Here is a 70,357-nt window from a genome sequence, read left to right on the forward strand (position 1 = left end):
AATTTTAATTTCTCAAGTTTGGTTACTTTTATATACGTTATAATATACAAAAATAAAATAAATAAACAATTATCTTTTTATGATACATTTTGATGAAAAAAAAATTTAGTTTATTGTAAGATTTAGAAATTAAAGAGAAAAAGAGAGAGCGCGATAATTTATTAATTAAAAATTAATGCAAAGAAAATAAAATATGTTATATCATTATTGAGATTTCCCAGATAGTCAAGCGTGATGTAGCATATTGTGCAAATAAATGCATTGTATGTGTTGTTATATATTTGCTGTACGTTTGCTGACATTACTGACATCAAAATAAAATATGTTATTACGAATGCAGCTACATGTCTGCGTATACATGCAATTAGTTGACGGAATTTCAAGAGCGAACAGTTCGCAATACTGATATGTTACGTTGTCTACAACAGGATAGCAACATGACAGCAACAAATAAGCGAGTAGCAAATTGTTGCTGACACGTTGCAATCAATTTGCTGATATTAATTATATATAATTGGAATTTCATGTGAGTTCAATCTAAGAGACACTATGCTGTCTCGCCTTGTCTCTAGTTTGTCAAAATTAGTTGCTAATAGTTGTCAGCAACATGACAGCAAATTCACTGCATTTGGCTATCTGCGATACTATTGTTATAGTTAAAAAAACAGAAAATGTTGTAGAAGCAAAAACGTAATATATTGCTATTATAATTTTAAAAATGTACAATTTTAATAAACATTGCATCGAAGAAGATTTTGAAAGGAATGGATGGAAAATTATAATTTTTTTTTAAATATCTAAACTTTTTGGAGTTTTCTGAAGTTCAAGTTTAACAATTTCCTTGAAGCTAAAACTTCGTAATCCAATTTAAAGTTTTAAAGTCTGCAAATTTAAGTTAATTTGTTTGAGATATCGAACTCGTGAAAACTTTTTCAAGATCAAATATCATTGGCTCAATCTGAATTGTAATATACAAATTGTCATAATTTAATTATTTTAATTTTTATATTTTAATATTTCTTTATTTCTTTATTACTCCATAATTTTTAATTCAAAGACTGTCCTCTCTCATATATATCCTTCTTTATAGATTAAGCCAAAAATTAAATATATAATAATAAAGATAAAATGGTAGAGTTAAAAACTCGCAACATCACGCTTCTCGTCGTCCGCATCAGCAGCATCCGGATCTCTCGTCCTCGAGTCTGGCATCTCCCTCCCCTTCTACCTTTCCCTCCTTCCTGTTCCCGCTGCGGTTCCCCGGATGATCTGATTGTTTCCCGTGAGATTTATTCGCGAGGCGGAGGCGGATTCTGGACGCCGGGACCAATCGGGCGACAGGTGGGGATCGATGTAATTAGAGGAGCCAACCCTGGCTCGAGGGGTGAGCGCGAAGGACGCATGCGTGGAAAACGCAAGCGCGCGCGCGCGCGCGTGTATATGAGTGTCTAATTCCCTTTGTGCGCCGCCTATTGTCGGCATTTACGATTATTACGCTCACGCTGATTTCCGCGCGCGCCCGTCATCGTCGCGCCGCCGTCGTCGCGACAAACAATACAATTATCGTTATCCCCTGCGGTCAATACGCGCGAGGAGGATGCGGCATCGGGGACAACGCGGGGGTGCGCTTATATCGACGCGCTTCTCCGGAAAACGAATTTAGTATTATTATCGTTATTATTATTTTGTTTCTTCTTTTTTTTTTCAAACGAGGCAGTAAACTAGCAAAACTCTCTGCTGCTACCCGTTTCGAAATGGCTCTAGATGATTTTTAATGGCAAAAATGTATATTTTGTAAATATAAGAATAGGTATTATGATGCGTTGATTTGTTCCTTTATTTTTTACTTTCAAATAGCGGTTTACGTAGAATACAAGAGAGAGTTATTCAATTATTATTATATCCAGATATATTAAGACTTTATTTGGACATGCTTAATTACCCTAATAGCACAAACATATCTGAAAGATATTCAGAGGATATTCGAACATCCTTAGGATGTTAGGATAAACGTCTTCGGGATATGTATGTTGTTAGGGTAGCGAAGATTTTAAGGATATCTTTTCGAGCTGTTTTTGGATATTAAACCATCAAGTTATGATAAAGAGAGTTTTTAATCTTGTATATTAAACTATCAACTTCTGGAAGGATCCCCATAGCAAAAAACCAGTGATATCACAGTGATATCACAGTGATATGCTCTGGATGTCATAGCGATGTGCGAATATCCGCTTTGTCACAATGTAACGTCACAATGATATCATTGTGACATCACACTTTGTGACAAACAAGTGTATAATGTCACAATGATATCATTGTGACGTTACATTGTGACAAGCGGATATTCGCACATCTCTATGACATCCAGAGCATATCACTGTGATATCACTGGTTTTTTGCTATGGGAGTTCACAATTATTTGTTTTATCGATTAATTATTATTTTCGTACTTCCTAGTCTTTTGTCGCATTAATTTGACAGATGAATTAAAATTTCTCTACGATTGCAATACATACATCATTGATTATATACATACATCATGACGTTCGATTGTACATGAAAAACGAGAAATAATTATGAAATTACAGTTTTCCTTATCTACTTTTGTCTCTATATGACGTCTCGAATGACAGATGAACTGTCAACTCATCATATATGTATATTATGTGCTTTATATAAAAAATATACATTTTGTATGAATATAGACACAAGATTCTTGGGATTAAAATATAAGAAAGAAAGCACTATTATCCTCTAAATCTAGATTAAAAGTCTAATATAAAAGTATATATAGGGCGATATTTATGTCTGTTCTTATATTTAAAGCTAAGTCTACATTAATTGTAGAATCGTAGATCGTAGAAAATGATTGATCCAATCACAGTTGAATGTGAGGAGAATAATCGACTATCATTGGATCAATTTTCTATACGATCTACGATTCTACGACCAATGTAGACTTAGCTTAAAATCGTCTTAAGACCTCGTTCAATCAATCAAATGGCCGCATAGCATCTCTTGATTGGTTAAACGAGATCTTAAGACAATTTTTTATTCTTTGGAAATCAATTGGTAATTACCGCGATATTTTTAATTCCAAAATGAGGGCGTTACTATATTTTATTGGTCTAATTGGAATTGTGTTGATTAAGCAAAATATAGAAGAAAGTATGCTAAATCAAACCGTTAATTAAATCGTACTTTTGTGCTACGTCCACGTCGTTGATCCTGGGCAATGCCGAGAGCAGGAACACACACACGCACGAACAAAAATAAGCTTCGTACATGCCATGCAGCCTAGTATTCCTAGTACAACTCCCAGAGTAGGTTTGGAGCCAGAATACCGCGCAATTGACGATTCGTGAGCATTATTTCGAAGTGTTATATCTTGGGATGTTCTCAACTTAGCAAGATTGATGACCAGTGTTTCGAAAACCTGATCTCAGCTAGAAGAATATGTGATAAAAAACAGTAATTTCTATTATAAAAATTCTTGGTGACATTCCTGTGATCTTCAAATGACCTTGGATACAAAATCTGGTATAGCCATCTTATTTTCCCCTCTGAGCCATACAACTTTTGTCTGAAACGTTTTTCAATCCCACGTGTCTTTCTCCACTTATTTCAATGCGTCAATTAAAATGAAACATCCTGTATACTTACAAAATTTGAAAATTTTATTAAAAATTATGAAAATTGTAATGACTTTTGTTACTTTTCAAAATTGGTAATAAATAATATAATGAGTTATTTTTACAAAATAAAACTTTTTCAATCTCTTCTGGAGAAATTCAGCACTATTGTAAATCTGTGCAAATCTGCATGTATGATATAAATCCTTCCAATTTCGGTCACGCAAAAAAATTCTTTTTTTTCGACAACAAAAATAAATCTAAGTGAACCACCATATATATTCAGAAAAAGAAATCTTTCAAACGTGATGGCACAGTAGTGACAATTTTTTTATATTAGTAAAGGATAAAATCCGTTTATTGCGTTCCCTGAGGGTTTACAATAAGGCGCTTTTTCCTGATAGAAGCGTTCCCGAATCTTAAACATCATTTTGCTTTTTGACATTAATATGATAACCTTCACGATATACAGACATGACGCGGCTGCATCAATGTCGCAGTTCATCTAGCAAACTCTTGAGAAACAGCAAAAGGACATCCAAAAGCAGGATATATCCTCGAAGACTTACACGGAGCACGGGAAGTTTGGAGCTATGTCGAAATTATATTGCTCGTCGTAAATATATATGTCGTTATGGGAGCTGAATTTATTTTGCTGGATATTTAATACGTGAATATGTGTATGTACAGGAAGCCAAAGCGTGACCTCGGCTTTGACGGAGTCGCGTCTCGGAATCGGGTCCCGGAAAGAGGGCCGGTTGGCCCTAAGCCTGTTTTGCACTCTATCGTGCTCGCAGTGCTGCGTGTGGAACACTTGGGGCCCGATAGCGGGTTTTGCTTTGCGGGCTTTCCCGACCTGGAACGAGTCTCTGGTGGCCCTGCTGTCCAATTGGGGATGTATCAGTTACCTTACCTGCTGCATACCCTGCTGTTGGTTCCTTTATAAAAAAGGTGATTTTGTAATCTATACTGCATTATATTAAAATAATTAAATTATCTTACTTGCTGCATACCTTGCTGTTGGTTCCTCTACAAAAAAGGTGATCTTGTAATTTGTAATGTATTATATTAAAATAATTAAATTAAATTGAAATTAACACAAGGCCTGGCACTGTCCCTGCAAATGGCGGCGATTCTTTCAACTCTGGCGACCTTCATTCGTTGCATATCCTGTAGGGAGAACGTCTTCACGATGTACGTTTAATTTCGTGTGGCTGATTGCTGATCGGGATTAAAGAGGATGTTCTTTTGTCACTCAGAATGGTGCACACCGCGGCCATCCTGAATGGATTATCGGGAGTAATCCTTGGTCCTGCCACGGCATTGGTCTCCGCGGTTTGGTTCCCTCCTGGGAAACGCACCACCGCTACTGGTATGTATCTCTATAATTTATTTTGTATAATTATAATTATTAATATGATATTTAAAACCACTTTTTCTTTCTCTTTAAAGTGCGATAATATATTTCTTAAAGATTTTTTTTCGTGCTGAATCGCGGTGCCGTTGTCAGAATTTACTTGGCATGTCAGGATTTAGAGTAAATTGTGCTATAACGAGCCAAAAATGACCATTTTTAATATATTTTTGCGGCAAAAAGAAAACTGGTTTCTAAATAAACTTAATGATTTGAAATAAACTTAAATAACTAAATAACCAATAATAAGAATATTAGATCGGCTCTTTAATATAAAACACGATATACACCTCCTTCTTCTCGGCCACAGAGTCAAACGCGATGTTATTGCGAAAATTAAGGAAACTGAGAATTTGTATCCTATGGTTGGTATCTCAAGTATTCTCCTTGTTCCTCTTTTAACTTCCCCTGTAAAGAAATAGGCGAGAAAAATACTGGTCCGAAAGTTGGCTAAATCGGGAATCGAACCCGAGACCTTCCGCTTGCCGGGCGAATGCTCTTCTTGCTTAATTTTCGCAATAATATCGCGTTTGGCTCTGTGACCGAGAAGAAGGAAGTGTATATCGTAACTAAATAACTTCTAAATAAACTTAATGACATTTGAAATAATTCAAAGAGCTTTTAAACGAATTTTGGTTCATGGATCTCTTATTTTTATAACTTCAAAATTGTGATTGAATTTTTGAAGCTAAAGTTACATATTTAAGTTTTACGAAATTATTATTCTTTTTCTTGGATATTAGTTTGTTATGTATTATTATATACTGCATTAATTTGAACAAGTCAATCAATATTGTAGGCATATCTTCTGCCTGCAATCAATTGGGAATAGCCATTTCTTATTTAATCGGACCGGTTGTGATAGAGAACACAATCGCATACAATGCAACTTTCTTGATAAATGATACAAATTCCAATGGAAGTGTCGTTTTTGATAAAATGTACACCATGGCACTGCGAGCGCAAATTTTGTCTCTCATGAAGATAGGTAAATAATTTTTTTATTTATAAGTAGAACGTGTAGCTAAAAATAGAGCTAAAGGATTCCAGTAAGCAAAATATTAGACTTGAAATAAAATAGTTGAAATATATAGATTGTCAATTTAAGCAATAAGCGGTATTTAGTAATATAAGAAATAGTAGCGTAAGATAAGTAGGATAAGAAATAGTATAAGAAAGGTAGGATAATGATGGTATAAGAAATAGTGTAAAGTAGATAAGTAGGCGATGTGTGTGTGTGCGGCGTAGGGTTAATTTTAAGGAAATTTTGTATGGAAAATTGTAACCCAAATTGGGAACAATAAAGAAATATCTATCTATCTATCTATCTATAGATTGTCAATTTTTTTCTCACGGTATTATACATTATTTCAGAATTTGTTGGCCAATTGCTGATCCTGATAGGCGTTTTTTGCTTCTTCCCGGAAGAAGAATTCTGCCAATCTGTTGTTCTTTCTGAAATTTCCGAGCGTCTTAGTCTCGCGGAATCCATCCTTCGTCTTCTAAAGTAATTTTTTATTATTTCTTCGAGATTCCAAACATAAAATTTTGTAAAAATTTGTTATAATTTATTCCTTTTTTTATGATAAATTTTGTGATGCTACATTACTTTTCATTTCACGAGAGAGTACCAAGTCCCTTTGGCGCAGAGGATAGCGCGTTGGACTTCTAATCCAAAGGTCGTGGGTTCGATCCCCACAAGGGATGTTGATCCTTTTTATTTTTTATCGGATTTCTTTTGTTTTTCTTTGAATATTGATTTGTGTATATTAAATTTTTCGATCTACAAATAATTAAATATCGATTAAATAATGAGAAAATACACACATATGCAAACTTTTCCTTCTTGTTTGTTTATTTATACATACATATATATATACACACATACACATATATGTATATATATATTATGTATATTTATATTCATAATTAATTTATTATAAAACTCTCCATTGATACTAAAACTCCCATAATTATGGGTATTTTTCTTTATAGGAACAAAAATATGTGGCGTCTCTGCTTGGCTGCTGCGCTTAGCCAAGGTGTTACTGGACCTTGGCTTGCGATGATGACAATAACTTTCAGTGCCAGCATTACGCAAGTAAGAGAGTACAGTTGCACAGTTTAAATATTTAAAAACTTCGAAAGTAAATTTTTTATTCAAAAAGTTCACAAATAAACAATTTATATTTGATAATTTTTTTTATAAATAAAGTTAAAAACAAAAACGAAAAATATCGAATTATTAATAGTTTATATTTAAAAAGATTTTATTGATTTCTGCATTTTTGGCGCATATTACTATTATTATATATATATATATATATATAATACGTTATTTCAATACACTTGAAAATGACCAAAATTATGGTCAAAACGTCGTGAGACTTATTAAACAAAGAATTGCCAGTATTGGTCGAGAAATATTTATTCCTTAACTTAATTTATATTAGTTAAAATTGATGAATTATATTAATCAAAATTTTTATAGGAAGAAGTGGACAAATTAGCTTTCTGGACCATCATCGTTAGTAGCGCTTTGAGCTTGATAGCATCGCGATTGGCAGACGCATTTCAAGGTCATCTGAAGGTCACCCTTTACACGCTGCTGACGATATCGTCGGCGATGTTTCTATGGATACTCCTGCTGGACGATCGTATGTTAGCCTTCCACAAGGGTGAGCTGTACACCGCGGTAGTCCTGGGAATATCCGCCAGCTGGTCCACCCCCGCTCTTTTTCTTGAACTCGCCTCCGAGATTGCGTTTCCGGTTTCCGAAGCCATCGCTGGAGGTTATATGATTTTCCTGTCGAATCTCGTTGGCGCGCTCTTCTACTTCTCGTACTTCCTTCCATGGATGAGTAAGGACCCATGCAGGTAGCAAACTGATGTCATTAAACGTCAATATGACGTCATTTTAACGTTTAATGACATCAGTTTGCTATTTGGGGACGGTTATAACATTTCAACACTTTATTTAATGTTGTGTTATAATATATATATTATTTATATATCATATGATATCACTCTTTATTTTGCATTCATATTACATGTATTAACAAATAATGTTGATAATTAAAAAGTATCAAAGCATAGAGAAAAAATTATTACAATACAAAAAATAGACACTAATATTAAATTATCGATTTAAAAATATTATCTTTTTTCTCTTTTTTCTTCTCACATTTTAAATTTCTTCTTTTTTTATATTTTTTAAATTACATTTTTGAATTAGCTTCAAGCTTAAACTATTTCCAGAATTTTTTCTTTTATATCTCTTTTATTATACTATCGATCTGTAATTTTTATTTTTGAAAAGTTTTTAATTTTATTTTTCAGCAGTTCTAATTTGTGATTTCTGATCTCTTTATATTTTATCTTTAAGATATAATTACTTTATTTTTTATTACTTTTACTTCTTAGATAAACATTTGTCGACGTATTGGACGTTTGCAAACATTTCGATGGCAACCATACTCGTGATATACGTCAAGGAAGATTATAATCGTACAAAGATGATGAAGTAAACGAATTTATTTAACACATCTTGTCTCTACGCGATCAGAATTGTTTAATTTGTAACATCACACAAAGCAAATAAATAGCATGCAATCGAGTAAAAAATAGAAAGAAGAAAAAAAGAAATGAACAAAATGTATACAAAATTAAACACTGGCTTGAAATAGTCAGTTATTATCAAACGTTGGTTCTGTTAACATGTGAATCTTGAATAATCAGAGAACTTCGCAGTTCTCTGAGTGGAAATATTAATAACTCTTTTATTTAATTGCTTTGATCTAGTGATGGTGAGATTACATAATTTTAAAAAAAATTTTAATGATTGAGTTGACTTATAATTAATTTAGGGTCTTTATTTTATAGATCATGAAGTATAGTGTTACGAATTGGTGTATTGATGTAAAATTTAAATATATAATGGCTGAAGAAGCACAAGTATGTGCAGAAACGTACCACATAATTTCTAATCAAGAATTTTTATTTATTTGGTTTCCATCCACACATCGTAGCTCGTATTAGCCTTTCAATTATTAGTTATTTTTCAAAATTAAACAATTCTATTGCAAAACACATATTTCAATTTAGATTTTAGATTTACAAAAGACAAATAAGATAAATTTTGCATTTTATTTATTTTTTTAAATTTAATTTAATTTAATTTAATTCAATTATATTGAATTCTAATGTCAGAAATGAGAAATTATGAGAATTATTTTTCTCATATTATTATATATACATTAAATAAAAATTAATTTTTTTACATGTTATTATACTCAATCACAAGAAACATAAATATATTCTATTAAATAGAAATAGAAGGAAATATACTTATAATATGCAAAATAACTAATTTATTTTGATATTTAATATAAAACAGAATCATACGTTTTTTCACTTTTGATGTTGTCTCTTAATATATTGTAATAATGAATCATAAATCTTGTTATAGAATCTATGTTATTTATATTAAATTTTATTTAAATATATGTATATATCATATTAATAATTTATTATTATTATAATTTCGATATTTTAGTTCGACATTTCTAGCATTTTGCGAAGAAAGAAAAAGTTGCAATAGATTTCGAAGGAAGAAAATACGACGCTAATTTCATTCAATTTTTTAATTATTATTAACTAATAAATATATATATTTATCATTGAATTTTAGTTATAGGCAATATTGCAGTAATAAAATGTATAGAAATTAATATAATAAAAAATTTTTTAAATACATCTATTTTATTTCATCAAAATGTATATATAATGAAATTCATAAATACATAGCAATACTTTAAGGGATAAAATGTATTACATTAAAATAAAACATATTATTTCCCCCTGCGTTGTATATGTATATATCATAATTTCTGAATTCTGAATTATAAAAAATTAAAGAATATATATAATATATATTAACATAGATTTCTGTCGTTGAAACATATCAAGCGAGTTATTCGAATTAATAGTTTATTTATATATTCATTTCTCATATCTTTTCTCCTAAATTGTGAATGTGTATAATTAATTAATGTGTATAGTATACAGGGTGTATAGTATAGGTGGGTGTATAGTATACAGGTGTATAGTATATCCCTATACATCCCATAATTTGCGAAACACCTTTCGTGGACAGGTAGAGCACGTTAAAACTGAATAGAATGTCTCATACCATTTTGCTAAATTTACAATAATTATTGAGTGAGTTCAAAAATAGAAATCGTTTGGAAAAATAAATTTATATACATAAATAAGATATACATTTTTATAATTATAAAATATAAGTAAATTTTATATTTTAAATAATTTTTTCAAACTTTATTTTCATTATTAATCGCAATTTAATCAGCATAAATTTTTTTAATAATTAATTTATTTAATCGTTTGTAAATAATTTTTATCAAATTATTATTATTTATGAGAGACCGCGGTCTCTCATAACTCGTCTAAGAGTCTTGACGTGTTATCAAACCGACACTATATATTCGTTCTTGACATCTTAAAATTATAATTTTATTTTTATTTTCACAAATCACTTGATAAGGACTCAAAGAAGGGTCGAAACGTTGTGATTTAATAAATAATATTTGCCAGTACGGTCGAGAGAAGAGTTTTACTTTTTTAAATTCTGTCTTGCGATTCTCAAATATCTACGTTTTTTTTTAATTAAGCTAAGTTAAAAGTTATTCATTTTTTTTTAACTTTTAACTAATTATTAACTATATATTTAACCGTGATAAAAGTCTCTACCACAGTCGTATACGGTGTATACGACCGTGGTCTCTACTCACAAAACTTTGCCTTTTCAATAACATTTTTTATGCATCACTTCAGTAGGTATGAGGATCAGCTGATTCCAACATATGCGTGAAAGGCGTCTGGCGTCTGACGTTTACTTTACTAATCTCGCGGACACTTCCACCTCTTTCAACCAATAAGGACGAAGATTCTTTTATCCCGATTGGTCAATCGAACACTTTCGATTTCTGGCACCAAACTATCAAGTTGAATGCAATTCATGATGGTCAAGTTAGGGTTAGGATTTCCAGGTGGATCAGTTGAAATTGAACTTGACGTCACTTCGAAACGTCAAGTGGACTCTGACATTCTTATTTAGTTTTGGACCTAATTGGACGCTAAACACGATGCTCCAATTGACGTTCTCGTGATTTTTGTCTCCTTACCAGCGATTAATCCAACTGTGAACCAATGACAATGATGATGACAATGACGAATGCGTCTGATGCTCAAAATATCGTAGCTTTTGTTGCATCGGGTTGCCTTTATCAGTTCTCAATCTGCAACTAATTGTTCTTTTAAAGATTTTTTCTAAGAGTTTCCTATTATCGAAGAGTACCCAGTGATCTTAAAATCAGTATCTATTAATTAAAATACGATTTTGATACCGATGCATCATGGAGAAACAGAAACAGGTCAGAAAAATTATATTTTAATAATTATTTAAGATTATTATTTATTATTATTATTTATTATTATTTATTATCATTTATTATAATTATTTATTATTATAAAATTATTACCCAAGCAGCAGATTGGTGTCATTAAACGTCAAAATGACATGACAAATTGACATTTAATGACGTCATTTTGACGTTTAATTACATTAGTTTGCTACTTGGGTAATAATTTTATAATAATAAATAATTATAATAAATGATAATAAATAATAATAATAAATAATAATAAATAATAATCTTAAATAATTATTAAAATATAATTTTTCTGATTTGTTTCTGTATTTATATTTTATTTATTATTTATTTATTAACATATATTTGAATCAGATGATAGATTAGGTGATGAATGAAGCTAAGCGATATCACAAATATAATATAAATTAAAATCTATGTACTTATTGCGACAGAAGAAGAAAAGGGACAGATTGCGCCAGTCAATCCTCCAGTACCAGATACCGGATGCTCCAACATTGGAGGAATTTGAGTGCTTGCTTGGAGAATCACCCACAAATTATCCCAAGGGTGAAGCAGTGGAGGATATAGAGAGCGAACTACATTCTGCTGCTATTGACACAGAGGTTTATGAAAAACAGGCTGCTGAGAAAGCAGCTTATGAGAAGGAACGCAGTCTGCAAAATGTTGAAACAACAAATGAGGTAATTTTACAAATTCATATCTCATTATCGATGATATCATCAATAATTTTGAGATACATTGTGCAAGAAAGAGAATCCTGAATGAATTTTATTTTGCCGATGTTTCTTGCTTTCTATTTATATTATGTATGTAAAAAGTGTCTACAAAATTAGAGTGGAACTGCCTATAGTAATTGTTACATATATTTTTATTATATATTTCAGGTGTTGATGTTGGCTGAGAGTTCTCAAGATGAAATCGATGCTGTTGAACTTGATTTAGAATCCAAGGACACCTTAAACAATGAAATAGATCAAATCCAAGTAAGCGTTTCCGCTATTCAATTAGTGGACACATTGATCGATCCTGAAGAAGTCAGTCAGTCAGCCTTGGAAGACCCTGAAGATCTGATCAAAATGAAGATTCCAAGGCAGAAGGCTTTATCAAAGCAAACAGAAATTGCGGAGAGTAAGAAGGACATTCTGAACTCTGCATTCAAGGATGTCAGACCTTTTACGGAACAACAATTGACGTCTTTGTATCACAATCAGGAATTAACGTTGGTGGACGCCTTCGTAACTGAGTTTACAGAGACGCAGTTAAGATGCGGACCGTTGAGGCAACAGCATAGACTGCACGAATTGCTGATGAGCTATCTGAGAGTGCGGAACCACCTAATCGCGAACTCCTACGAGTTGGAACGTTTGAAGAAGTGCTGCCGGGAAACGCAGAAGCAGCTCTGGTGCCTGGAAAAGACGTCGGAGACGGAGAGTGGCGAGTGCCAGGACGGCAACCCCGTTTCCGCCGTCCACGAGTACTCGGTCGCCCATTTCAATCAGCAGGCCCTCGTGGTGCTCTCCAGGACCTTGTCCGCCATCAAGGACACCCTGCATGACAGCCAGGCGTTGTACTGCTACGAAGCGGAGTCCCTGCGTCTACAAATCGAGCATTACGTGCAAAGAGTAGCTAGAAGTTTTAACGTAAGTTGCCTTTTATGAGGTAAAAACTAAAACTAACAAGGAAAGGTCTTCAGCTAATTCACCGTTTTCAATTTAAAACCTATGCAGAAATGTTGTGGGTGATGCCAATAACATATTCTGCAAGTTACAACCCTTATTTTTGCGTTAAAAAAAATGGTATAATAATTTTCTCGTCTATACAATGATGGCAAAAATTCCAAATAGTCAAATATCTTGGAAAATAATGATTATGGAAGAAAATGTTAAATACAAAAGTTTTAAAAAATCGAGGGTCTTTTATGTGGTTATATTGATGATGATGATGATGATGATGACGACTGTGGTTGATGTGACCTTCATGTGACCTTGAAAGACATCGTGAAGGAAATCTTTCTCTTGCTTTCAGGAATTTGCCAATCTTTCGCAAACCGCTCCAGCGAACCTCCTGCCTGAACAGTCGCCGTCTCAGACCGCTCCACAGCTGGTGGAGCTCAGGATGTGCGTGACAGTTTTGTTCAACTTCCAGCGTCGAGTTCTCAAGGACTGCAAGTTCGTCACGGACACCAGGGAATGGCTGTCGCGGCTGGTGGCAGTGCTACTGAGAGTCGCCACGTGGCAGGATCATCTGTTCATCCTGAGTCACATCCTGCGATGTCCCGGTGGCGTGATGAACTGGGCCAAGTCGTTCGTCCAGGTGCCGGTGCCTCAGAAGATCTCCGGATTGAGTTCCTCGCCCTTCAACGACCCGTATCTTGATCACATGATCGCTACTCTGGCGGCGATCCTTCTACCGATCAAGGATCGGGATAAGTTCCTGGAACAGGTGCAGGTGTCCCTGCAGGACACCACGAGCAGTCCCGGGGACACGGTGTGGGTGATGCTGGACGAAGAGGGCGAGGAAGACGAGGACATTGCCAACGTCGGGGCCAATCTCTTCGAGAGCGACTTGATCTCCCTCCTCAATCAGATCCCACTGAACAGGATCTTCGAGCAGGTGCTGTTCATCCAGTGCCGGAACGACAAGTACGAGCAGGAGCGGAATGCCATCACGGATCACCACATGTTGCGTCTCTTCGCCTTCTATACCGTTCTCGTCAAACTGCTGAAGCAGGGTCTGAAGACCTACGACTCGCCGCGATATAGACAGCTGGCGAAGAGACTCAGCGCCTTAATTAGAGATGTTGTTCAATACGCCAGCGATCAGTGGGAGGCCTTTGATAGAAGCCAGGTGTGATCTATAGAGTTACACTGATCTTGAGTTGTAATTTTAATTTAACAAGGTGATCTTGACTCAAGGTCAAATTGATAAACCCAGTAATTGAATTATTTTAAATCTTACAATTTTTTCTTGATAATACATAGTTTTTAAGATCTCAACACTTGTATATGCTATTATGTAGATAACTGATGAATCGATGCTGCTAAAGCTGCAAATGGAGTATGACTGCTTCTTTCTGAGGGCAATTCTCTGTATATTTTCATCGAGGCGTCTAGGTGCCTGGCAATACCTTGCAGCAATACCATATTACATTATTTCATCGACTACCTTGTGGTACATCTTCTACATTCTGCACACTGATTCTACGCTTGGTGACACAGCAACATCAAATATGTCTGTTTCAGGTAGATGAAGAATACGATAGAACAATATAATAATAATAATAATAATAATAATAATAATAATAATAATAATAATAATAATAACAACAACAATATCTTTGATGCGACAGATTGGGAGGCAGAGTTAAGTTGTCCTGACCTTCATAAGCAATTTGAAGAGAAGTTGGGCAGCCTGCCAGGTGACGAGTCTTACTTTCTGCTGACAACTTTTGCTAATATGGCCATGGCAAGAGCCCACAAGGATTACGACTTCGTAAGAACGACCACAATCGATCTGTTTCAAGTATGCTGATAAATATATATTTAATTGATTGATCAAGTAATTTGTCTTTATCATTAATAAGAACTCTGAATTACAGATTGGATTTCTCAGTGAGAAGACTCAAGAGTCCTGTTCGAAGGACGCGAGATCACTTTTGTCGAATTTGACCAGCAAATATCCCACTCTTCTGTCTGACATCTTGCAAAAATTGAAGGACAATTTTGTATCAGTCGGGAAGGTATATAATAATAATTTTTATATCCATATATTAATTATTTTTCTATCTATATGTCACACTATATATTTGAAAATATGTATGTATATGATGGTATAATTTTATAATATAATTATAATTTATAATATTGTGTATAGTATAATTATATAGTATAATTTGTATACATATAGTATAAAATTATTATTTTCTAGATAACTATTGTATTATTATACTGTATTATAATACTATAATTACTATACACTACTATAACTACTATATTATTATATAATTATTACTATAATTATAGCTATATAGATTTAACAAAAAGGATTTTAAAAAAATTATGGGAAGTCTAAAATCACAAATATAAATTTTTATATTACATGAAATCTTGACAATCATAAATGACTATTAGAGAGAGAAGGAAAAAGAAAATTCTTATTAACATTTATTATAAAATTTCTTAAAAGAATTATAATAATAATATAAGAAAATAATACGTGATAGTATAAGTCACTAATTTATTACAAAAATAATAATTTGCAAGTAATAACAATAGATTTGTTAAATGATTTCAGCTGAGTTTATATCTGTTCACGGAACTGAAAATAGGAATGTGGACACCTCAGCAGCAGGACATAGCAATTTTGTCTACTTGGTTGCATCAGCATCCCCTAACTTCGTCCGAAAGTCATCTAGCACGACTGATTCTTACACACTTGAATTGGGGCCTTAACACGTAAATCGTATTTTTGAAAATATAGAAAATTTTCGAAAGAAGCAAAAAACAAAAAATTTACTCTGTTGTCTAGAATATTAAAATTTTTTAATTAGTGTTTACTTCACTTTTGTATCGTTTTTATCTCCTAATGAGTTATTAAAATTATAAATTCAAAATTATTGATTACAATTTGTCTAAATGAATTGTCTTTTACAGAAATGACAATTTGTATCTTCCGATTGATTTACATCGTCAAGTGGCGTTACTAATTGTCGAGCTTATGATGAAATACGTGCCCGACACCCCGATGCAGTCGGCCTCGCTATTAGCTGAAGGTGTAAAGCAGGTGAGTCGTCGATTACAGAAGATATAAAAGCAAAAAGTTGATCAAAATCATTTTTAAATATGATACACATTAAGTTACACTATTAGTTTTACCACTAATATAATATTTAAATATAATATTTAAACTTTTGTGTATCTAGTATATGAAAATTAGAATAAAGTAGAATTGAAAAGTATTTTTAAAATATATATGGTAATATAATTTTATAATATAATTATATAGTATAATTTTTATACTTGTAGTATGAAATTAGTATATAATTTTCTAGATTATTATATTACTATACTGTTAATACATACTTCTATATATTATATATTATTATATAAAAGTATATTATCATATACATATATATTTTCAAATATTTTTAAATATTTTTCAATTCTACTCTATTCTAATTTTCATATACTATATACAAATATCTTCAAATACTATATTAGTGATATATAACATTATTATTATACAGGGTGTCTCGCAACGTGATGTCCAGAGTGAAACTTTGTATTCTTGGGATCATTCTAAGTCGAAAAGTTTTAATACACGTATGGGGTATAGAGTATAAGTATATAGGGTATAAGTACATATAGGGTATAAATATAATATACTTATACCCTAAAGTCGATTCTTTTAAAGTTACTTGTATTAAGACGTTTTGATTTAGAATGATTCCAAGAATACAAAATTTCAATGTGGACATGACATTGTGTGGGACACCCTGTATATTACTATATAATTATATTATTTACTATAATTATTATGTCACTATATAATTTTAATATATATAGTATATGAAAATTAAAGTAGATAAGAAATAGATATTTGAAAATTAGAAAATTAATATTCTAGATGAAGAATGAACTAAATTGCCACATCATTAACAAAGAAATTGATTATTATCAATGTTAAATCGAATAAGAGTCTTCAAGTTTTTGTTCTCCATCTCGTTCCAGGTCTCTTCGATGGTGAGACCGCAGAACAGCGAGCAGGCGTTCAGCCTGTGGTCGTGGGAGATGCTGAATCGCCTAAGATTGCACCAATTGGACCGATCGGAATCCGTATGCCGGAATGCGATCTCGAACCCGGCCGAGGGTCTCGCGCACGTGCCCGACATGGAGTCGAATTCCAGCCTGGAGATCCTAGCCAAGGGGGTGCGCGAGAAGCAACCGATTGCCTGCTACGCCTCGGTGTTGATGACCTTGTGGGGCCACTCGGTGCCGCTGATTTGCGTCGAGGGTTTTGGCCAGTTGCAGACCCTGCAGTGCTTCTACAAGTACGAGCAAGTCCTGGTGTGCCTGCACCGGCTGATACCGCTGTTCCTCGACTGTCCGGACTCGTTGCTGAAGAACGATAAGTTTGTTAGTCTGATCGTGCCGCTCATCGCCGCCGACCGGACCTACATGAAGATGGCGAAGAACCTGATCGCCCCGGAATTTCCCGGCCCAATCCTCAGACAGTTCGCGAACATGATCGAGTCGCACTTGTGTTACTTCAAACGGTACGCGAAATTAGCACTCCATTTTTGGGATTTTAAAATTCTAATAGTTGTTCCAGGATGTTCTAGACTTGCTTTAAATTTTGTGCCAGAAGATTAAATTTAAATAATAAAAATTGTAGCGGAAAATTGTAAAAATCACTTTTCAAGATTGTTCTAGTTGTTCTAAACATTGTTCAAAAGTATTAAATTTAAATCCACTATTAAATAAAATTTTATCTACCAAAAAAATATATTTGTATAAATTAAAATAAATAGTAAAATGTAGAGATAGAATAGTCGACAAAAATCGGCGTAGAAGAGGGAGAAATTTATACAGTTATAAATACTTGAAAATAATAATTATATATATATATATATATATATATATATATACATTGATTGCAGGTATTGCTTGAACAGTCCTGAACGTTTCGTGCATCTGTGGCTGAACGTGCTGATACTTGTTCAGGATTGGAATAAGGATCATAGCGTGATGTATTTGATGGATACTGTGATCCGCGCGGCATTCTTTCACTTGGAAACTCGAATGACGTTGGACAACATGTTTCAAAATCTTTTCTGCGTAAGTGTAACATAATTGTATAATATGCACAATATTAAGTGTACATTAATTAATTATACATATATATAATATTTAATTAATAATAACTTTGCTATGTAATATTTTTACATTTTTTAAATGAAATATCGATTTACTAGCCTGCTTTAGACGGAAGTAATGAGGTATGATATAAGAATTAATTCATACATTCAGTGTTTCAATATTTATTCTAAATATTGGGCCCTACTGGGCCCAAAACAATGTTTCAATATTAAAACTCCTATTTTTTAGTGCAGATTGTTTAAGATGGGACAATATTTTGGGCCTGTTGGAGAGGATTTAGCAAAAAATGACAAAAAAGAACAAAATTTTATTTTTGGGGAATAGAATTAAAATCTGCACTAAAAATAGGGATTTTAATTTTAAAACATTGTTTTGGGCCTTATTGAGCCTAAAACAATGTTTTAAAATTGAGTCCCCTATTTTTTAATGTAGATTTGAATAAATTGAAAAATATTTGAGGTCATCTCTTAACATGGGGCATCTTGCATATGCGATCTAAATGTGTGATATTTTTTAGAACATATCGTCCGTTCGGACGCCAGGATCGTTCGGGTCCTTCTTGAGCTGGGCGACGGGATGCTCCAGCTCGGCTAGTCTCCTCGGTGGAACCGTCCAAACGATTTGGCTCGCTTATCAGATTCTGCTGACGGAGCAATACGATAGGGAATTGAAGACCGGACTTTGGCGGGAGATCCTGCGTGAATTGTCTATGCAGCCAAAGATATCTCTGGACACTGCCCTCAAGGTTTAGGAACGACAATACAGAGATTAACTGTATTAAATGCTCTAAATAAAAAAATATAATCGAAATCTCTTTCAGAGAGCCTGTACAACGGTGAAGATGACTCCCTTCGGCGTAAATAATCTGGCTATCTATCGTTGGTCCCAGCAGGCCCTCGACACACCTATGGATCATCCAATCCTGCCTCTTCTGTGGCAAAACTTCTTTAGCTTATTCCTTGCACGAGCTCCTATCATATCAGGGTGATTGTTGCCATTATTTTAGTCTTTAAAAGAGAACACTGACGTAATTTTATATTATAATAAATAAGAGAAGCAAAAATAATTTATTTTTTATTCTCAAATTGCTCTAGATCTATGGATAAAGGTGGCTTTGGAGAAAAGTTTTTCGAAGGAATGATAAATCTAAGTTACTTGAAGAAGCTGAAGAAGCGATTGCACGAAACGACGGAATATTTTCAAGTTAAAGGGGAGAAAGACACGGACAACGGGAAACCGATCACCGATGAGCGACGTGTATTTTATCTTAGCACAGCAAAGTGAGTAAACACAATCAGTGGAACGACATATTTTTTCTGAAAGATATCTCTTGGAAGAAAGAAATTCGATATCGATATTATTTTTAAAAATAATTATTTATCGCAGATTCTACAAAACACTGAGCCTCTGGTTGGAGGAACCCCGTCTTCAGGAACCGGGACTTTACCTTCCAGCTCTGCCACCGCAATACATGTCGCAAAAGCTAATTTTGCTAGTGCAAGGAGATCGAGTAAGAGTCAAAACCGTACATCAGAAATCCTAGCTAGCAAGCGTACGTCATTTTGACGTCGAATGACATCATTTTAACGTGTTATTTTGATATTTAATGACGTCATTTTGACGTTTAATGACATTTTGATGTTTAATGGCGTCATTTTTACGTTTATAACGTTATTTTGACGTTTAATAACAGTTTTACGTTTAATGTCAGTTTGCTACTTGGGACGTTCAAATTATTGTTTTACCATCACTTTACCTTTGTTTTCATCAATTTTTAGACACTCTGGCTGGAGTATATCGACTATTGGACGGTGCAGCAAAGCCAGCTGAAGGCGGTGCGCGAGTGGGAACGCGCGATATTTCGCGATTCCGAGAACCAGCCAGGGGTCCAGAGGTCCCAGAGCGCTTCGGCGAACGTCGCGGAATCGATCGACCCTCTTCGCCGAATTTTCCGCAGACTAAGCGCCTATGAATCGCCACTTTCGCCCCCAGCTCTGAGTCGTAATCAGCCGGTGTTGGGCTGCGTGGTCAGGGAGAGTCTCTACAACTCCGCCGCCGTCATCGATATGGTCAAACCCCATCTCCGAGTCGTCCTTGACTATGCACAGACCTACAATCTCATGATATCCGAGCACACTGCGGTGGACTGCAGCTTTCTCGAATTGGTCCCGACTCTCTATCGGGTCTACGAGAACCACGTGACTCTGCACGCCCTCTGTGACCCCGCGCCACCCGGTCAGAGACGTTCCAGATCGGGCACACCTCCAACAGTGCACTGCGCAGGCCCTGCGATCATCAAGATTACAGTACGATTGAAGATAGCACTAATTTATAAGATGAAATATTAGAAGATTTAGCTACTAGGGTTTTACTATACTGAGTCCTAGGACCCTAGTAGACCTAGACTAACCCTACTAGACACTAAATAAAATATTAAATGTCAAAAAGATACACATACAGGGTGATTTATTTGAATCTTAGTAGGCAAATATTTAGTCAAATATGTAAATGATCAAATGTGTTTTCCAAGTTTTTCTTAAGCAGGATTTTTACAAAAATTGTGCAGGTCGAAGAAGCACACGTCAGTGAAGGTGTAGATCACATGATAACCCAGAACCGAGCCGAGTACGAGAATCTTTTGGTGAAAGCTAGTCAACCACCACCCAGCAAGGTCACCCTTGGCTGCGTCTTCATCGATCATTTGATTGCGTAAGCGGGTTTAACTTATTAACACTAGACTATAAAATTAAAATTACCAATGGCACAGTAGAAATTCTTTTTTTATATTCCTCGCTCTTCAGGATGCTGGAGCATGAGTTAACTGTCAGTCGCACCAACGAAAATACCGCGATACTACGCAAGGTACAGGAGAGCGGAGTCAAGCTGTTCTATCACCTGGTAGAATTCTACACGGAGGAAGCGGCCTTGTGTCCTTCCACAAAACAACTCATCACTACTTGTCTAGAGAAGTTGGGCCAGGTACGTACTCTGGATTTTAAATTTCTTCAGGTTCTTAATGTTACTTTCATGTAAACAAACACTGTCCCGCTTTCAGTTGTTCATCAGCGGCGAGGAAATTCAAGGCCCGCAATTGCTAAGCACAATCATTCAGAGGCCGAATCTGGGGGGCCTGTTGGGACCACATTTCACACCCGTGGCTGGTGGAGCCACCACGTTCTTGCAAATGTACCAAACCGTCGTGGACTTGTCCACTGGCTCGAACGTCGATTTGTGCTTTGTCTTGCTGTCCAAGGTAGATAGTCGAATTTATCGAACTCACTCTTTATTTAATTCCTCGTGGCTAATGGATTGTATTTATGCGATAGTTCGACGTCGGCAGCTGGTTGAATTATCGCCGTCCGCGATTGAGCGAACGATCCACTTTCATAGATCTAGTTTCCAAAGCGTTGTACAACATTGGTCTAAATCCCGAAGAAGAGAAGCTGATGCTGCACGAAGTGAGGGTTCCTTTTACTTTCGTTATGACATTTATCTTCATCAGTTATATAGGAAAATTGTAAAATTATACTATTGCTGGCAGCTCTTCCGAAATCATCTACGACTCATTCTTCTACACGAGTTCCCTGAACACTACGGCGAGGTACTGAGCGCGGTGCTGAGAGGATCCGAGAGCCAGAATCTGTCATTGGATGTTTGGCGCGATTTGCTGGGAGCTCTCAGCGGCAAGTCGAAGAACGTCGGGCCTATATATCCTGCCAAGATCAGAGAGGATATCAGACATTATGCCACGGAACAGAGGCTACTGTCTCGCCAAGAGGTTTCTTCAGCAATTTTATTATCCTTACACTCGAAAAATAATCGAATTCAGTTTTGTCGCGCTTTATTCTAGATGTAATAATAGATTTGATCAAACCCGGATAGAGTGTATAAGATGATATTTTCGCAGATGCACGACACGGCTGTACTTCTAAGCCGACACTTCATGAAGGAAAGATTACAGTATGGACTGTACGGTCTCTACCCGAAGTACAGGATCTACAATGAACCGTTGACCGTGTTTCTGGGTATGGTCGGCCACGCTTTAGTCGTGTTAACGCTTCAGGCTGATCGAGGATCGCTTGCGGATCAATGTAAGTCGGTATTTAGGAACTGTGAGGCCTATAGTTGGAACTATAAATTCTTAGAATCTTGCTACATAACTATTCAAAGCTATAAACTTGCCAGGTAGCGAGCATACGTCATTTGACATCATTAAACGTCAAATTGAGATCATTAAACATCAAATTAACGTCATTTTGACGTTTAATGACGTCCAATGACGTTAAAATGACGTCAGTTTGACATTTAATGTCGTCCACTGACGTCAAAATGACGTATGCTTACTATCTCGGAAGTTTATAGCTTCGGATAGTTACGTAGCAAGATTTTAAAGACTTAATGTTCTAACAACGTCCTTAAATGTCAAACTGACGTCATTTTGGCGTCATTGTTATTAAACGTCATTTTGACGTTTGATGACGTCAGTTTGCTACTTGGGTCGTCTATGATAAAGAAGAGAAAGCTATCGCCAACGCTGTTGCAGTGTGCGAGAAGATCTGGCCGGTGTTGAGCGAGATGTACGCGCCGTGGATCACCCCGTACTGGACGAGAAACTTGCGGGAGCCTACAGCCGCGTGGATCCAGCAATTGACGGACGACAGGTCGGTGCTGCTGCCGTGGATCATTACCGACGGACCCTACGCGAATCGGACGATGGCGATGTTCGCCGAGTGTGTCCGCTTCATCGTCGACACCATGCCGGCGTCGAGCAAGATTCTCAGCTTTGTGTGGCAGTTCTACGTATCCAACTATGCCCACGTGTCCGTTAAGGATCACGTGCTGAACGTGGTGCACGGAAACTTCCTGTCCCTTCCTTGGGACCGTTTCTGCCCCGCCGTCAATGACATCGAGCTAATGATCAGGGTCATTGATCAGTATCTACCGGACTGCCACCTGTTCTTGGGAAGCATCTTCACCTGTATCAACTGGTCCGCCTGGATCGGCGAGCTAATGGCCACGCAGCCGCTGCCAGTCGCCGCCAGGATGCACATCTGTTTGCTCAATTTGCTGGTGAAGCTGTCAAACGAACCTAACGTCAGACAGGTGAAAAGAATGAGAGAAATATGAAATCCCTTCTGAAAGATAAGAGGGTTCTGAGAATGCAAATTAACTTTAACTGACAAATATTTCAGAACGAGAAAGCAGTACAGTTGGTTACTGAAGCCGAGAGTTTCTCGTGGCACTTGATCGACGCCGCGGCTTACGACCAAGTGATCAACTGGCATGTGATGAGCTGCGATCCCAGGGTGATTTTGTGTCTGGGCAAAGACCAGACTCACGCTATCGACGTAGCCGTCAACAAGTGAGCCTAATACATAGTTTACTATTTGGATGCTTTCCCGTTATATAGTGTCGACTTGTAGATGGATTTCTTTATTTCGCCGCTAGAATGCAGTGCAGTTCGCTTTATATAGCTTTTTTAAAGTTTTAAGTTAAAAATTTTTTTTTAAATTGTTGAAAAACACCTAAAATATTTATTTGGTGATGATATCCGTTTGACTTTCAGATAAATTTGAAAAGCTCGATCAAGGTCAACATGAAAATCTTAAGTAGAAATCCCTATTTTTTATTAGAATTAAAAAATAAAAGTTTCTAATTAAGACCTTGATCGGACATGAAAGGTCATGTACCTTTCTCTCAGATACATAATATTACATAGATTATCATTAAAAATTATTTGACATTCGCAGTTTACTGAAAATAGTGGCGGCTTACGATCCTACAGTAAAACACTTTCATCCCACCACCTTGAAGAAGCGACAGATGTACGTGCGTTCTATGGTAAAATTGCTGATCAACTGTACAACGAGACACAAGTCCCTTCTCTCGACCAACAGCAAAGTGTTCACCAATACGTTGTCGCGGATGCTGGATGATATGGAGATTGTTATCACCAGCAGTAAGTGAAATCTAGAACGCAAAAGAATCTATGTAAATTTCAAGAATGACTGAAATTTAAAACATGAAAATAATTTCTTTTCTCTTCCAGCTGTCTCTGAATCGCAACAGGTTGCCGAGGCCGGCCTGCTGATCACCGAGTTTCTGCATTCGATCAATCAGAGCGGGGTGCTGGTCGATCATCTTCGTAGCAGCTGGACAGCGTGGCTGCTGGAGCGAACAGCCAGCAGTCCGGTGCTGATGGGCGTGTTAAGGGTGATCGGAATGGCAGTCGCTTCTTCGTCTACCTTGGGCCACCTGATGGAGGCTGCGTTGGAGGCTTACTTCAAGTATAACGGTAAGTGAATTGATTCCTCCGCTATATGACGTCGTAAGACGTCTGAACAGGACGAGAAAAATGTTTTAAACAAAGAGTAGAGCTTAAAAAAAATATTTGACGATGAGATCTGTTTGACCTTGAGATGACCTTGAAAAGCCCGGTCAAGGTCAACATGAAAATCTTTGAGAATTTTTTTGCCTTACACTTCGAATTCAGTTTCAAAGTGAATCAACGACGCTTCTATTTTAGTAACGGAAGAGGTTCAGCCCACCTGGGCGTCGGTGCTGACGATTTTGCAGTCTATCGTGCCTCGTCAACCGCCACTGGAATCGGTGTTGGTGTCTGAGGGAAGATTGCTGGCCCTTTACTCTGTGTTGCTGAAGAGACTCCCGTCCTGCAGAGACATCCGGGAGGAAGGCATGCTGCTGATCAACTTGGTGGATTGGATCAACGCTATTAAAACCACGTGAGTAGTTCCGCGAAGATAGAAATTAAATGCAAAAAATACAAAAACCTGAGAAAGAGGTTAACATTATCGAATTTTACTTATCTAGGGACATTGTGGAGGAGAAGCTACCTCTGTTGTGGGTGAAAGCGTGCGAACTGGCCTACAGGCAGTGTCAATACAGTGAGAACACGGTGATCGCTGCTAGAGCTTTAAAGGGGCTGGCACGAGCTTTGCTGATTGTAGCGGACGACGCAGGACAAGGCTGGGGTATCCTGGGGGCCATCGGACTAAGGAAAGGCTCCCAGCTTACCGTAAGGTAATATCTCAGAAAATATTGATTTAATAAAACAAATATTTCGAACAAAAAGAGTAGAGCCAAAAAAAATTATTTGGTAATGATATCTGTTTGACCTTGAGATAACCTTGAAGTCCGGTCAAGGTCAACATGAAAATCTTAAATAGAAACCTCTATTTTTTAATTCTAATAAAAAATAGGGATTTCTACTTAAGATTTTTATGTTAACCTTGACCGGGCTTTTCAAGGTCATCTCGAGGTCCAACGGATCATCGCCAAATAATTTTTTTTTAGCTCTATTCTTTGTTTAAAACATTTTTCTCGTCCTGTCTTGCGTCTCGTTTGACTTTTTGATCGTCCAATTTTCAATTTTCTCAAACAGATGCAAGTTCCTCAGCCGCGCAACAGCTGTTTACTGCCTGGCGCAGCTACCGGAGTCCAAGTCCGATCAGCAGCTGGTTCGGTACACACCTCACTCGCCCGGGGTGGCGCCCTCGCGATCGACCGATCCGGATACGATGGAGATCCGACCTAGCGTAGAGGCAGTGAAGGCGATGCAGAGCCTGGAAGGGCTGCTGATGAACAAGCAGTACGCGGAGCTGCGCGGGGACGTAGAGAAGGTTATCAGACTTGTCAGAGACTCCGCCAACTCACTGCACAACGCCGTCGGAATCGTCGGCGCCCTCACTGCCGAGCTCTACAATCAAAGATACCTGCACGTGCTGACGGAATAATACTAGTTGCACCTATTTTGACCTGGCTTCGAAGTATGGTCACGTGACGCGATTTTTAAACCAAAGTTTTCAGAGTCGTTCTATCGAGTGTTTCGAGATCTTCGGGACTCTTTCGACATTTGATAAGACAAAAATAAGGGGAACCAGTCGAATGCCTGTCGCTACGTAGACCTCACCAAATATAACGACGCGTTTAAATCGATTGCTTGTTTGAAACTCGAAGATTAAGAATACATTGCGAAATTGCTTATTATATATATAATATATATTATATAGGATGAGGCATATGTATATATATATATATTATATATATATATATATATATAAAAATTGAAAATTTAACCTTTGGATAAAGATATCAAGGTGAAATGAAGGTTCACTTGACAGTTTCATTTATTTTAAATGATCTACCTTATATATAATATATTATTCACTGTGTTTGTTTTATTCTTATTATTTACATTTATTACACACACACACATATATATATATATATTTATTTATTTATTTATATACAATATATTATTATACATATATATAATAATTTTATTATTATATATACATAATATTATATATATATATATATATATATATATATATATATATATATATATTGTGTATGTATGTGATTGTGTATATATGTGATAAGGATTTTTGATCGGGTTGTTTTATTATGAATATTTATTGATGTCCGATCAAATCCTGCTCTCCTATAGTGTATATAGTTGCAATGTAATCTTAATCTTTGATAATTTAATTACGTAATTGCAAGTTTAAGAAAAGTTTTATTATTTAAACTTTTTAGATCTGCATTAATCTTCTAGTCACACAAAGTCTGTTTCTTTTTTTTTAATTCAGAATATTGTTTAGAATGCATTCAATTTAAACGCGCACTGGTTTATAGCTTGTCGATAATATATATAGTTAATGATATTTAAATTGTTAATGTTGATATAAAATTTGCTTACGCAATCGATTCACATTGCGGATGCAATCTTGTTATCTTTGTTTGTACACGTATATTTACGCGTTGACGAAATGTTGGAATAATATATTCGCACATTAAGTTTGATTTTCGATGACACAATTGAGGCCTTTGGATCCTCGCTGGAGCTATGTCAGATTATGACATCAGAGGCAAGAAAGCACACGCTGAATCTCTATCTCAAAAACTACCCAAGTAGCAAACTGACGTCTAATGACGTCATTAAACGTCAAAGTGACGTCATTTTTTGACGTCTAATAGTTTTGACGTCATAGACGTCATTCAACGTCAAAATGAAAAAGCTTGCTAATTGGGTATTCTTTTCTTTTTATAATCAACAATTATATCTCGAAAACCATTATTTAAGTAGCAAACTGACGTCATTAAATGTTAAAATGTCAAAATGACATCATTTTGACGTCTAATGACGTCAATTTGCTACTTGGGTAGTTTTCAAGATATTTTAAGAATACTAAAGCCACCTGAAGTGCTATTTCATCGAAATATCTTTTTATTTCGAAATGGCATCTAAGAATCTTTAGGCTTGTAATTTCTCACCTTGACGTCACAATTCCAACATGGTCGGCGAGAAGCCAGGAGCCTTAATTCTTGCGATGAATAAATTTTCACAGCCGTTATTTTAAATATCTCACGTAATGATTGTTCAAGAATAGCAGTTGTCAATCGACGAATAAAAAACTTTAATAGAACGAATTTTTCAAGCGAAATCTCTAGATCGTAAGAGATTACTATGATTATATTGATATAAATAGAATTATCACTCGCAATAGCACGGGATACTTCTAAATTGCTGTCGTAAGATTCACTTTTTTTATTATTCTAACTTACAATAAACGAGCATCATATACACTCAATATTTTCTATATTTCTATATTTCCAACGAAAGTGTATTTAGATAGAAGATAATTAATTCATCATATATTTTTCTAGAAACAAAACATGTTTATATACTGTCTAACATAATTTTATGGTGTTGACGTATAAAAATGTTGCTTAACTTTTTTATTTTTTATCACCAAAGGGCAGATCTGTAATTTTATACAGGATGTAACTGAAAAAACATATATATAGCACACAATTTTTCATTTTTTATGTCATCATTTTTTGCATATTCCCAATTTTGTCATCTTTATAACTAACAAGTCTTAAATTAAAATACTATTAAAATATATAAATCTATTTAAAATTCTATTAAACTATTTGAAAGTAACTGAAGAATGTAATTTGTTAATATTTTAATTCCACAAAGTTTAGTTTGTGAGAAACTCTTTTTCAATCATTGAACTTGAATTATTGGTGCCTTGACATTTTCATTAAGGAAAAATCCAAATTGATCAGAGAATTGAGAGATGGTAAGCTCCATATATGTTTATTCAGTTACACCCTGTACAGTCTCAAAATGGAATATCACTCCATAAAAAACAAAAGTGGCACCGCATACAAAGAAGTTGGTCTCCAGACAAATAATGGCAAATTTATTTTTAAAAAAATATGCACCAATGACAATCCTCAATTTATACAATACATATTCTTAAAATGTCACGATGCCGCCGCCGCGTCTCGTAGCAGCTGCGCGGCCTCGTCGGACGGATAATCGATCAGCTCGCAGCGAAAATGCTCGGCGAAGGTGCTTCGAAGAGTCGGGATCACGTCGGCGACCGTCACGTTCGCCTTTAGCTCCTCGGACACGCTGGTCACGCCCTTGTTCTCGATGCCGCAGGGCACGATGTGCTCGTACCAGCCGAGGTCGACATTGCAGTTGAGCGCGAGGCCGTGAGTGGTGATGTAACGGCTCCCGTGGACGCCTACCGCGCAGATCTTGCGGTCGCCGACCCAGACCCCGGTGTGCGGCGAGGTCGAGGCCTCGATGCCGAGCGCGGCGCACACGCCTATCACCATATGTTCCACTTGGTGGATGTACCACCGGATGCTCGGACGAAATTGCTTCAGATCGAGCACCGGGTAGGCCACCAGTTGCCCGGGTCCGTGAAAGGTTATCAGTCCGCCTCGATTCGTTCTCCGGAAGTCCGCGCCGAGGTTCCTCAGTTTCCTCTCGTCCGCTTCCGTGTATCTCCCGTCTCGTATCCCGACTGTGTACACCGGTTCGTGTTCCAGAAGCACTAAAGTATTCGCTGTTTCGTTGGGACACGTGGGACGACGATGATGATGATCGGTTAAGAGCTTCTGTAAATGTAAACCGACCCCGTACGACAGGCGACCAGCCAGCAGAACCTTCACCCGTAGATTTGTCATCCTAGGATTCTTTATGATGAATGAGTTAAGTCTTTAAAATCTTGAGAAACTTAATTGTTAATTTATAAAATCTCTTCGCATCCTCGTTGAATCTTTTTCACTCTCCGTTAGATCATGTATGGGATTAGGTATTCAAGAGGTAGTACACACATGGTTTTCAAGTTCTTTATAAATCAGAAGGGAGACCTGTGAAAGAATGATTTTATTTTTGGAGAAGTGTTATGTAAAACAAATTAATTATAATAAGAAAAGAAGAATATTTCGTAAAGCACCAGTAAATATAAGGATAAAACTCTTACTATTGTAAATTAATTAACTATTGTAAATTAATTTTATTTTTATTTTTATTTTATTTTTGAAATTAATTAACTATTGTAAATTAATTTTATTTTTATTTTTATTTTATTTTTTAATTTATTTTAATTTATTTTATTTTGTACATTAATTGTATTTTTATTTTTATTGTAATTTATTTTTTAATTTATGTTAATTTATTTTTGTGTCTAGTATTACTTTTTCGCTTTTATGTTTATTAAGTTACAATATTTTGTGGATTTTTTATTAATTCGTTTTTATTATTGTTTATTGTATCATTTAAATTGTGAAATTATTATTACAGTGTTCATTTGATAAGGACCTGAACCAAAGGTCGAAACGTAATGAGGAAGATCTAATAAATTAACATTTTTTGCCCAATTTGGTCGTCTATTTTTTCAAAGAGTTTTATCCTTGAAATTAATTATAATTAATTTAAAGATAAATGCATTTATCTTGATTGATTTACACATACGTAAGCATCTGTGGCTGCGTAGATCTTCTGAGCATCGTTGAGGGGTTGCACATGCCACTTACTCCTTCGCACTTCGGGATTCTTGTCGATTTTCTTTTTCAACTATATATAGAGAAAAATCTCTTCTATCAATTCTAGTATTTTACTTATCGAGTCGTGATATAAAATAATAAGAGAAAAATTATACCACTAGAGCGGTCAGTCTTTCTAAACTCCAACGACCAGATCGCATCAAGCGCTCATTAGCGAATGGTCCGCAATCCAAACAATTGTTATCTACTACTTTCTGACCAGGGAATTCCTTAAAATCTCTTTCCAGTTTCCGCACGTCGCTGCAAAATGACAAACTTATTGTGTGCGTAGAAAATAATCGTGTAGAAATATAAGAACCTTAAATAATGTAACAAATTGGAAATTTGCATAATTTTTTTCGTGAAAAAATTTATTTAAGATTTCTATGCTGTGTTCATATTTCAAAATTTACAATTAAAAGAAATTCACATTTACAATTAACACCAAATTCAAAATAAATAATTCTTTAATGATATTTTATTCAGAATGTGCCAAATTAAGAATTTACATTTAAAATAAATTCTGGGAGGGCCCCGATTGCCTACAAATCAATTGCCAACAGCATCATTTGCCGACATCTCATTTGCCAACATCTCGTTTAATTACAAAAATTATTGCCTACAGATCGATTGCCTACAATCTGAATTGCGTACAAATAACAACAAAATAAGAGTCGGAAGACCCCGATAAAGTTCCGAAAAGTAGACTCACCCCCGATTTTTTAGGATTATCTCAGTAAATACGAAAAATTATAATAAATATTTTTGACAAGTTTTAGATCTTACAGAAAACACGTGGAAAAGTGTATGCGTGGAAACAGTGAATTTTGCCCCCTTGCGGGGGGCTCTACTACTACAAAACCAGACAAATAGATTTGTGTGGAATCTCGTTTTGTGTAGAAAGTTGCAAATCCATGTGGAATCGTATATTATACTGCAAAGTACATGCTTAGATAGAAGAACGCAGATACAAAATTTAAATTCCATCGTTTTTGTTGAAAACTATTACTCGTACAGTAAAAATGAATAAGACATAAAATGTTTATCTCTGTAAGATCTAAAACTTTTGTCTAAAATATTTATCATAATTTTCCGTATTTACTGAGATAATCCTAAAAAATCTAATTTTTTTATGATTTTTCATGGTGTTCACCATGAAAATCAAATAGTCGCCAATTTTCACTATGATATTCGTAATCAGCGCATAAAAATATGTAAGAATACTGAGTTTCAAAAAATCGAAGATGAGTCTACTTTTCGGAACTTCATTTGGGTCTTCCGTCTCTTATTTTGTTATTTGTGCGCAATAGAGCTTGTAGGCAATCGATCTGTAGACAATAATTTTTGTGTGCAATACGATTTGTGCGTAAAATTGTGTTATGTGTGCAAACGTACGTCCGTTTCTTCATTTTTCATTTGTGTGCAATAGCATTAGTAGGTAATCGATCTGTTGGCAATATTTTTTGTAGTTAAACGAGATGTTGACAAATGGGATGTCGGCAAATGATGCTGTTGGCAATTGATTTGTAGGCTAATGCTCCCCCCCCTTAAATTCTAAATAAAAAAAATAAACCATTTTATAAATTCTCCACAAATTCAATATTCTTTATTAACAATTTTATATAAATTTGATATTTCAAAATTTACGAATGTTTAAGCACGTATATTTTTTGAAATTAAAAATTTAATGAAAAAAACCCCTTTCACTCATTCTCGTCAAATTAAATATCAAACATTATTGATACTATTGATACTCTATTTACATAAAAATATTTAGTCTAATATCTCAAAATTCACGAAAATTAAAAGAACCATATACATTTCTAAAAAAAAAAAAAAATTTATGCACAACTAATTAAATATTTCTCAAGTAAAATTAAGTTTTGAAACAGAAAAGATTAAATATTATTTAATAATTACTGACTTTTTAATGTTGACGCCAACGAGCTTGACTTTTGGATGGCACAGAAGTTCGACAAAGGCTGCTGGTAGCTTCTTCAGGGTATAAATATGCAGAAGGTAACACACGTCTACATCCAGACAAATTTGCACCAAGGCTGTCTTTCCGCTGCCAGTTTGGAAACTGAAAGGCCATTCTAAATCGAAACCTAGTGGCACAATATCCTTCTCGCTACGATTTATCTCTTCTCTGAAAAGAAAACAATTATATACTTAAGAGTATATTTTTAAATTTTTATTTTAAAATGTCTTTCATTTTTCTTTTCTTCCATCTCATTTCTATTTAGTCTTCATTTACATATTTATTTTTTTTCGTTATGTTTTTGTCCTAATCTTATTCAAGATACAATATTAAGGTTTAATTTATATTTCTATCACATACTTTTCTTATTTTTATAGAAAATATTTTATTTAACTTCAATATTTCTATATTTCCATTATTTTTGATAATATAAAAAATTATGTAATATAAAAAATAATAAAATTAATAATATAAAAAAATGGTTTAATGGAAGATATATAATGATAAAAAAATTTAATTTTTCTACGAGCTTAGAAAAGCTTAGAACTTTAAAAAACAAATTTTAGATCTTTTTTTTAAATAAATTGGTTTTGTTTTTTGCAAATAAATATATGAGATTAAATTTTTGCTTCCATTAGCTAGTTAAAAAATGTAAACTTTTAAGTCCCGAAAAAAATTAATCTTTATTAAATAATTAAATATAACTTTGAAATAAGAAAGAGACTATGAGAATCGATCGCAGATGTATGTTCGATCAAAACCTCGAAAATTTAAGTTTTTTCGCTGTCTTATAATAATGCACGAAATTTTGCTTAGCACTTGATCGAACATACATCGGCTCTCATAGCCTTTCTTATTTCAGTTATATTTAATATAAGGAGTCTTACATTATTATTATTAAATATAATTAAATTTATATTTAATTATTTAATAAAGATTTATTTTATATATATATATATATATATATATATATATATATATATAATTAATCATTAAAAATTTAATAATTAATTTATATTTAATTATTTAATGAAGACATTTTTTTACTATCTTATTTGCATATTTTTATCGCAATATTTGTTTTTCATTAAATGAAAGAATGTTTATATTTTATCCACCAAATATTTTTTGAATATTCAAAAAAATACCTTACATATTTTTCTGTAAAAAATATCTTGTATTGTTTACACTTACAAAAGATTATTGCAGATAAAAGCACAATCGACAAACTCAGTAACGTACTGAATGCGACCCTTAAAGACAATTGGAGGATACTTTTCACATGTTATACGTTGTGTGTTGCTGCAATTTTCAGATTTCAGCTGCAAATAATTAAAAATCAATAATAATTAATCTCATATATGAAAGAGAGAATTGAAATAATAGAATATTAAATATTAAAATAAAGACATTAATGCTAAACAAGTACATTAAGTAAATTTTTGTAATATTTCCAATATGAAATATTATATTGAATTACTGTAGATTTTTTATTGTGATAACTATGCACAAACAAATATACCACACAAAATATTTTTAAGTAAATATTTCACAAAATATTTGCTTAAATGTCCAAGATTTAGAATGGAAAAATTCGAAAGTACAAAAATATAAGTGGCTTTGAATAAAAATTCTCATATCTTCCTTAATTCTAATGCCTCAGTTCTTTAACAGAAGTTATATATTGATTCGCAACTATAAAAGCATATAAACAATCTAACTCTTAAGTTTGAGTATCGAACTAGAGTATCGAGAGAGTTTTAGTAGATTCTATTAAATATAATAGATTCATCATTAACTGTGTGATTGTGAGTACTATAATACTATATATAGTACTCGATAATCAGTAATATAATACAAAATATATATTAAATATAGCAGAAATGAGAGAGTATTGATTATAATAGAAGCTTCATAGCATAAAAATAAAGTGCCTTTGAACACAAATTCTCATATCTCTCTTCTTACATCTGAGTTCTTTAACAGAAGTCATATATTGGTTTGCAACTACGAAAACATATAAACAATCTGACTTTGAAGTTTGAAAGCATCGAACAAGAATGTTTCAGTAGAGTCTATTAAATATAATAGAATAAATATATAAAGTACTGATCATTAACTGCGTATTATAGTATTCAACAATCAGTAATAAACCAAATATATATTAAATGAGAGAGTACTGTATTATAAAAATAGAAGCTTTGCAGTACTGCGCACCCATTCATCAAACAAAAATGTTTGTAGATTCCGAGTACAATAGAACAGAGTACTATAATATGGTATGACAGGAAGTATAGTAGAAGCGAGAGTACTATAGTAGAAGCTTCATAGTAGAACTTGGGCATCCATTTATCATAAAGTCAACCAACGTTCAATTTCCATAGAAAGTCCTGTGAAAATAGTGAAAGCACATGAGATATAGATTTCAGATTTCTACGACAAATACACCAAGGAAGACCAAAAAAATAGAAAAATGAAGCAATCCTCCTGCTATACTGACCACAGTCCCATCTCTATTTACAGCACGTGTGTTCATCACGGGGATGTGATATATATATTGATCACCAAGTGATCCTTTCTTTCTTCTTCTTCTTTTTAGTAGTATTTGGTGTCACTAGTTCGACCTTGAATAGTTGCTTGAAGATTACGTGAAGGTCATCTCCAATTTCTTAAACGTCATCAATGGGTTAATTATGACGTGATCTTCTTCTTTTTGCTCTTGATATTAAATTGATACCGGTTGAAAGATATTTAAACGGTCAGAAATTGGTTAAATCCTCTGCGCATGCGCAGTTCTCATTTTAAAAACCGTGTATGCACATGCGCGCGCTTTTAAAAAATGAGAACTGCACACACGTAGAGAAGAAAGAGGGGAAACTTGTACGGGTGCGAGAATTTGAAAATTCTTGGAGTACATTTTGTGTCAAAGCCAAACTACGTTTATACATGCAGGGTGTTCCATTTTAATGTCCCGCCCAAAATACTACTTTTTTATTTTTGATTGTAGAAAATTTTTCAGTGAATATTTTATAACATATTTTACATTTTATTGTCAAAAAATTGTTAATTTCGAATCTAACTCAAAAAGTACTTGATAAAACAATGCTTTATTTAGGATTTTGAAAAGCTTTTAAAATAAACTACAAGAATATATATGTAATGAAAAATAGGTGGTTTTGTTTAAGAAATTGAATCGAAAAAAAGGTAAACTTCAAGCAACTATTCAAGGTCAAACTATATAATAGCATCATATTAATTACGTCCCCTTCGAAATCAATTTTTATCTAAAACATTTTTTTTCTACAATCAAAAATAAGTTATTTGGGACGGGACATTAAAATGGGACACCCTGTATATACATATATATATATATTTTTGTTTTTCATCGAATTTATTTAAATAAGACTTTGAACGGTGTCAAAGGATCAATCGTCTTATTTTATATATATAAGTTACTTAAACATTATTACTTTTTCTTGCTCTCCAAATTCGAATATACATACATAATGATTCTAATGTTAATGATAAATATGCTTACAGATGGCTTACTTTAAATCTTCTACGTATTGACAGCGCTTTTGTTTCTTCTTTCACTGATTTTTCATATTTTCACACACATACATAGACAAAAAATTGTCTCTTTCTTCTCATTCTATCAAATTATAAAGATTTATCACTTCATCAACGTTTAACCAGCTATTTATAATGTATACATATTTCACTCCTGTGCTATTTTTTTTTTTTAGGAAATTCTATCATTCATCCAGATAAAATTTAAGAATAAAAACGTATTTTGTTTAACTAATGTTCAGATTTTCAAATCAGATTCTTTCATAAATCACTAAATACACGTGAATTTTTTATCTTCAAAAAAATCCTCAACTATAGCAAGCGTACGTCATTTTGACATTTAATGCCATCAGTTTTCCAAGTAGCAAACTGACGTCATTAAGCGTCAAACTGAAGTCTAAACGTCAAAATGTCACTTTGACGTCTAATGACATTATTTGACGTCAAAATGACGTAGATTTGCTACCTGAGTCGACGCAATACATTTAAAATTTCGAAAATCTAAATTTAATAAAAATTGTACTTAAATATTGTCGGATCGAAAAAAAATCCTGCTAGGAGAAGATTAATTTCAAATTCAAAGATACATATTGCAAAAACCTTCAACCTTTTCCCGTTGCCTACACTCGTATATATACATTCATGCATACACACATACATACATACATACATATACTATATTCTATTATAATATATATAAACGCATGTGTGCACGTGGCATTAAACGGTTCATATACGATTAAGAAATCTATGATAAACGTGCTCATATTGTATTTAAGTATTTATACATTTAGCGCTAAATCTTGGCATGTAAAACATAAATTTTTTTCATATTATATATACAATATGTATTTTATCATATATATTATATATATTTTTCATGTTATATAATTATGATATATATAATTGTATAATATATTTTTATTATATATATATATTTTTATATTATATATATATATATATATATGATTATTATATATATAATTGTTATACGCATAATATAAATATATAATAAAAGTATAAAACTTATATATAACATTATATACATTATATATTACAAATAAAAATTACGTAAATATTATATTAATTAATAAATCGATATAATCAAGTTATTGTTGGCTGCCAGTGTAAATTTATATTATGTAAATAAAATCCAAGTCACATTTAGCGCTACATGTAATGTTACACAGAAGAAAGCGAATTGGTAAAGTACGTGTAATGCAAAATGAAGAAAAAAAATTGAGAATCCTATTGTAGATCGTACATAAACGGTTTAATGCGAGGCGAAGTATCTAACCGCGCTTTACATTTAATTTTTACATTCCTATCATTAGAAGGGGTTTCTCTCGCGATAGAGAGTTCCGTCGAAGCCGGAATCAAGCTCTCGGGTCCTCGCCGCGGCTATCTTAGATTGTGACGTTAGAGGCGAGAAACGCTGAAAATTCTTAGATATCGGTTTTAATTATTAGATATTTTTTTACTTCAAAATGGCATCTAAGAATTTTATAGCTTGCATTTTCTCTGACGTCACGATCTAACATGGACGATGAGAAGTCAGGAGCCTTAAAAAAATTTCAAGATACACAGTATACTATTTCTACTACTGCTGCGTGATTCTAAAGACCGGTCCGATCCTGAGGAAAAACCTACGCAGCACCGATCTGAGCTCGGGCTTGAGATCGAAGCACATGACCTCGCAGAGGGAGGGATAGCAGGTGGAGGCGTGAACCGCAAAGCGGTGGTCGCTCATTTTCAGGATCCGCGTGAGCAGTAGCAGCAGGATCGGCGTCCAGGCCTCGCGATGAGCCTCGTTCGCGAGCGAGAGGAAGTATTCGAGGGCCTCGCACGCCACCTCGACCAGACGCGCCTCGACCCTGGGCCAGTCCGCGCGATGCGCCTCGTCGCTGTACATCTTGAAGAGAATGCGTAGCGCGCAAGCAAGCGACTGAGTCTCCTGCTTCAGCAGATTCGGCTTTACATTGCCGCGAAAGCTCGCTTTCCATAGCACGTTGCGCTGCTCGTGATTCGAGTTGAAGTTCTTCGCGAAACGGTGCGAGCGCAGCAGACACTCCACCAGTTGCAGCAGATGATTGGTCGTCAGGGCGCAGTACATGCCCTGTTCCTCTTTCTGCTGATCGGCGCTGGCTCTGGAGAAACAATGCTGATCAGTGCTCAATATATACAAAATATATATATATATATGTATATACAGGGTGGCCTCGAACGTTCCAGCAAGACTTTGATATTTTATAGGAAATTTAATTCTGAACAAAAAATTTCCTATAAACATGGATCGAAAAATGCTTTCTTAAGAAGTTATCGCTCAAAAATATCTGATAGAAAAAGAACATAAGGTGAAAAAAAAATGATATTTAAAAGTAAGAGCAAATAGTAAAAAGAAAATGAGACTTAATAAATTTCTTGAAAAAAAAACGATATAACAATGAAAATATATATAATAAAAAAAAATATATATATACATATATAAATTTTTCCAAATACGATAATTTTTCGCGGAGATACGTTTATTTAAATTTATGCGAAATGATATTAATTGCGTGTTGCGATAATTTTTTTGACCAGTATATATATATACTAGTCCCATTTTAATCGATCGAAAAAACGTAATGACCTTGAAATAACCTTGAATAAAAAAAAAACAAATGAAAAAACAATGCTGCTCAGTGATCAATATACAATACAAGGTGTCCAATTTTAATTGATCAAAGAAACATAAATAACCTTTAAATGACCTTAAAAAGCGCCTTTTAGAAAAAATCTGTAACACTATCTTTTGTCCTCTTCCAAATAAAAAAAACTTTACTTTGAAACATTTTGTTGTATAATTAAAAAATGAAAACAGTTTTTAAGGGTGATCAATTAAAATGGCACATCCTGTATATACCGATGCCCAACGGCAGATTCTTTAATTAGATCTTGAAGTCTTGACAACTGGAAAATATCTTTCAATTGTTTTGTAACTCTATGTATGCAATAAAACACTTACTTTACAAGCTCCGACGATTTGCCGTTTAGCATGTCGGCCTGTGCGAGCGCGAGATTCTCCTGATCCTCTTTGCGCGAGGTCGCCGGATAGAAGACGATGTTGTCGATGGTCTGTATCAGCTCGAGCTGGACCACGCACTTGATCTGCAACGCAGAGAAGAGCTTCGCCTTTGGTAGGGACTCGGTATTCAGACTCTGCGCGCTGTTGCTCCGCTTCAGGATGCCAATATGAAGACCGTCAGACTCGCCGGTGATCACGTCAAGGTCGGACTCCTTGTTAAGCGACTGCGGTTTCCACGTGAGTAGAGCGGACGGCAGGGTGCTCTCGAAAATGTCCAGAACGCATTGGCAAGTCTTCTCCCAGGTCTGCTCATCGAACTTGATACCGTTGCTGATGACCAAATTTTCCAGACAATTCGTGCCCGACCGAGCCAGTTGCTCGTTGTCCTGTTGTACACACCAGAGCAGCTGAAAGTACAGCTGTTCCAGCAACAGGGGACCCAGAATATCGTAAAATTGCGAGAAAACGTCCACAATGGCGTATAGCGCGTGGTTACACGTCGTCGTCATCCACTCAGCTTTCTGCAACAATAAGATTTTATTTTTCTCGTTGCCGAAGCTCCTGCATCTCTAAAGATATCCTACAAACCTCGGTATGTTGCTCGGGCAATTTCATATTGTCGAAAATTCTGAAGAGAACCTGGAAGAGATCCTTCCACCAATGAGGCTTGAAAGACGCGCCGTGAGTTTTGACGACGTCGAAGAGCACCGTCAACGCGCGCGTCCTGACGTCTAGCTTGCATCTGCTTACCACGCAGGATAATTCAAACAGTAGCGGAAACCATCCTCTCACCTAAGAGAAGAAAAGAAAACAAAAATAGAGACAAAAAACATAAATGACCTTCAAATAGCCTTGAATGAAAAAACATAAATAAAGAAACAATGCTGATAAAAAATGTATTAACGTCGAGCGATTTGGATGCGAAACATGTAATTACCCAGGCTCGATCTTCCTCGGAGACCATCCCGCTGTCGTCCATCATACCTTCGGCAAATAGATTAGGATTCGCGTCAATATAGGACGCGCAGGAACGTATTAACCGTATAGCTTCCATACTGGTGTCCGGAAAAGACGCGTTGCACGCGAACTCGCTCAAACACTTGACAGCGTCCTGGAAGGAATCCACCATGATGCTGAAGTCCTCCGCGTACAGCTCATCTATAAATGGTAACAATTCGAATTATAAAACAGGGAGATATTACACTTTCCAGAAGATATAAGAATCTAACTCACTGATGATTTTGCCCGTCATGGAGAAAGCCAGCTCGACGACGGACTCGTCGCGATCGCTGGCCGCGTGATGAAAAACGCTAAAGATGTTCTTCCAACCAGATCTGATGTTGGGTGCCTGCGAGTGGACAATCTGAGCCACGCATCTGACGACCATGTCTCTGATCACGGGTGATCTGTGATAATTGGATTAAATTTATTAATTACATCGCAATAAATTTATTTTAATATTAAGGAGAGAGGACCAACGTTAAGTTACCTATTCTTTTTCATAATGTGTTCGAACGGCCTGAGAAAGTCCTTTTGGAACCTGAAATTGGCGAACTCGCCCTTCTCAATGAACTTGGTAGCTAGCTGCCTCAGAGAATCCACGGCAAAGAACGCGATATCTTGCCGAGGACTGCAGCCCACCCTGTCGAAATGATCGCCGAGGACCTGCCAGATCCTGGACCACTGCAGCCTGATACGACCCATGTTGTAGTACGAGATCTCGACGATCTTCGTGAGGGAGAACATGCGAGGTTGCGTGGGATGCGCCAGCTCCTCGAGAGAGACCTACAATAACGCGAGAAAATATTTATTACTCAATTTCACACTTCACCAGGTATTAAGTTAAGACAGACCTGGCAGAGAGCCTTGACGAATTCGACGATGGCGTCGCCGTCGAGTCTCGTCGAGCCGGTGAATATACGATCCACGGCCACGACAACACTTTGCGAGCTGGTCTCGCCGATGGATTCCTTTACGCTGGGGTCCAGCGAGCTCAGGTTGAGATTACTGGTCTGGTGCGAGCCGGCGGAATGCGCGAGACTGCCGAAGTTCGCCAGGGGCGAGGGAAAGTGCGGCTTGGACGGCGGACCCAGCAGCTGGGGCCGCACTCCGGTGCCGATCAGCTGCGCCAGTTCCAACTGGGAGATGCACTTGACGACGTCGAGCCACGAACTACCCAGGTAGTTGCCGTCGGTGTGCGCCACCGTGATCAGGGTCTTGATAGTGTCGATATTTTTCGCCTTCATCTCGGTGATAGGCGAGTTGGCCGTCAGCAGGGTGAATCTAGCCAGTGCCTGTACGTAAGCGTCGCGTTCAAGGCTCATGTGAAAGATGCAGGCGATGCGGATGGCGCACCTGCAGGAGGAGTATTAAATGTGTAAGAGATGTAAGACAATGTAAATCGTCAATCTCAAAGTGTTCACCAACCTGATGCCGTCCAGGCAGAGCGACGCGATCTCTGTGTCGTCGCAGTCCTGCAGGCCGACGCTGAAGGCCGCGAGAAACGGCGTCCAGGCCATTTTGAACATCGGCCGCACGTGCTCGAGATGCTTCGCCGTGGTAAACGGCGCCTGGACATGACTGACGGACTCCATCAGGTTCTTCGCTGCCGTAGAGATCACCTCCATCTCCATGTTCCACAGCAATCGGCGTTTCTTCTCGCTGGAGATCAGCTGCTTACCAGCGAGTCGACTGTTGTTGGGGTTCGACTTCATCTTGATCTCGTTACCGGCAATCTCGTCGTAGATCCTGGAGAGGTACTCCTCGGGGAGGTCCTCGTTGTCGCTGATACGTCGGTTAAGCCTGACGAAGACAGAGACTTCCCTCAATTTATGCTCGGATTGACAGAATTTCTGATCGAAAAATGTGGTATCGTACCTGATGTACTGTTCTTTGGTCATTTTATTCTTAACCTGCGGCGAGTGCAGATCAGTAGTCAGCATTATGATTGAGAAACCGAGGACGTAAGCTGTGTCCGCGCTGGTGAAGAGGCCGTTGTTGGGATTGCATTCGCAATACCGACTGGCAAACTTCTCCATCAGTCGATCGATCTTCTGCGCTTCGCCGGGTAGTCGAAAGCCTTCCAGAAAGTATCGCAAAGCGGTTACCAGGTCGCGCTCGGCAAAGTTCATCTGATCAATGTAGTGGTACATCACCTGTATGCGCGAAGTAGTTTAGCTTCTGTTACATCAACCAGGACGACGTCATTTATGTTTTTTCGATTCAAGGTCATTTGAAGGTCATCCTTATATGTATACTCTATTACCTGATTGTGATTGTGGTCGCCCAGAAAGTCGCCGATGGCAGTCTTGTCGAGTCGCTCGTCCAGATGCAGCCACCTAGCTACGTCCTCGGGCGAGGTTCCAAGTAAACCTTGCTCCTGCAAATACTGCACACCCTTGCCTGGTTTCCGGCTGAAGATCTCGATGCCGGTCTCCCATACTTCCTTCTGCTGCTTCTGCACCTCGTATTGCTCCGGCGAGTCCGGCACCTCTTTGTTACCTCCGGTTAGGCTGGAGTTGGCGGACGAGAGACTGCCGGCGCTTCCGTAGCGTGGCAGCGGGATTTCCGGCGCTGGTTCCGGTGGATCCGAGAGGGGCTGTTGGTCCGCCGGCACACTCGGATTCACGTACAGGTCCCGGCTCCATTCTACCATGCACTTCAGGATGGACACGAGACACTCGAGGCCGCGAATTCGCATGGACTTCTCCTAGAATAATAAAACGTTCCAGATAGCAAGCATACGTTATTTTGACGTCATTGAATGTCAGTTTGGAACGATCTCTCTCATGGAAGAAGAAAAAGAGAAAATATAAGAAAAAGGTCAATTATTTAAAAAAGAAAACAAATAATCTCAGGTAGCAAACTGACGTCATTCGACATCAAAATTACATCAGTTTGATGTTAAAATTACGTCAATTTGATGTTTAATAATTAAAGAAGAAAAAGAGAGAAAATATAGGAAAATAAAGATTATTAGAAGAAATAATCAAGTAGCAAACTGAAGTTTGTCATCTTGACATTTAATGACGTCAGTTTGTTACTTGCCCAAGGAACACACTGAAATCAAGAAAAAGTCAAAATGATTTTATTTTGATTCAAAATAGTCATGATTTTTCATGTGACGAAAATTTGATTTATCATGATATCATCACATATCCCAAGGAGAACAGAAGGTCAAAATGATGTCAATTTGACGTCATATTGACTAAATATTGACCAAAAATGACATAAATTTAGTCAACATGACATCAAATTGACATCATTTTGACTTTTCTGTTCTCCTTGGGTTGGATCAAAGAAGAGGAAAAATAACCCAAGTAGAACAGAAAATCAAAATAACGTCAATTTGACATCATCTTGATCAAATTTGAACTCCAAATTTGATCAATGACGTCAAAATGATATTATTTTGATTTTCTGTTCTACTTGGGAAATCCAATAAACAGTACACTGATGTCATTTTGACGTCCAATGACGTCAGTTTGACGATTAAATCGTCAAAATGTCAGTTTGACATTTAATGACGTCAGTTTGCTACTTGGGATTATTTCTGCTCTTTTTTGAATAATCAAGTTTTCTCCTATATTTTGTCTCTTCCATCATCGCTCTCAACGCACCTGATTCGGCGACGCGCCGAGCTCCAGGGCCTGGCGACCCTGGGCGATCTTGGAGAGATCATTGACGAGTCGTTCGAAGAGATTCGCGGCGGAGAGGTCACAATCATAGTTGACGTAGATGTCGACGACGCTCTGGGCGTCCGCGCAGATCCTCGTTAGCGCGTGTATAACCATCCACTTGTGCTCGAAGGAGCTGCTGGAGGTCTCGAGGATGTTCATAAAGATTTCCTTGAAGAACACCTCGATCTGCATCTTGAGATGCACCTTAAAGCGCGCGAGGAGCGCCAGGAACAGTGCTAACGAGAGCTCGAACACCTCCGGCACCGAGGACACGCCGTTCTTCGACAGCGCGACGCACAGATACTGCTTGATAGCGATGACGAACATCTCGTTGGAGCGCAGCACTGGGCCGGCGTTCTGCAGGATCCCCAGGAGTAGCTGCAGCGACAGGATCTTGGAGCGAAGCTCGTGCGACCTAGGGTCGGGAGTGCCATCCGGCAGCGGCTTCATCGATAGCTTGCAGAGGGCGCGAAACACCAGGAACGCGTCCTTCTGCAGCACGTGGGTGAACTTGGCGGTGACCATGTTGTCGTTCTCGGCGGTCACCTCGTCGCCGTTGTCCTCCGCGCCGCCGTTCTCCAGGTTGACCTCCTCTTCCAGCGGCACCACGGAGTTCACCACATCATCGAGGATGCCCTTGACGATTGTTCGGGGGTCCACGGCGTCGGAGACGCTCTCCGCGTTCGCCTCGGCCTCGATATCGCCGTTCGCCACGACGGCGGCTTCCTGTTGCTGATGCTCCCCGTCGAGCTTCACGCTCTCCTCCTCGGCCTGAGTCTCCATCCGCGCGAAGATCACATTGATCATTTGCGTGAGGGTCGCGCGAGCGGTGGTCTGGTTCACCAGGTTGCGGGACGCCAGGTAGACGTTGTAAACAGTACGGATCGTCAATAATACCGTGCCCTCGTGCACCTCCACGTGCTGGCTTGTCATCACGGTCAGTAAAGCCTTGATGATTTGCAGCTGCACGCCCTCGTCGGTCTGCGGACCGGTGAAGCAGCCGCAGATCGTCTCGACTATTCGCACGATCAGCAACTTGCTCGGCTCCGTCGAGTCGGGCACGTTGCCGGTGAGATGGCCGTACGCGATCAGCTTCTGCAGACAGTCCAGGGCGGTCACTACGATCCTCGGCGACTTGCTCTGACATGCCAGCTCGAATGGTAAAAAGTACTTCTCCGCAGTGATGACATTTGAGTCGCTTTTAGGTTGCGGAAGGGCATTTGAGGTCACCTCCTCCCCCTGCCCAACTGGTACGTCCTTGATCTCGTTACGGAGATCCTCTGCAAGATGCAATATAATATAGTATAATATTGTATCTAATATATATATATATATATATATATATATATATACATATATAAAATATAATATACATTACATATATAATATATAATAAATATTAGAATATAATATTAGAATACAATAACATCGCGTTTGGTTCTATTGGCCGATATATATATATATATATATATATAAATGAATATAAATAATGAATAATGAATAATGATTATAAATATAAATAAATGAATAAAATGCAATTGCTTGAAGATACACTTGACAGCTCCTTAAAAACATGCAGTTCTCACCAAGGGCAGACTCGCAGGACTTCCTGAGCTGCGAGAGATGCGACCTCTTGACATCTCGATCAGCCAATATCTTCTCCAAAGCTCGGACAATGAACATCTCTCTGGTTTTAGAGTTATTTTGCATCGTCACCACTCCTGGTGGAGGATCTACAGCTGGTTTTAATGCTCGCAGTGTCTCAAAGTGTCAACATCCAAGTAGATCAGCAAACGGCGATGCACGTGACTCTCTTGGACATAAGTCTGGCTGCTCGCCAACATCTTTTACCACCTTCAATCGCAATCCTGTACACGATGACCGCTCACCAGCTGTGAATTAGAAGAAATGTCAGAAAGTTACCTAGTATCAGAGACCAGGTCTGGTCTCTTCTGAATTCCTGAGTTCGGAGTTTATTCTTTTTTTTACTCAAAATTGGAAGGAGAAAGATAAATCCTGAAATGATGTAAGTTCAGTTCAGACTTTGAAGAAAGAGAAAGAACCCGGGTAAGTACGTAAAATCTGGATCAGTTGATACTGAAATTACCCTACCTGAGGAGACGTCAATTTGCGAGTACGAGCAACACACCGGGTTGGAAGTGCGGTTTCCTTGGGAAGTGGTCTAAAACATCTCCGTCATGGACGTCAAAACCGACACTCGCACACGCACACACTCGCTCGCGCAGTTTGTGACAGCCGCCTGAACGTAACCGCGAATGACGATGGCCTCGAAGCTCCTTGAACGTATATACATATGTTCCCGGAGGCCTCCTCTTGCTCACAGCCAACTTCACGCGACAGGCGACAGCGCGTCACCGCAGGCGCCTCAGCGTATTACTCGCATGCGCATGCCCAACGAATTTATAATTATTATTATTTATTACAAATATTATAAATATAATTATTGATATTTATGTGTATATATAAATATATTTATTATGTTATATTTTATTATATTTGTATATATCAATTATTATATCTTATACAAGGTGTCCCTGAATGGTCTATACAAACTTTCAGGATATGTTCCAGGGACCAAAATAAGCAGAAAATGTTTTATAAACATATGGGGTCGAAAATGCTTCTTTCGAGAGTTAAGCGGGGAGCACACACTTTTGCATAGGCGCATAAGCGTAAACATGAGACTCTTGATTAGTCTATAAACGTGTGCATAAGAAATTCAACCAATCAAATTTCTTATGCATATGCTTATGCGCTTATGCAAGAGTGTGTGCTCCCCGCTTTAAGCAATAAACCAATCATATTCGATTGTTATAATTTTCGTTTTTAAGTCTAATAATAAACCAACAAACGCTAAAATTAGACCAACAATCATCTATAAACGATTACGCATCGATTAGACTGTTTTTTAATTATAAATGAGATTTTTCCGGCTAACTTAAGGCTAATTTTTCTTCTTTAATTTAAAAAATATATATAAACCAACAAACGTTGCAATTAGGCCAACAATCACCAACAAACGACCAACAAACGATTAAAAAAATTAAAAAAGTCGAAGACCTCAGTGGTAGTAAACTTACTGCAAACGTTAGTTCTGATTGGCTTCTGCTTTTCTGCCAAGGTGTGAATCTTCCCTAAGTATACACAGTAGCGACAGTGAGCCATCCAACCCGGTATCAAATTTTAGCACATGCGCGAGTTTGTACATCTAACAATATGGCTGTGCCCAGAATGTCACATCAGGCATAGAATGTCTATGACATCAGCAGGCCTATTTTGTAACTCTTTAACGTATGCGTTATAATTATAAAGCATGATTTACTAGAAAGTGTACAATTTCATTGGTCCAAACCTAGTAAATCATGCGTTATAATTATAACGCAAGCGTTAAAAAATTACAGAATAGCCCTACAGGTAACCTTTAATTCTATAGCTTCATGTTTTTTGTGATTGGAATAATTATTTCAATAAATTCTCTCTGAATTCTTCTTCTTCTTCTTCTTTCTGTTATGGCTGCTTGGGTTTCCACGGAAGAAAAATAGTTCCATACACCATTAATTGTTTAAATATATCAATGAATACGTTTACACGGCACCCTTAAAGGTGCCTACTGATGGACGCGGCAAGTTGCCGCGCGCGGCAGTTCAGAAAGAACTAGATCTAGGGGCTTCTGAATCACTCCTGCGTTGCCGCAAGTGAAGTTGGAATAATCCAACTTCACTTGCGGCAACGCGGGAGTGGTTATTTGTGCACATTTCAAAATAAAATTGAAACGATGGCAGGAGTAAATGTGGAGATTCCAAAGGTTAGTGTATGTTATTATATCCAAATATAATATAAGTTTAATATAAAAAAATATTAAGAAAACAATCGCGAAGGTAATATATATGATTGTGCATAATTCAAGATTGGAGGTTAAGTGTATGTTTTGGTCGTTTCGGAAGAGAAAAACGTACCGTAACATGTGCGTACGAATCTATTTCAATTCTTATAAACATTTATGACTTGGAACCGAACTTTAGAATGACACATCGGGTGATATAATTGATTTTTTTTTTATGGCAGAAAGTATACACATGCGGATTATGCGAAATAATTCTTGGGGACCTTGAGGATGAAGAAACATGGTCCCATGAATGTTTTGCAAATTATTCAGAGATTGTTTTTGATGTGAATAGCTTGTATTTATATCCCAAATGTGGTAAGTAAAATATAAAAGGTGAAAGTGACCGATATAATACTATTTGAGCGAATGTAAAAATTTAAATATCTTGTAGAAGATGGAAGCATTGTGCGCCGAAGTGCGATTAATGGAGCAGAGCAGATTGTAATAGAATCGCCTCTTCCGACACAAGAGCCGTGCCCAGTGGAAAACCTGGAAGAACTTATCATTACAGAAGTGTCGGCACGAGAACTGTTATGGAATCAAAAACTGAGTATAACAAAACGTGACAGGCAAACTGTACAACAACTTTGGAAGCAAGTGGCTAATGCGACGAATGGTACGTATATATATTTGTGTGTGTATGTGAGAGAGAGAGAGAGAGAGAGAGAGAAAGAGAGTAGTTAAAGAAAACTCAATAGAATTAAAGTGATATAACAGTACGATTTTATTATTACAGGCGAATGTTCTGTCGATGAGGTAAAAAAAAAATGGAAGAACTTAAGGGATCGTTACATGAAAATAATCTCTCTTGAAAAGTTGCCAAGTGGATCAGGAAGTAAACCATCTCGCAGAAAGTGGCAACATTACGAATTGTTGTCTTTCTTACGTGACACTTCTTTGGAAAAAGAGTTAGTATTTCACAAAAGCATTCACTGCAATACTAAGAACAGTTAATATTGATATTATTTCATTTTATTGTATTTCAGGACAGTTTCAAATATGATGAGTCGTGAGGAAGACACTAGCAATGATGACACGGAAATCCAAAGTGTGGACGTCGTAGAAGTCAACGGTGCGATTGATGCATCAAAAAGTATTTCGTTCATAAGCTGTACGGGCAAGTAAATAAATTTAAAAACAGAAAGAGAATAATAAGAAGAATATGCAATAATAAAATAAAACTTTTGCAGAGTCTACAATGTAGTCGTTATGACAATACGACGCTGCAACGGACCAATCAGAGAAAAAAAATCATATATTCTCTTCTTTGATTGATCCGTCACAGCGTCGTAACATTGTAACGACTGCATCGTAGACCCCGCATTATATTCAAAATTCCACATTAATTATCAACCGACACACATATATATATATTGTAGGAAAATTGTACAAATTGAATATCTCACTTGTTAGTACTATTACAGCTAGCTACATCAATTTTGTCCAATAATACAAAATGTATTATTATGTAAAAGTCATTCTTTCATTTTCAGGAATGAAAAGAAAACGAAAAAGTACTGAGCGCGAAGAAGACTTGATGAAGCAGATAGCAGAGGCCTTGCAGACTCCACGACCACCTTTGCCAACTCCTCCTGTTCTTGACGAAGTTGACAATTTTACTTCGATGATTGCCTGCCAGCTACGAGAGTTGTCATCAGTCCGCAGACGCGCAATAATGTTGAAAATTCACGAGCTCTTACGTGCTGAATTATTGCGTAACGACAATTCGGCAACAACAATAATATAACGTAAAATATAATAATATGAATAATATATGTATACGTATAGTAATAAAACGAGACTGATTTTGTTAGTGCAATAAAGCCGAAGCGTATTTATTCAAATAGTTATTACTCAACTGGACCGGGATACCAAGAAACATTAAAGTTATGATTATCTGGGAAAGTAGGAAAAAGAAGTTTTAAAGAATTAGTTTGCATGATTAAAAGGTGTGATTTATTTCCTTTGCATGTGTAGTATACAAATAATGATTATATCTGTGATGTCTAGTATAATATTATAAATAAAACGAAATAATATGCTAATGTATCATTTATCATTTTGCCATGCTACTGAGCCTTCATTATTAAAATATTTACAAAATTCATCTCTAATGAGCATGGCACCCCGAGTACTTGTATTTGTACTACATTTGGAGATGTCCACAAATGCACAACCATCTTCCATAATCGTCCTCCACGAACCTCGTATGTGATCACCCACAGCCGTTTCTTTATCCAACATACCTGGTGGAATATAATTGTTCTTCTCGATATCACTCTTGCGGAGCCAGTTATGAATGCAGATTGTACCTTGTACGATCTTCATAGCAGTTTCCACACTACTAATGATCGGTTTTCGATAAACTCGCCATTGGCTAGCAAGTATTCCGAAACAATTCTCTATCACTCGTCTGGCTCTACTGAGTCTATAATTGAAGATGTGCTGTTCGGCGGACAAGTTATTTTTGCCAGAGTATGGCCTTAGCAAATATGATTTCAATGGAAAGGCTTCATCCCCGACAATGCAGTAAGGCAAAGACGGGCCTCCTTTGTAAAAACTGTCCGATTTTGGGATATTCATTTGACCTGCATTAAGTTGTTGACCGAATCGGCTTTCACGAAAAATGCCTCCATCACTTCGCCTGCCATACGCACCAATATCGACGAACCGGAAAATATAATTGGCATCACAAATAGCTAATAGCACAATGCTATGACTGTTTTTATAGTTGTAGAAATTGGAGCCAGCATTATCCGGACACTGAAATTACACAAAGATTATTATATATTTTTCACATACTGCAAGAAAATTGGAGTCTGCTCGTATTGTTTTTTCTATTTATTTCCCGATAGTTTTTAATATTTGAATAATGCCTGAAAAGAATTATAATACAAGTATTACTTACTTGAATGGTTACATGCTTTCCATCGATTGCTCCAATGCAATGTGGAAAGTCCCATATATCTTCAAAATCTTCTGCGATGCTCCGCCAGTCATCTTCGAATAACTGAGGTGGAAGAACCAAAGGACACAAATGTTCCCAAATAATCTTGCATGTTGTAGCAATAATATTGCTTACAGTCGTCAAGCCTACTAAATATTGATATGTCATTGAAGACATGGAATCACCAGCTGCCAGAAATCTGAAACGTAATGCAAATTGATGTAATGCAACATTTACATTCATATAACTAAAATAAAAACAAAAGATGTTTACCGTAATGTCAACGTCAATCGTTCTGCTGCACTTATCGGCTCTCGCACGACGTATTGTTTCTCTAGATGCGGGCCTACAATGGCTAACAACTCTTCGTATTGCGTGGTTGACATCCGAAAATAATTATGGAACCGCAGATCTTCCAATTTAAGTGTTGGCAGCAAGGCATGGTAAAAACCATGCTCACAGCGTTTTTTAAAAATTGGAGCAACCCAGAAACGCTTCTTTTTGTTGATCCGTCTGTTTTTTGCAGCTAATAACATAGCTAATGATCCGAGCAACTTGTCACGTCGGTCTGCTTCTACATTCTGTTCCTGACTGCACTGCATTGACCACTCATAAATTTTCATTTTTGCAGACATGATATATTGATTATTTAAACTGATAACTGAGATACTGAGGAATTGAGGTTATATTGTTTCGCGACAAACGCGATGACGCCGAATTCGCGCGGCAGACGCGGCAAGCGGCATCAGTTTCAGAAGCCCCTAGATCTAGTTCTTTCTGAACTGCCGCGCGCGGCAACTTGCCGCGTCCATCAGTAGGCACCTTAAGGGTCGGCAGGCGACATGGTGGAGACGCCTATCGGCCGGCCGGGAATTACGGATTCTTATTTTCCAGATATTAGCGAAAATATTGAATGAATCTTATTAAATTTAGGATATTCTTAATCAGTAAGCTCATTTGTAGTCCTCTAAAGAGCTATTTTATGAAAAAAAGATAAAAATAAAAATTTTTAATAAACTTGGGGGAATGCACAGCTAGGAACGGGTAAGGTTGGGTTAGCCGCGAGTCCGTATTTTATTTATTATAAATTTTTAAGAGCGAAAATGTAAAATCCGGCCTTTTAGAGGACTGCTTTATTATATAAAGAATATATAAAAAAAAAATTCACGAAGTTATGTCACTTATTTTATGAAATATCTGGACGATAAGATTCTCACTAGATTCATAAGGAGCAGGGGAAATTTCTGTGGTAACATGCTGACTGCTTGACAAGGAGAGAGCATCATTCCATCTTTGTCTCTCTTACATCGCATATGTAGTAGCGTCCATGTAGGTACAAACACTAATACGTGAGCACACGGATGCAAAAATTGAGAGATAATGTCAGCAAAAAGGCTATCATATTATTTTTATTTTTTTGTATATGTATGCATATGTAAATAAAGAACAAAAATAAAAACTATTTTAAGATGACATTTTATAATTAATTTTCTATATGTATTTGCATTTTATTAATATGTATTACATTTTTGATATGTTTTTAATTTATAATTTATATAAACATAAGTATGAAATAAAAATTGAAATAGTTCTGAAAATAAGTATATTAATGATAAAATTATTCAAAACAATAAAAAAATTAAATTTAATATTTTTTAGTGTTTGTACCTACATGGACGCTACTACATATGCGATGTAAGAGAGACAAAGATGGAATGATGCTCTCTCCTTGTCAAGCAGTATTAAAAGCCATATTAAAAGCTCTAGCTTCATTCAATTAATAATCCAATATAATAATCAACAATTATTTTTATATAATATATAGTATTTTTAAATATTTTTAAATATTTAAAAATATTTTTTTTAAGATTAATTGAGGAAAAGAATATTTTAAATATTTTTTTTCAATTAATTTTTAAAACAAATTTTTAAAAATATTTTTATATATTCAAATATTTATTATATTATATAAAAATTATTGTGAATTATACTCATTGGAGTAATAATTATTGATTGAAGCTTGTTATGGCACAAACTGAACATCTTGTACATTGTCTGTATAATATTTTACTTATTTATAAAATGTTTTTTATAAATAAATGAAATATTATATATATATAATATATAAGATTATAATATATAAGATTATTGATGTTACATTGTATAACTCTCATTTCTTTCTCTCTGCTACATAAGTACTTATGACGTGAAAGAACTTACGAGTAACGTATGATGGCTCAATGCAAGAATATTTAATCACGTAAAAAACTTGAGTTCAAATATATCAATATCAATTTTTTTATAATATATTGGAATATAGAAAATCATAGAAATATATTTTTTATATAGGCGATAAACTTAAAAATTTGATATTGAAAATATTTTAATCATTTTACAACTACACATACTATAAATATATAAATGCAAAATAATTCCGTAAATAAATTTCAAGTAATAAATCAATTGCACACATGCACACAGCTGGTATGTAGATTTTTATTAAATTTATTTTCTGAATTATTTTACACTTATATATAGTGTATGTAGTAAAAATATTTTCAATATATTAAAAAATTTTTAAATCGCCGAAATATATTTTTTTATCATTTTTCTATATTCTAATATATATATATATATATTATAAAAAAATTGATATTGATATATTTGAACTCTAATTTATATACTGGATGATATACTGAACATCCTTGCATTGATTATACATTACTCAACGTTCTTTCACGTTATAAGTATTTGGAGCAAATTATACAATAGCATCAATAATCAAAAAGAAATCAAGAATATAATCAACATATCCCTTATATAATATATATATATATATATATATATATATATATATATATGTTATATATATATACGTTATGCACATATGTGCATAACCATATATACTTCCAAAAAGTGGGTGCTTATTAGTTTTGCTACGTTACTGCTTTCTGCTACGGAAGGCCAGAAAGCATTTTCAGGCGGCATCTCGCGTATACCGGCACGGTAGATGAACAAGGAGAACACGTGATTATCGGTCCTTGTCTCTCTTACGTGTGTCCGCGTGAGCGATGCAGTTGGTGTATGTACGTGTACAGACATACACCACTACATAAAACCCGAGAATTGGTTTCTCGGCGTTGGCAACACTGAAACCGGAGTTTCGCGTTGTCACCGCACGAGGTCTCCAATATCAATTCGGAGTTTGCCTGGGTGTACTGCCGACCCTTAATCGGGTTTAAGAACATCCATAGTTGTAAAACTAGCCAATTTATAGCCATTCCCCTGAAGAATGGAACGGCTGTGATTGGCTAGTCTTACAACTACGGATGTTATTAAACCCGATTAAGGGTGCCGTGTAAACGTATTCAATATCAGTTAGGGTGCGATTACATGGACGCGCGGAAACGCGGAAACGCGGAAACGCGGAAGAGAAAGTAACTAAACTTTACTAGAGTCCCGCATTTCCGCGCGTTCCGTTCCGTCTGTTTTGATTGCCTTATATTACATGGAGCACATTTTGAGCGGAAAAGCGGAACGGTATAGTGACAAATAGACATTTGTATTAATTTTTTAAATTTATATTTACTTAATTCATTGTAATTCCTTTTAATATGTTCATCTTTTCAACTTATCTATTGAATACAAGCATTTTAATCAATAAATATAGTTAAATATTAATATTTTATAATTCCCCGTTCCGCTTTTCCGTTCAAAATGTGCTCCATGTCACAGATTAATAGACAGATCGCCAAAGGTCTGGATGAAGGAGAGACCAGCATTTCTCACTGATTTCAGCGCCATATCGTAGTAGTAGTCAATGCAGTAACTATTAATACGTTCCCAAGATAAGAGCGTCTCATGCTCATGAACTCGTCCGGCGGCATGTACGAGATTTATCTTTTCGTAGCGTTCGCGTATTTCGGAAAGGACAGAATTTTATGATGTTATAAATAAATAAATAAATAAAATATTAACCTGACCTATTATAATTATTTTTTAATAAATGTTTCATTATTATTATCATCTAAGTCTAAGTCGTTTAATTAATTTTTAGTTTTTTAATAATTAATTTAATTTATTCTAATCATTTTAATATGTGAAAAATACTAATACGTATACGTTTTATAATGAATTAATATATTTCGAGAGTCGAATTATATATTTTTAATAATATAAAAGTGTTCAAAAATTATATTTGACTTTTAATTTTAATTATTTTAGCAAAGAGTTCCGAAATCTCTTACACACATAATAGAGATTTTGTTCATCCATATAATTCGCAATTAAGTATATATGTTAATTATTAATTTTAATAAAATACAAAATTAAAATTAAAGGTCAAATATAATTTTTGAACATAAATATATTTAGAATATAAGTATGCTGCCTTCTAAGCCGGGCAATAGAGCCAAGGAAACGAAACGAAAAATTAATTAAACGGAACTGTATCTCAATTTGAGATCCCAAAGTTCCACATATAAATTAATTTCGAAACTTACATATGGAGAAATAAGCGAGAAAAATATAGGTCCGAAAAGTCGCTGAAGCGGGAATCGAACCCGCGTCTTTCACTTTCCGGGCGACTGCTCTTACCAGTCGTTTCGTTTCGTTTCCTTGGCTCTATTGCCCGGCTTAGAAGGCAGCATACTTATATTCTTTATATTGAGAGCCGATAAAAATATTTATTTCTGAGTTTATTCACGCCTGGGCTAATCACGGCGGTATTTACTAACATCTACTTAAAAGGCAAATGAAAAATATGGGATCGAAAGGGTCTGAATAGCTTAGTTGGTAAGAGCAGTCGCCCGGAAAGTGAAAGACGCGGGTTCGATTCCCGCTTCAGCGACTTTTCGGACCTATATTTTTCTCGCTTATTTCTCCATATGTAAGTTTCGAAATTAATTTATATGTGGAACTTTGGGATCTCAAATTGAGATACAGTTCCGTTTAATTAATTTTTCGTTTCGTTTCCTTGGCTCTATTGCCCGGCTTAGAAGGCAGCATACTTATATTCTTTATATTGAGAGCCGATAAAAATATTTATTTCTGAATAAATATATTTAATTCGTTATAAAACGTATACCCGTGATAGTATTTTTCTCGTACAAAAATAACTAGAACAAATTAAATTACTCATAAAAAAATTAAAAAATAATTAAATAATTTATATTATATATGATAATAATAAAACATTTTATAAAAAAAACAGATTCAATAAATATAAGTATATATATAACATGTACTTATATTTATTGAATCTGTTTTTTAATAAAATGTTTTATAAGCTTAGAAAACTTGACTTTGACGTAACTAGCAAATTTTATTTAATTATTTCACGACGGTTTGACGTAATAAAATGTTTTATTATTATTATATAAAATATAATAAGTTTAAATTCTTTAATTAATTTTTAATCTTTTATGATTAATTTAATTTACTCTAATTATTTTTGTACGAGAAAAATACTATCATGGGTATACGTTTTATAATTAATTTAATATATTTGTGTTTAAAAATTATATTTGACCTTTAATTTTAATTTTTATTTTATTAAAATTAATAATTAACATATATACTTAATTGCGAATTATATGGATGAAAAAAATCCCCATTATGTGTGTAAGAGATTTCGGAACTCTTTGCTATAAAATAATTAAAATTAAAAGTCAAATATAATTTTTGAACACTTTTATATTATTAAGAATATATAATTCGATTCCCGAAATATATTAATTCATTATAAAACGTATACGTGATATTATTTTTCTCATATAAAAATGACTAGAATAAATTAAATTAATTATTAAAAAACTAAAAAGTAATTAAACGACTTAGACTTAGATGATAATAATAATGAAACATTTTATTAAAAAAAGATTCAATAACTAGTAGGTCAGGTTATAATTTTTTATTTATTTATTTATAACATTATGAGCTATTAAGCTCATCATCTCGTTCGCTCTCTGTCTTGCTTTCATTCGGCAAGTCACAAACGATATATGATACTCGTATGTTCCTACTTCAACTCTCGAGAATCTGAAACAAACGAAACTCGTGTCCAATATACAGGGTGTCCGGTAACTAACAGACCAATGATTACAAATGGATTCTTTGGTCAATTTGGGAACGATTTTTCCTCAGCAAAAATGTCGAAAAAGGTCATCATTTTTTACAACTTTCCAATCTTTGTCATTATGTATCTTTATAACTAAGCCTTAAATTAAAATTTTATTATAGTAAACTCTACCTGAAATTAACTGAAGAATGTAATTATGTTAGACTTTTAACTCCAAAACGTTTAGTTTTCAAAAAACCTATTTTTTTCAATCGCTTATAACTCGAAAATTATTGACTTCTCAACATTTTTGCTAAGGAAAAATCGTCTCCAAATTGGCCAGAGAATCCGCCCTTAATCATTGGTCCGTTAGTTACCGGACACCTTGTATATATTATATAAAAGTGTATAGCACGTCAGAAGCTTGTGAGCTTACAGCGATAAGTAAAAACAATTGCGTATTTATTTCATTGCGTTTATCTGTTTAAACGCGCGCTTTAATTTTTCCAACGTTTTTGCCTGTTTATATTTTAAAGGTCCTCTCTTCTAAAAATCTTGTTTTAAAGATCCTCTCCGCGAGCAAAATTCGAAAACATAAATTATTTAATATTTTTACTTTATTATTTGTAAATCCTCGGTAATTTCAAAATTTTTCTATTTGAAAATTATTAATTTTCTATTGCCAATTAATTTTATCACAGACTTTACTCTTACTCCCATTGCACTTTCGTTTGCGGTTTTCAGTATACGATTTTTTATCGTAGTTACTGAAAATTATTATTGTGAATTATACTTGTGCAGTGATTTGAAGAATTTACAATTTCGTTGAAATTGTTGATTTTTCAAAAAAATTACGAGATTCGCGGAAATTGCGTGCTTTCTTGGCATTTTCCGTTCGCGGCAGGCGGTTTATTTTTGATTGTTGCAAGTGTTTTTGTTTTTTTTTATTAAAATAGATAATAATAATGTGAAATAAATCACGATATTTGACAGATGTGCATATATATAGAAATTGTAATAATAATAATATTATATCATAAAATTGTAAATTGTTTCTATTTTTTATAGACTGCGATAAAAGATTTTACATTTGGATAAGAAACTGCGGTAAGTAAAAATATAAAATTCTTGAAAACGTAAAAATATTTGATAACGTAAAAAGATGAACTTTGAAAAATAAGGAACTTAAAAATTGCACTAATAAATGGGCTATATATATGTGAGCCGTGCGCGGATGTAAGGTGTGTTATATCGAAATTTAATTAATAGAATTGAGAATTAATCCCAATTTTAAGTCTTACAAATGTCCAAGCTAATTTTTTGTACCTCGTGTACATTTTTGAAAGTTATATCGAAAAATTAAATTTCAATATGCGTCTTACATCTCACATTTCGCATACGGCTCACATATAGCCTATTTATCTCTTATACTTTATTTCAACCCTTATAGAAATATATAGAAATAGTATTTTAAATACTCAAAATAAGTGATTAATTGGCGTAGTGATAAATTTCTACAAGAGAATAAGGAGCCTTTAAATTCTTAATGTAAAAAATTTCAAGTAATTTTCTTTAATAAAATTTAATTAAAAAATTTAATTAAAAAATTTTTGAACACTGTGTTATATCACATTTAAAATCGTGATTATTTCAATAAAAAAACATTTTATGTGTAAAAAATATATTTTTTATATTTAATAAATTTTATATATATATGCATATATGTAAAATATTCTCTCTCTCTCTCTCTCTCTCTCTCTCACACACACACACACACACACACACACACACACAACGGGGGCCAAATCTCTCAAATTGGTCTCATGATCAATTAGCCTGGATTCGCACCAGGGGCAAAGTCTGTTGGTAATGTCAAACGAATTTAGCCTGGACTTGCACCAGGGGCAAAGTCTTTTAGTCGAGTCTACGAAATTTAGCACGGACTCGAACCAGGGGCAAAGTCTTTTGGTTCAAGTCTACGAATTTAGCACGGACTCGAACCAGGGGCAAAGTGTGTCGGTAAGGGGCAAAGTCTATCGCACGAAGATGGCGGTCTCTTCTTTAGGCAGGCCTTTGGCGATCTGTCTATTAAGGGTCGGCAGTACACCCAGGCAAACTCCGAATTGATATTGGAGACCTCGTGCGGTGACAACGCGAAACTCCGGTTTCAGTGTTGCCAACGCCGAGAAACCAATTCTCGGGTTTTATGTAGTGGTGTATGTCTGTACACGTACATACACCAACTGCATCGCTCACGCGGACACACGTAAGAGAGACAAGGACCGATAATCACGTGTTCTCCTTGTTCATCTACCGTGCCGGTATACGCGAGATGCCGCCTGAAAATGCTTTCTGGCCTTCCGTAGCAGAAAGCAGTAACGTAGCAAAACTAATAAGCACCCACTTTTTGGAAGTATATATGGTTATGCACATATGTGCATAACGTATATATATAACATATATATATATATATATATATATATATATATATATTATATAAGGGATATGTTGATTATATTCTTGATTTCTTTTTGATTATTGATGCTATTGTATAATTTGCTCCAAATACTTATAACGTGAAAGAACGTTGAGTAATGTATAATCAATGCAAGGATGTTCAGTATATCATCCAGTATATAAATTAGAGTTCAAATATATCAATATCAATTTTTTTATAATATATATATATATATATTAGAATATAGAAAAATGATAAAAAAATATATTTCGGCGATTTAAAAATTTTTTAATATATTGAAAATATTTTTACTACATACACTATATATAAGTGTAAAATAATTCAGAAAATAAATTTAATAAAATTCTACATACCAGCTGTGTGCATGTGTGCAATTGATTTATTACTTGAAATTTATTTACGGAATTATTTTGCATTTATATATTTATAGTATGTGTAGTTGTAAAATGATTAAAATATTTTCAATATCAAATTTTTAAGTTTATCGCCTATATAAAAAATATATTTCTATGATTTTCTATATTCCAATATATTATAAAAAAATTGATATTGATATATTTGAACTCAAGTTTTTTACGTGATTAAATATTCTTGCATTGAGCCATCATACGTTACTCGTAAGTTCTTTCACGTCATAAGTACTTATGTAGCAGAGAGAAAGAAATGAGAGTTATACAATGTAACATCAATAATCTTATATATTATAATCTTATATATTATATATATATAATATTTCATTTATTTATAAAAAACATTTTATAAATAAGTAAAATATTATACAGACAATGTACAAGATGTTCAGTTTGTGCCATAACAAGCTTCAATCAATAATTATTACTCCAATGAGTATAATTCACAATAATTTTTATATAATATAATAAATATTTGAATATATAAAAATATTTTTAAAAATTTGTTTTAAAAATTAATTGAAAAAAAATATTTAAAATATTCTTTTCCTCAATTAATCTTAAAAAAAATATTTTTAAATATTTAAAAATATTTAAAAATACTATATATTATATAAAAATAATTGTTGATTATTATATTGGATTATTAATTGAATGAAGCTAGAGCTTTTAATATGGCTTTTAATACTGCTTGACAAGGAGAGAGCATCATTCCATCTTTGTCTCTCTTACATCGCATATGTAGTAGCGTCCATGTAGGTACAAACACTAAAAAATATTAAATTTAATTTTTTTATTGTTTTGAATAATTTTATCATTAATATACTTATTTTCAGAACTATTTCAATTTTTATTTCATACTTATGTTTATATAAATTATAAATTAAAAACATATCAAAAATGTAATACATATTAATAAAATGCAAATACATATAGAAAATTAATTATAAAATGTCATCTTAAAATAGTTTTTATTTTTGTTCTTTATTTACATATGCATACATATACAAAAAAATAAAAATAATATGATAGCCTTTTTGCTGACATTATCTCTCAATATTTGCATCCGTGTGCTCACGTATTAGTGTTTGTACCTACATGGACGCTACTACATATGCGATGTAAGAGAGACAAAGATGGAATGATGCTCTCTCCTTGTCAAGCAGTCAGCATGTTACCACAGAAATTTCCCCTGCTCCTTATGAATCTAGTGAGAATCTTATCGTCCAGATATTTCATAAAATAAGTGACATAACTTCGTGAATTTTTTTTTAATATATTCTTTATATAATAAAGCAGTCCTCTAAAAGGCCGGATTTTACATTTTCGCTCTTAAAAATTTATAATAAATAAAATACGGACTCGCGGCTAACCCAACCTTACCCGTTCCTAGCTGTGCATTCCCCCAAGTTTATTAAAAATTTTTATTTTTATCTTTTTTTCATATAATAGCTCTTTAGAGGACTACAAATGAGCTTACTGATTAAGAATATCCTAAATTTAATAAGATTCATTCAATATTTTCGCTAATATCTGGAAAATAAGAATCCGTAATTCCCGGCCGGCCGATAGGCGTCTCCACCATGTCGCCTGCCGACCCTTAATCTGTGCCTACATCAAAGGTGTCGACACTCACTGTCGCTACTGTGTATACTATGGTTTCGCGATGTCGCGTGCGTCATCTGGCGACGCGCAGCCGCAGCATCGCTTTGCAATTGTCATCTCACGATCGTGATTTGTCGTACATACGCGTCTTTCCATCGAGAATCCTTTTGTGGATGGAAGGTGGACCTCCGATTTTCTTTCAGCGTGTTTCTCCTTTTGGATTTTCTTCGCGTCCAAGATCTCCTCATTGGATTTTTTTTCACCTTCTCTCGGAAACTCATTCGCGGGCGACGAATTCGTCGGCTCGATTGCGATACCGAAAATTACAAGATGGCCGGCGCCGCGGCATCCGCGCTGCTCGACGAGCTCATGGGTCGGAACAGGAATGTTTTGCCCAACGAGAAGCCCAAGGAGCTCAATTGGGAGGATCCCGAGGTGAGAGAGAGAGAGTCGATAATAATAATGACGCGTATTCTTGAACAGAAACTCCTCGGAACGCGGAAAATTCGTCAGATGCTCCGAAACGTTTAACTCCTTTTTCTACTCCTGTTTTCTTTAATTTTTTTATTTTGAGTTTGAACGCGGAATCAGGTTAAAAAAAATTAATACAGTTAAAATTTTCTGGAATTTAATCAAGAGATTTTTCTGGAGTTAACCGAATCATGAATAAAAAAATGTTTACAACACATATTAAATTAAGATGTAAAAAAATATCTACAGAATGTATATAAAAAAAATAAATATATAGTTTATAATTGTTCATTTTTCTTATCGCAACTCTGGAAATGCAGGCTATTCTTATATTTTATATTTATACTTTAATCATATTTTTACTAATTTGTGTTTTTGCATTTCGAATTTATTCAAGCTTGTCTGTTTTAGTTTTGCAAGCTGTTTTTGGTGAAGTTCTGCCCTCATGATCTCTTTGTCAATACAAGAGCGGACTTGGGTGCGTGTCCCAAGGTGCATGATGATGAAGCTAGGGAATTGTTCGAGAAGGCATCGTATTCGTATCGTAAACAGCAATATGAGGATGAATTCATTAGGTACTGTCAAAGTATGCTAAATGAGGTGGAGCGAAAGATAGTAAAAGGAAAGCAGCGATTGGCACTGATTGGAAGAACAGAAGCTGTAAGTTCCTTTATTAATTAAAATATTATATGAAAGTATAATAATTAATTTAAAATATAATAATAATAACTTATTATTTAAATATAATAATAATTTATATTTAATGTTTATACAGGGTGTCTCAGAACTGGCGGAAAAGTTTTTAATGTCAGATTCCTGGTATCATTCGGAGGCAATTTTTCCTCGCCGAAAATGTCGAGACACCAGTAATTTTCGAAATATAAGCAGTTGAAGAGGCTTTTTAAAGGCTTTTTGGAAACTAAGCCTTGTAGAAATAAAATATTAATAGAACTATATTCTTCAGTTAATTTTAGATAGAGTTTGCTTTAATAAAATTTTAATATAAAGCTTAGTTATAAAGATACATAATAACAAAAATTGGTAACATGCTAAAAATGATGGCCTCCCTCAACATTTTCACTAAGAAAAAATCGTCTCCAAATAATATCAAGAATTTGCCATTAAAAATTTTTCCGCCAATTCTAGAACACCCTGTATAATAAAATATAATAATTTATATTTAAAATATAATATATAAAATATAAATATATACTATTATATGCTATATATATGTATAAATTATAAGATTTAATCATTCTTTTTGTGTGCATAGCCAACATTAACCCCAGCGCAAACGCAAAGGAACGAGGAACAGATTGCTCTGTTGACGGAGAAAATAAATAAATTAGTGGAAGAGGCCGAGCAAAGTGGAATTCAGGGCAATGTGGAGCAGGCACAGGGCCTAATGCGTCTTTGTGATCAATTAAAGGACGAGCGCGAGACCTTGAGGAAATCCAACGACAACAGCCATTACAATCAAGTGAGAGTGTAGAGCGATTATTGAGATATATCAGAGTTACAATTATAATCTATAATAAATTAAAGATTATAGATTTCTTTCTTGAGATAGAGTATGATCTATTATAAATTATTATAAATCTATAATCTATAATAAATTATGGGTTATAGATTTTTGTTGTAATAGATTATAATCTGTAATATATAACAAAATAATATATAAAATAAGTAATGATGAAATAAATTTCATTTTTATAATAAATATATAATAAATTTTAAATTATATTCTAATAATAAATTATAGATTATAATCTAAATTAATTAAAATATATCATTTATTATTTAATCTAAATAATTTATAGTTTTTTTGTTAGGATCGATTATAATCTATGATTTATTATTAAGACAAAATTAATCACGCTAGATTATAATCTATAATAAATTATATAATAGAAAATACAAAAAAATCTAATTTAACAAAAAAATAGTTAATATGATGCTTTACGGCTTATGTTTATACTAATTTTACGAGACTCGTTTGCAGACTGCTGAACTAGCGGCCGCACAAGAGAAACAGATGGAAGTATGCGATGTTTGCGGCGCGTTCCTTATCGTAGGCGACGCCCAGCAACGGATCGATGATCATTTAATGGGTAAACAGCATGTGGGTTATGCGAGACTGAAGAGCGCCCTTCAAGAAATTATGGTGAGGAAATATTTTTTGGTTTTATGCGCACAATTTTCACACAACGTCAGATGAATTTTTCAAAGACGGAAAATATGAGAATTAAAATTGTCTGCAGAACAAACGCGAAAAGGCGCGCGACGAGAAGGTGCAGAGGAGGGAAGAGGAGCGAAAGCAAAGGGCGAGAGTGAACGAGGAGCTCGACAGGCGGCGGAGAGATAATGACAGAGATAGAGATCGCGACAGAGACAGGGACAAACGTCGTGGCAGACGAATAGACGACGACAAGGGCCGTCATGATTCCAGCAGTCATAGGTAAGTTAATCTTTACTTTATTTTCGAGCAAGTAGATCCAATAGAGAGACGTTACCGTTTACAGAAATTCCGGGCACAGAAGTAGAAGTAGATCAAGAGACAGACACCATCGGGACGAGGACAATTATCGACGTCATAGTCGAGATAAGGGTGAGTGAAGAGTAGTAATTTGACTCTTTCAACTTGGGCTTTAGTGATGATGACGATGATGACGATGATGACGATGATGACGATGATGACGATGATGACGATGATGACGATGATGACGATGATGACGATGATGACGACGATGACGACGATGATAACGATGACGATGATAACGATGATGATGATGATGATGAGATGATGATGATGATGATGATGATTTCAGGGAATCGCGATCATCGGAGCTCCAGCCATCACAATCGTCGCCGGCACCGTTCGCGAAGCCGAAGTCACAAGTAACTTCTCTTGATTGGTTAGTGAGTGAGAAGTAAGCCAGGTATGCACTAAACAATTTAACCATATTCGTCTCAATTACTGTACAGGTACTCTCTCGATCCAGGTGAGTTGCCATTCCGATGCACATAATACATATACATGATAATATAATCTGTGATGTTTGAAGCGCCGCGTAAGAGTCACACAGCAAGTGTTCGTCTCACACTGTTTCTCTCTCTTTCTCACTCTTCCTTTCATTCTCTTTCTCTCTCTCTCTCTCTCCCTCTCTCACTCACTTTTACTTTCTCTCTATGAAACAAACTTTGTCTCTCTCTTCGCCTCTCTTTCCCTCTCTATCTAATCTCTCATTAGTACAGTCAAAAAGTTATAAAACTATTTGCCATGCTCTCTCTTTTATTGTCTTCAAAATCAGAATTTGTGATTAATGGCTCACAGGTATGCAACGCTGAACAACAGCAAAGTTAACAGAGTGATAGGTATATTTATCACTACATAGTGCCTTTGCAACAAGGAGGATTTATAACAGTAGTCCAATGATTTGATCTTTTAAAGCTCCTGGGTCCTCGCCGCTAATATATTAGATTGTGACGTCAGAGGCAGAAAAGCACACGCTGAAAATTCTTAGATGCCATTTTTTAAATAAAAAGATATTTTAATGAAATGACTACTTTATCGTACTTTTAGAATACCTCGAAAATTATTCAACAGCTGACTGTAAAATATAACGTCTCTGATGTCACAATTCTCACATGGTCGGCCAGGAAGTAGGAGTCTCAAGGTCGAGAAAATTGAATGTTCATTCATTCTCTTCTCATCAGATTTTCTTAGTTAGCATCAATCATTTCTATCATCGTGATATTACTTTCAAAAAGAGTTAGAAGGTTTCGAAATTAATCTAAATTTAATTTTCTCGACTTTAAATCTTAATTTTCTTGCATTCGTAAAAAAAAACCAGCAAAAACCAAGAGAAACAATTTAAAGAATATTGCAAAGAGAGAATTCTTTGCAAAAGGGACCTGTAGAAAGAGAAGAACTGAAGTAATTTTTTCAATCTAGATTATTTTTTTGCATTAAAAAAGGGGGAGGTCGATAAAATATTTATCTATCTAGAGTGAGCTGGAAGAAAGTATAATCCTATGGTCCGTTTTTTTTTTCGTCGATCAATAATTCTGTAGTCGTGATGGCAGAAGAGCGTAAGTCCAAGAACTCATTTTTTTCCAGGAGAAGCTCGCGAAGGTTCCGGGAATATCGTTTGGATGTTCAAGATGAATTAAATATAAGTGCGAATATAAATGCAATCAGGTTGAGAAACTCATCTAACAATAAGATAACAAATATATATATATATATATATATATATATATATATATATACACACACATACATGCATATATAAATATATGTATATGTATATACAAATTCATGCTGTTTATTTAAAAAATAAAACAAATTGTTTGTAAAAATATACAGCGTTTCTCTTTATTATTAACGTTGTTTTTGTCGCGTTTTTGCTTTCAGATAAAAATCAAATCTTATGTCACATGTACTTTTGTGTTATATGGAAAAAAATCAAAGTCTTGGACTTATACTTTCGCATCTCGGGCATAGGACTGTCTTCGTTGAAAAAGAAAAAAAATAATTTAAATTAGTGGAAATGGAATCCAACAAAAGTCTACACTACAGTTCAATTAATTTAAAGCTTGCGTGATAAGAGAGAAAAGAAAGAGAGAAATAGATAGAGAGAGAAAGAGAGAGAGAGAGAGAAGAGAAGAAATGAAATTTAGCGCGGAGGGGGGTGGGGCACACAGTTCTCTCTCGTAGAGCTTCGTCCACGACTGCGAATGCAGTTGGAGAGCGCACGACAAGTTATGCGAGTGCGTTCCTGCAAACCGTGTGTGACCGTGACTCGATACGAACCTCTAAGCTTCCACTATGCGCCACGCAATTGACGAGGTATTTATGCCGGAATGTGAATAATTCATCAACATCAACATTGCGTCCCTTCTCTAGCCAGGAGAAACTCATTCGCTTCCTCCCTCTTGCTTTTCTTTTTGATCCGCTGCGGGCCCTCTGCTAACTCGAGGATCATCGTTTTGAGGACAACTATGTAGAAATTGTAAAATAAAATCGTGATTTTTTACAAAAAAAAAGCGAGAAATAATAGAAAGAAATCGGAGGAAACCTCGTACATTCGAAAATTCTGATTTTGATGAAATTGTATATATATGTAGAAGAGGAATGAGATGAATTTTGAGCTACAACTAAAAAAGAATCCCGCACAATCCTTGTGGAAATTGGATTTCGGTGGAATTGGGGTTGGCATTTTTGTATATTGTAACTTGTGACTCCAAAGCTAAATAAAAAACATTTCGCAGAGCCCAAATTTTTCGTGTTTGACTAGCTGTAAATCTGTAACTATCTGATCATTAACTTTAAATTTATTACATTTTTTGTTCAGCAGATAGTCCTAACATGTAAGAAAATTAGTCTTCCCAATCTTGGTATCTTATTAGTTAGTTTTTTCGTATATTGTAACTTATGATCTACTGATTATTATTATAACTATTTACTTAACTTTGAGGCTATTACATCTTTTGTTCAGCGGATCATAATAAGCTACAACATATGAGAAAATCAGCCAATTTCACCGAAACCCAATTTTTACAAGAATTGTGGGCATATCCTTTTTAAATTCATCTATTTATCCCTTTTACATACATATATGTAAATTTTCATTGAAATCAAAATTTTGGAATCTGCGAGGTTTTCCGTATAAAATACATTTGCAATCTTTAAGAAGGAAAAATATGATTCTTTTCATTACGATAGAAAAAAGAAAACGTTTCTCGACGAAAATATGTGTATAGTGCTGCCCTCAGCGGAAAAAAGTAGAAATGTAATTTTTTGTAAGAAAATATACAAGTCTGATGCCTAAAAAAGAGAGATATTATACTACTGATTTGACAAATACCCCAAGTAGCAGACTGACATCATTACACGTCAAAATGATGGTCATCGATATCAAAATGACGTCATTTTGACGTTTCATGACGTCAGCCTGCTACGTGGGACATTTCTTCGGAGAGAAAATTATATTTCATTATTAAAATAAAAGTTTAAATTTGCTTTCGCGCGAAAGTTTAATTCATAATCTCCCTGACGAGGACCTCGCGCGCTTGTTAAACACACAGTCGACAGAGGAACAAGATTTTGTCAACACAAGACTTACGATTATGAAATATATTTGAATACTGTACTATTGAATCGCGAAATTGATAACACTTACTAAGACTCGGATTGTCTACTTTCAGAAACAAGAGAGATAGCGAATAAAGCGTGAAGATCAAGAACAAGTTACGCAAGATGTACATCGCTTAACGTATTGTTAAGGTAAAAATTTTACAATAATCTTAATGATAAGAGAAAGAGAGAGAGGGAGGGAGGGAGAGAGAAAAAAAGAGAGAAAGAGGAAGATGAAGACAAATTTTCATCGAGACACGTCGAATTGATGTCATTTGTGTCCCGAACGAATTGTTATTTTAGGCCATCTATGCATAAACAGAGTGATCAGAAAGGTAAATTATCTAATATTAATTTGGTATTTAATGTACCACAATTGCAATACTCTTAAGATTGTTATTTGGAATTAATAAAATGATGCCACAGCTGGACTACTTTCGTTCTTTCTTTTTTTTATTCTATATTGTAATTTGCGCGAACTTTTTGAATTAGAACTTTAATTCAGACTTCAATACCAGTTTTTTATATTTTTAGAGTTCTGCGGTTTTTCTTAATTTTTGTCATTATATATATATATATATATATATATATATATATATATATGTAATATATAATATATTTATTATAATATATTAAAGTAGTTTAATTACAATAGGCATTTTTTTGCGTTTACAATTTTGAATAATCAAGATTAAAAAATTACTCTGCCATGTAGATGACTTTTGAATTTTAGTGCATATTTGTTAAATTACACTTTTGCATATTAAAAAAAGATCTTAAAATAAAGCACCATATAAAATATCTCTAAAAATTTTTGCAAAACTGTACCTCATTCTTTAAATTATTTTTTACTAATACTGAGCTCTGATAATTAACAAAATTAAACATATGGAAGATAAAAAGAGGATACGGAATAAAAAACGGGAGGATCTATAAGAGACTTAGCAACATTGGTTAACTCTCCCGTAAATATGCAATCGTAATTTTGAAAAAATATACGATTTATTATAAATAACGTGCGAGGTGTAGAGAGAGAGAGAGAAAGACACTTTCACAATTAGTAAATATATACAAATAGTAAATGTATACTAATACTGTACATGGCATAATTCAACTACTTCGTGTAAAACTTTCATACAGAAGACAATAGCACGTTTACTTCAAGCCGATTTGTTTTGTTAGCTGAAACACACAATTCAATGCAATTAAAATTTAAAATTATAAATAAAAAAAAGAAAAATTAAAAATTAAATACTTAATGGTGCTTTTCCTACGTATGAAAAGCACATTAGAAAATATATACAATAAAAAAAACTTATTTTAGAACATTAAAAAAAGTTTTAAAATATTCTATTTATCTTGAATTTTGAACAAAAATACTTAGAAAGTCAGGGAATGTTTTTATAAGATTTGAGTAGACATCCTGATTAAATTCGTCTAATCTGATTTTTCCGTTTAATTATTCAAATTCGTATTTCACATCGATCGAATTACCTGCTCGTACACCGTCCAAGCCATGGTGGTCATCAGAGTTCGCCTCAGCATTCTGGGAACGATACCCTTGAAGTATCCCAATACGCCGTATTTCTTGTAGACGAGGAACGTCGCACGGTAAATCCCGTTGAATTCGTTCGGATATAGTTGCATCTTCGTCTTGACAACATCCGGCGGTTGCGTCACCACAGAGGCTAGAATTCCAGCGAGAATCCCGCAGCTGAAGTGAACTGGCATTTGCGACTCACTCATCGTTCCTGAAAAATGGAGAATTTTTTCTTTGAGAATAGTCTCCAAATTTTTTTACAAATTAAGAATTACAAATCAATATAGAAATTATAATTCTAAAAATCATATAATTTATTTTTTTTTAGAAAATATTTCTCAACATTCGTCTATGAATAATAATAATAATAATAATAATTTTACACATATATGTGTAAATTTTATATAATTTTGAAATACCTGTTTTGGTAGCCGCGCTTTTCAGTTGGGTATAAAACATGAGATATAAACCGCTGTAAGGCGCATCTCGTAGAAGGGTAGGCACTAGACCACTGGATAAACCTCTCACTCCTTCTTGCTTGTAGATCAGCCACAGAGCCTCGCTAATACTATTATACTTGTAGACGCCACTCTGTAAAATTATATTGACATCAATTAGAAAAATGGTTGCCTTCAAGTATTATTTCAGTCATACAGTAATTTCTTATCAAATTTTTCTACTTGAAATATATTTTTAAATATTTTTATTATTATTTCTAAAAGATACAAAACGAATATTCCTAAGTAATTTTCCTAATTTTCCTCTAGAAAGAGCGAGAGTACTAGATTTAATAAACTTGGTGTTAAGTTAGGTTCTAGGCTGGACCCAACTACAAGAATGAAGCTAAATGCAATTACTTGAAAGCTTTCTTTCTCTTCTCGCTTAAAAATTTCTTTTCTTCTTCTCAATATTTCTCTCTCTCTCTTTTTTATGTATGTTCATATTCTTCTTTTCGCCAATCGTACCTCGAATCGCGTCTTCACGACGGTAATGGGAATGAGCAGAGCCCCGGACATGGAGCGCGCGGTGATACCTAAGGCGATCGCCTGCAGGGCCGTCAAGGATTCTTCAAGGTCGAGGGCATGCTTCAGCCAATGCAGCGACGAGAAGTATAGACCCACGCCAGGGATTACCCTGGTTATCGACTGCGAATTAACAATCGTAGTTGTTACATCGCGATGCCAGTCCAAAATATCTAATTAATATCAATTGTTTCTAGGAACAGGAATATCT

The 70,357-nt window shown here is 34.9% G+C and overlaps 8 protein-coding genes and 1 non-coding gene across 20 annotated transcripts in view; 5 read left to right on the plus strand and 4 right to left on the minus strand.

The window, feature by feature from the left end:
* The first annotated feature begins 4,019 nt into the window (after positions 1-4,019).
* Positions 4,020-8,674, plus strand: LOC114945901 (solute carrier family 49 member 4 homolog). The gene is made up of 9 exons (XM_085489884.1): positions 4,020-4,245; positions 4,323-4,583; positions 4,736-4,826; positions 4,892-5,004; positions 5,846-6,034; positions 6,421-6,553; positions 7,042-7,147; positions 7,538-7,907; positions 8,470-8,674. The coding sequence occupies exons 1-9, from the start codon at positions 4,107-4,109 to the stop codon at positions 8,571-8,573; spliced, it is 1,506 nt and encodes a 501-aa protein (XP_085346010.1). The 5' UTR covers positions 4,020-4,106; the 3' UTR covers positions 8,574-8,674.
* TRNAR-UCU (transfer RNA arginine (anticodon UCU)) lies at positions 6,681-6,753 on the plus strand. Its single transcript has one exon. It is a non-coding gene; the product is annotated as a tRNA-Arg (tRNA).
* Positions 8,675-10,895: 2,221 nt separating the features above from the next.
* Positions 10,896-28,011, plus strand: Epg5 (ectopic P-granules autophagy protein 5). 2 transcript variants are annotated; one of them, XM_029322223.2, is made up of 30 exons: positions 10,896-11,498; positions 11,951-12,199; positions 12,404-13,159; positions 13,545-14,366; positions 14,539-14,761; positions 14,869-15,041; positions 15,118-15,258; positions 15,813-15,973; positions 16,172-16,301; positions 17,249-17,793; positions 18,178-18,355; positions 18,493-18,516; positions 18,915-19,142; positions 19,218-19,381; positions 19,492-19,677; positions 19,784-19,907; positions 20,176-20,703; positions 20,964-21,106; positions 21,199-21,376; positions 21,453-21,650; positions 21,724-21,855; positions 21,939-22,175; positions 22,305-22,488; positions 22,941-23,500; positions 23,590-23,759; positions 24,148-24,356; positions 24,447-24,692; positions 24,924-25,140; positions 25,229-25,438; positions 25,800-28,011. In XM_029322223.2, exons 1-30 carry the CDS (start codon positions 11,481-11,483, stop codon positions 26,149-26,151), a joined length of 7,686 nt encoding a protein of 2,561 aa, XP_029178056.2. In that variant the 5' UTR covers positions 10,896-11,480; the 3' UTR covers positions 26,152-28,011. The 2 variants fall into 2 exon arrangements, with proteins under 2 accessions (XP_029178056.2, XP_085346019.1); XM_085489893.1 differs by lacking the exon at positions 18,493-18,516.
* On the minus strand, positions 27,954-29,417 carry Lipt2 (Lipoyl(octanoyl) transferase 2). Its single transcript, XM_029322244.2, has one exon. It carries the CDS (start codon positions 29,408-29,410, stop codon positions 28,697-28,699), a length of 714 nt encoding a protein of 237 aa, XP_029178077.1. The 5' UTR covers positions 29,411-29,417; the 3' UTR covers positions 27,954-28,696.
* A 112-nt stretch (positions 29,418-29,529) lies between these two features.
* Positions 29,530-35,283, minus strand: WRNexo (WRN RecQ like helicase). Of its 2 annotated transcripts, XM_029322242.2 has the most exons (7): positions 34,753-35,283; positions 34,433-34,642; positions 33,447-33,574; positions 32,196-32,420; positions 30,388-30,532; positions 30,201-30,302; positions 29,530-29,596 (listed from the first exon to the last, which is right to left on the minus strand). In XM_029322242.2, exons 2-7 carry the CDS (start codon positions 34,595-34,597, stop codon positions 29,543-29,545), a joined length of 819 nt encoding a protein of 272 aa, XP_029178075.1. In that variant the 5' UTR covers positions 34,598-34,642; positions 34,753-35,283; the 3' UTR covers positions 29,530-29,542. The 2 variants fall into 2 exon arrangements, with proteins under 2 accessions (XP_029178075.1, XP_029178076.1); XM_029322243.2 differs by lacking the exon at positions 34,433-34,642 and having other exon boundaries at positions 34,753-35,274.
* Positions 35,284-35,606: 323 nt separating this feature from the next.
* Sec71 (ADP ribosylation factor guanine nucleotide exchange factor Sec71) lies at positions 35,607-46,063 on the minus strand. The gene is made up of 13 exons (XM_029322227.2): positions 45,681-46,063; positions 45,155-45,460; positions 43,509-44,848; positions 42,155-42,598; positions 41,767-42,044; positions 41,317-41,691; positions 40,743-41,244; positions 40,379-40,674; positions 40,123-40,295; positions 39,827-40,047; positions 39,478-39,681; positions 38,830-39,410; positions 35,607-37,969 (listed from the first exon to the last, which is right to left on the minus strand). The coding sequence occupies exons 2-13, from the start codon at positions 45,276-45,278 to the stop codon at positions 37,423-37,425; spliced, it is 5,085 nt and encodes a 1,694-aa protein (XP_029178060.2). The 5' UTR covers positions 45,279-45,460; positions 45,681-46,063; the 3' UTR covers positions 35,607-37,422.
* A 1,223-nt stretch (positions 46,064-47,286) lies between these two features.
* Positions 47,287-50,086, plus strand: LOC114945915 (uncharacterized). Of its 4 annotated transcripts, none has more exons than XM_029322268.2 (6): positions 47,287-47,394; positions 47,655-47,790; positions 47,867-48,091; positions 48,212-48,383; positions 48,462-48,596; positions 48,969-49,057. In XM_029322268.2, the coding sequence occupies exons 1-6, from the start codon at positions 47,365-47,367 to the stop codon at positions 48,994-48,996; spliced, it is 726 nt and encodes a 241-aa protein (XP_029178101.1). In that variant the 5' UTR covers positions 47,287-47,364; the 3' UTR covers positions 48,997-49,057. The 4 variants fall into 4 exon arrangements, with proteins under 4 accessions (XP_029178101.1, XP_029178098.1, XP_029178099.1 ...); XM_029322265.2 differs by having other exon boundaries at positions 47,289-47,394; positions 48,462-48,592; positions 48,969-50,086; XM_029322266.2 differs by having other exon boundaries at positions 47,290-47,394; positions 48,462-48,568; positions 48,969-50,086.
* A 10,953-nt stretch (positions 50,087-61,039) lies between these two features.
* Positions 61,040-68,015, plus strand: LOC114945879 (luc7-like protein 3). 4 transcript variants are annotated; one of them, XR_014926448.1, is made up of 8 exons: positions 61,040-61,409; positions 61,857-62,105; positions 62,719-62,925; positions 63,448-63,609; positions 63,707-63,903; positions 63,968-64,053; positions 64,274-66,297; positions 67,656-68,015. XR_014926448.1 is itself a non-coding variant. In XM_085489896.1 (8 exons), the coding sequence occupies exons 1-7, from the start codon at positions 61,305-61,307 to the stop codon at positions 64,345-64,347; spliced, it is 1,080 nt and encodes a 359-aa protein (XP_085346022.1). In that variant the 5' UTR covers positions 61,040-61,304; the 3' UTR covers positions 64,348-64,384; positions 65,566-68,015. The 4 variants fall into 4 exon arrangements, 3 of the variants coding, with proteins under 3 accessions (XP_085346022.1, XP_029178055.2, XP_085346021.1); XM_085489896.1 differs by having other exon boundaries at positions 64,274-64,384; positions 65,566-68,015; XM_029322222.2 differs by having other exon boundaries at positions 64,274-64,384.
* Positions 68,016-68,564: 549 nt separating this feature from the next.
* LOC114945896 (mitochondrial glycine transporter) overlaps positions 68,565-70,357 on the minus strand; it is a 6,817-nt gene continuing 5,024 nt past the window's right edge. For all 4 annotated transcript variants that reach the window (XM_085489897.1, XM_029322245.2, XM_029322246.2 and 1 more), the window contains 4 exons: positions 70,090-70,269; positions 69,544-69,715; positions 69,079-69,335; positions 68,565-68,766 (listed from right to left, as the gene is read on the minus strand). In XM_085489897.1, coding sequence (XP_085346023.1) covers positions 68,740-68,766; positions 69,079-69,335; positions 69,544-69,715; positions 70,090-70,269 — 636 coding nt within the window. In that variant the 3' untranslated portion in view covers positions 68,565-68,739. The remainder of the gene's footprint in view (positions 68,767-69,078; positions 69,336-69,543; positions 69,716-70,089; positions 70,270-70,357) is intronic.

The sequence above is a fragment of the Nylanderia fulva genome, unplaced genomic scaffold (assembly GCF_048542155.1).
Source record: "Nylanderia fulva isolate GAGA-0341 unplaced genomic scaffold, ASM4854215v1 Scaffold90, whole genome shotgun sequence".
Taxonomy (NCBI): domain Eukaryota; kingdom Metazoa; phylum Arthropoda; class Insecta; order Hymenoptera; family Formicidae; genus Nylanderia; species Nylanderia fulva.

Coding starts and splice junctions, on each gene's coding strand:
- LOC114945915 (XM_029322265.2), top strand. CDS start 47,365: ATGGCAGGAGTAAATGTGGAGATTCCAAAG. Junction 47,395..47,654: donor TAAATGTGGAGATTCCAAAG/GTTAGTGTATGT, acceptor TTTTTATGGCAG/AAAGTATACACATGCGGATT. Junction 48,384..48,461: donor GACACTTCTTTGGAAAAAGA/GTTAGTATTTCA, acceptor ATTGTATTTCAG/GACAGTTTCAAATATGATGA.
- Lipt2 (XM_029322244.2), bottom strand. CDS start 29,410: ATGACAAATCTACGGGTGAAGGTTCTGCTGGCTGGTCGCCTGTCGTAC.
- WRNexo (XM_029322242.2), bottom strand. CDS start 34,597: ATGCCCAAGTTCTACTATGAAGCTTCTACTATAGTACTCTCGCTTCTA. Junction 30,303..30,387: donor AAAGACTGACCGCTCTAGTG/GTATAATTTTTC, acceptor CTCTATATATAG/TTGAAAAAGAAAATCGACAA. Junction 29,597..30,200: donor ACGCAGCCACAGATGCTTAC/GTATGTGTAAAT, acceptor ATTCTTTCACAG/GTCTCCCTTCTGATTTATAA.
- LOC114945879 (XM_085489895.1), top strand. CDS start 61,305: ATGGCCGGCGCCGCGGCATCCGCGCTGCTCGACGAGCTCATGGGTCGG. Junction 63,610..63,706: donor GCGCCCTTCAAGAAATTATG/GTGAGGAAATAT, acceptor AATTGTCTGCAG/AACAAACGCGAAAAGGCGCG. Junction 63,904..63,967: donor CATGATTCCAGCAGTCATAG/GTAAGTTAATCT, acceptor TACCGTTTACAG/AAATTCCGGGCACAGAAGTA.
- Epg5 (XM_029322223.2), top strand. Junction 19,382..19,491: donor CGAGCTCCTATCATATCAGG/GTGATTGTTGCC, acceptor AAATTGCTCTAG/ATCTATGGATAAAGGTGGCT. Junction 21,377..21,452: donor GTCTAGAGAAGTTGGGCCAG/GTACGTACTCTG, acceptor TCCCGCTTTCAG/TTGTTCATCAGCGGCGAGGA.
- Sec71 (XM_029322227.2), bottom strand. CDS start 45,278: ATGCAAAATAACTCTAAAACCAGAGAGATGTTCATTGTCCGAGCTTTG. Junction 40,675..40,742: donor TCGTCAAGGCTCTCTGCCAG/GTCTGTCTTAAC, acceptor GCGTTATTGTAG/GTCTCTCTCGAGGAGCTGGC. Junction 40,048..40,122: donor CATGACGGGCAAAATCATCA/GTGAGTTAGATT, acceptor TACCATTTATAG/ATGAGCTGTACGCGGAGGAC.
- LOC114945901 (XM_085489884.1), top strand. CDS start 4,107: ATGACGCGGCTGCATCAATGTCGCAGTTCATCTAGCAAACTCTTGAGA. Junction 4,584..4,735: donor TTGGTTCCTTTATAAAAAAG/GTGATTTTGTAA, acceptor AATTAACACAAG/GCCTGGCACTGTCCCTGCAA. Junction 4,827..4,891: donor AGGGAGAACGTCTTCACGAT/GTACGTTTAATT, acceptor TTTGTCACTCAG/AATGGTGCACACCGCGGCCA.